We start from the raw sequence: 72,089 nt of genomic DNA on the forward strand, positions 1-72,089 counted from the left end.
GAAGTAAAGTAAAGATGGCATATTGGAAGGAATACATTCAAAACTCGGAGTCTAGAGAAGCTATTGATCCTTCCCCACGTAGTGACGGCCTTTATCCTGATATGCAAAGAAAACGCAAGTTGAAAATCATTATCTGAGAGTCTAATATTGGTTAAAGTTACAAAGCCTGAGTATTCTCTAATCGCTAGATAAGTTCATTTCCCACATGTTGCATTTTATTTTCATTTGCTGTATTACACCCATTTTGAGGGAAAAAATGTATGTGCACAATATTTTTCTCATTACCAGCATCAATTATTTCCTCCTCTAAAGTATGAACTTTTACTCCTAATAGAGAAGTATCTGTCTAATTGGTACCCAGGCAGAGAAAGTGTTATATTAAAGAATTATCTGGGGCACTTAAAAATGGAGATACTTTGGCCTTGTGATGACCAAGTTAAGATGCCAATTTGGCTAGGGTGTGGTGTCCAGTTGTTTGGTCAGCAAAGCACTGGCCTGATTGTTATGGTGAGGTGCTTTGTGAATTTACATTATCAGTAAATTGATCTATGGCTGATGTGGTAGTTAGATTCAGTTGTCAGCTTGGCCAGGTGAAAGCACCTAGTTCTGTTGCTGTGGACATGAGCCAATGGTAGGTGAATCTCATCTGTTGCTAATTACATCTGCAGTTGGTTAGGAGGCGTGTCTGCTGCAATGAGTGACGTTTAACTTAATTGGCTTGTGCTTAAATGAGAGAACACAATGTAGCACAGCCTAGCAGCTTGGCATTCCTCATCTCAGCACTTGCAGCTCAGCCCGGGCCCTTGAAGATGGAGAAAGAAATCACCCCGGGGAAAGTTGTTGGAACCCAGGGGCCTGGAGAGAAGACCAGCAGAGACCATCCTGTGCCTTCCACGTTAGCTGCCTTTCCTCTGAAGAACCAACAAAATAAATCCCCTTTTATTAAAAGCCAATCCGTCTCTGGTGTGTTGCATTCCAGCAGCTAGCAAACTAGAACAGCTGATTTTAGCAATGAGAGAAGTCTCATCCAAAGGAGAAGTCTCTGACCAAAGGAGAACGTTTTCTCTTACGGTATATCTATAATTCTTTAGCTCTGCTTTTCCTTCCTTTTGTGGGTATGTTTTCTGGGTTCAGAAGCTGGAAAGCTGGGGTTCTAGATGGGATTTAAGTTCTGCCAATTGGGTTCAGTGAAATTGAAGTCCAAATGGAATTAAGCATGGAGAGAAGTAGGGTGTGAAGCAACCATTTAGCTAATGCAGATTTAGCAAACCCAGCAATCATGGCTTTGGAAACAATAATTCTAGAAGTGGTTTCTTGTATCTTAACATAGACTATTAATATCCTCGGGACAGCCATTATTATCCAGTCCTCCAGATGTTTGTGGCAAAGCTAGTCATCTCCTTGGAAGGTAAATTATGCAGTGCTATCTTAGAGGTCATTCTTGGAGGCACAACTTTTCCAAGCCTTTTAAGAATTTGATTTACAACTTATTCCCAATAGTGAAAGCCAGTGGAGCATAATAATTAGACACACTCATTCTGGAGCCAGATATTCAGGTTGAAATCCTGACTTGGCTACTTAGTGGCTGTGTGATTTGTGTCAACCCCTTGTACCTCCATTTCTTTAGTGTGCAAAAGGAGGGAACCACTTACTTCTATGGCCGTTGTGTGAACTAAGCCAGTACATAGAGGTAATACTCATATAGCGGAGTCTAGAACACAGGAAGCACTGAACAGATCTTTGTTGTTTTCATTATTAAGTCCTTTCTTGCTTTAAATAGTGAAGTGGTTCCTGTTTTTTGCAACTGAATCCTGACTGATAGAAAGTACACTCAATCAATTGCTGTGCAACTCTAGATGAGTCACTTTTTTTTTAGTTACTAAGGATCATAATTACAAAGATGAACAAGAAGTTTCTGATGGTCAACTAACTGGATTTGAATACTTACAAAATCTATTTCTCCAATTCCCATGATGTACAGAAAGTATTAAGGACGCAAGAGGTGAAACTAAAAGAGTGAATGTAGTACACTGTAATACAATAAGGATATAAGACATTTTTTATTGTCATGCATTTGTTCTTTTAAATGTATACTCGTGATTTTCATGAAATCCTCATGAAAGTTATAATTTACAATTCTGCATAAACAATTAGAAGTACCATTCTAAACTATTACCAATCCCTAGTCTTTGAAAAATATTCCTGCATTTCTTGGCACATTCTGAGAATGAGGGTTATTTCACCACTGGAGGAAGTTTTTAGAAGAAAAGACAGAAGGTGGTCTGACTTTACAGCTAAAAATTATTCCAAAAGATTAAGCACTAGTCCAAACACCATAGGCAAGCTCCTCAAATGACTTCTCTGTTCCTTTTGGGAAATACCCTGTGCACGATCAATTAAGATCTGTTCAAAAGGAAAAGTAAAGGAGGAAAAAACATTAGAAGCAGTGACTACTGTTTCTAGTAGGTTTACTGTGGGCCAGGACGTGTCCATTTAACCCTAAGAGCCTTCTGACATAGAAGTACTATCATTCCCTTGTTATAGATGAGAAAACTAAAGCCCAGAGAGGTTAAATAATTTACATTTTTGCACAGTTATAAGTGAAGCTAAGTAATTTGTTAAGAAGTTAAATAATTTGCATTGTCACGCAGTTGTAAGTCAGGACTGAACACAAAACATATGCAATACCAATGCCTCTGAATTCATTATGACATTGCCCTGTCTCTTGGGTATTATAGTGGCCTTGCCAGCTTTTAATCTTTAGCTCTAAGATACAGTTCCCGATGTGTGGGGATTCATGCTTATCCTCATGTAGGATAAACAGGGTATGGGCGACTTGGAGACCTTTCCAATGAATCAGGCTTAAGCAGTCACAAATCTCTTTTTAAATATAGCAGCAGCTAATTTCCTGGTTTAATTGTCTGTGAGATGTAGCAGTTGATAAACTATGGCATATTCAGTCATCCATACACAGGTGAAATACTGAAGGTGAAGAGTGAAATTACATCTGTCCATTCACAAGCCATGTGTCTTCTTAGGTGCTTTTCACATGAACAGCTCTAGGTAGAAGCACAAAGTGCTTGAGTTTCACCATGTCTTGATCCTCCTGCTCCTCTTCGCATTTCCACCGTACAGAGGTTCTTCGTGTCACATGAAGGCATCCTGGCGGCAGTGCGAAGGGTTGATGCTTCTTTCCAGGGCAAAGCCCTGTTTATTTACCTACAGCTTTTTGTAACGTGGGGAGCGTTTAGGTGTTGCTAAACGTCAGGTTTAGTGTGCATTTTTCTCATTAGAATATAACCTTCAGTTTATTATGGAAAGTAGGGTAGTTTCTATAAGAACATTTGGCTGCATGTATGTAAACTTAATCATTCATCCTGCCTTCCTATAGCCAGTGAAGAGCTCAGTGGATACTGTAAAAACTACTGAAATTCTCATTTTGCTTTCCAATAATAGAGTCTCTTTTTGATTAAAATTTAAACATAGCCATCATTTATGATAGATATCTTACTGAAAACACTGTGATATTCAAAACTGAAAATAATACAAAACAAGTCCTGATAAAGTATGCCCATTTTTTTCTGTGTATTTACCTAAACCTCTTGCTCTTCCAATTTCAAATTAAATTCAAATGAAATTAAAACAATTTTAGGTCTATCTTACATTATTTAAAATTTCAAATTCAAAACCAAACAAAATGTATGTACAAAAAGTAAAAGAGCTTTTTGATGTCATTTAATTTTTTTTCAATATTTTGTGTGTGTGTGTGTGTGTGTGTGTGTGTGTGTGTGTGTGTAAAAGCCTGTGGGTAGAAACCAAATATTTACCAACAAGTAGTTCTTAGGACAAATGATGCTGACCTAAATTGAAACCCTATAAAGGACCCTTCAAGAAAAACTTAAATCTGCATCCGTTTTGATAGCAGTCTGTTAGTAATTCAGACAGAGGAGCATGCAGCAGTTTAGGCTTTCATCTTGTGGCTGGGATTGAGTTGGAGCTGGTTTGATCAGGGTTTGTTTATCCTAAGTATCTGAAGTCAGAGCCAATACATCTCTTAGTTTTAAATAGCTTTAAATGTCTTCCCGTTTGGATGGGGTTGATAAGCCTATCTGCAGATAACTTAGTCCTCACATATGAGCTCGTGTGACTATATTGGTCGAACCAAGACATGTTTTGAAAAATAGCCTCCTGTGCATTATATCTGTATTTGTATTTCAGGCATATGGGGTTTCCTTCTTCCTTGAGTGTTCAAGGTAAATGTATACATTGGCAAATGTGACTGTGCAATGGTTGGCCTATCAACCAGGAGATTAATGATGTACTTAACCATAGATCAAAGGCAAGTTATATAGATATGTGTTCCTGGGAAAGGATGGGTTGGGACACAGTGAGAGAAGCCAGGTTTCAGATTGTTTAGTCCAGAGGAAGGAGATCAGTCTAGTAGCAGGATGGCTGCCTAACAAAAACCTAGAATGTGCAGGAAATCAATATGAGGCTGGTTAGTTGAGAAAATTTTGAAGTAGGAAGTGAATGGGATAAATTTTCTGTGGGGAAAACCAGGAAGAAATACATTATTCAGGATGTGGATGTTGGGGTCCTGTTGATCCTAATGAAAACCGTAAGTGCTTTCACAGACAGTGGTAGTTCTTATTGTTAATAGTTGTTTTTGCCCTATCAGCAATGGGTATTACTCAACAAATATCACATGCAAACAATCTATTTACATATGTACCTTTAGTCTAGTCATTTGCAAAAACTGGCCCAAAATAGTTAGATTAGAGCAATTGCTTCATTTGATTCAATTTTCAGTATTCAACTTGTCAATATTAAAGCCAGTGCCAACCTCATGGGTGGACAAACATTGCACAGTACTGGGAGGCCCCATGCATGGGGTTTAAGGCTCAGTGGGCATCATCTTGAAATTCTTAATTTTATCTTTGAATTCATGCTTCGTACATAAACTGTGATGGCACAGTGTAGCATGAGCAGGGACTTGGGGCCTCAGCTCATATGCAACCCAGCTTCCAACTGCCTCCCTGGCTCCCTGGGAGGGCTTCTCCATCACTCGCTTCCTGGCATCCACCCAGCAATCACTGCTGCTGCCCTTCACCCCTGGTGGGGGCCAGAATGGGGACCTGGGGGGGATTAGGTCCAGGCGTGTGCCCTTAGCATGCTGGATCTTAGGGCAGAGCCCCGGGTGCCTGTGAGACCTGTACTATCCCTGAGAATGTCCCTGTGCCCAAGGGGGCATTACATTAAATAGAAAAGAAACCACCATGGCAAGCCAAGGGAGAAAGAGAGACAGAGAGAGAAACTGCAGAAGGAAGATGAAAACAACTTTTTACTGCTTTTTCAACAAAAGGCTCTGCATTTTCACTTCTCACAGATTCTCCTGAATTATGTAGCTAGCTTTGAGTAAAGCTTACTTTTTTTCTCTTTTCCTAAAAAAGATTTCACAGTGATTTTCTAGTCCAGTGCTTTTCAAATATTGTTTAGGAACAGAACTCATTTTTCAAGGAAATGTCATAGGCATCACCAATATGTAAAAGAGATCAAAGGGAAGCTGCTTTTTCCAGCTATATACCTGAGTGCAAGGCCCCACCGTTTCTGCTTTCTTGCTCCCAGTCCTCCGAGAGGATCACCCTGCGAGCTCTGAGGAATTCCACCCCAAACCAGCCACCACCTCAAACTCTTCATCTGGCAGAGGAGGAAACCTACGTCCAGAAACAAAGTAACCTCTTCAGGTTCACAATTTTTTAATGGCTAAATCCAAATTAGAATCCAGATTTCTTGATTTCCAGGCCCTTGCTTTTATCTCTCACAACAGCCCTTTACTACCTCTCCTCCATGTTTTCTTGCAGGAAACGAACCTGCCTTAGTTATGTTTAAGGGTGCCATCTCATCTACATGTCGGTATGGCTGTCAGAATGGTCTTGAGGAATGCCCCATTCCCATGTCACAAGTCCGTGCTGCCATCTTCATCCCCACAGATCCTCCTCCTCCCTCACTCCTTCCTTCTTTTCACCGTGTGCTTTCTCTGTGCTGTCCACTGTCCACCGTGCTTTTACACAGGATACCTCACTTAATCCTCACAGCATCCTTAAATGGTCAGAAGCCATGTTCTTTACTCTTTGTAAGAGGACACTGAACATTTTAACTGCTAAGTAAAGTTTCACCCAGCTAGGCGAAATAGGGACTAGTCATTCCAGTGCTCCCCTAACCCTATTCAGCCAGCAACCAGGAGATATTTTACATATGTAAGGGGCTTCTGTTTGTCCAGCATCCCCTAGATTCCAAAAGGAAGGGTAAGGATGACTTTTAGTGGTGCCTCAGAGAGAGTTGCTCAAGATGTAACTCAGGCACATGTTCCAAGGGGGAAATAAATCATAATTTTTCATTATTGTGCAGGTTTCTGAGCTGTAGTTCCATTGGAGTTTAAGAGTTGCCAGAGCTCACCAAGGCCCTGGGCTGTTTTCCAGCAACCACTGTTGGAAAGTTGACAGGTTTGACCCATGTGTGGCAACTGTGCTGCAGCTTCTTATTTTGATCAATTATAACACGTAAGAAATTTGCTACAATAGATGTCCTAAATACTGGATTCTGGATGCTAAATTTGCTTACTGTACTAAAGAAATGGGGAGGTTTAGATGCATCGTCTGTTTTACAAAGATTGCTCTTTTTCTGCCTTAGGTAATTGAAACATTTGCTTTTACAGCCTGTAATCTCAATCTCTAAATACCACCAGTTCAAAACAAATCAGCTAATGTTTGGAAATATCATTAGCCAGTTTTTAAACTATTTTACACAGTGATTATGCTTGACTTCTGTTCTAGAGCTGAGTACTAATTTTGGGTGGCTTTATTATTTTTGGATAGTCTGTCACTTTAATTCACACTGCAACAGTTCTTTCTAGCACACACAGAATGATATTCTGATGCTTTATTATGCTAAAATTTGAGTGATTATATTTAAACTTAAATATTATTTAAAATATTAAAATATAATACCTGTTTGCATTAGAAATGTCTGTGGAAGGTGGTCTTCTGAATTTAGAATTTATTTCAGTTTTTCAGGGACCCACAACTGCTCCTCCTTGGAAATTTCAGCAGAGCAGTACAAAATAATAATGATATGCCCTACATTGTGTTCAGCTGTGCCAAGCCCAAATTGTCAACCTTTAGAAGCTTGATGTTGTTTTAAGCCATAACCTATGCAAGGTACCTGATACACATGTCCCTCCTTAAAGCAAGTCTTCATTTTCAAGGAATGATAAATGCAAATCAAAGGGTCTCAGCAGAAGTTGCAAACTTAAATGTCATCAGGAATCAAGGAAGTTTTGAAATTCAGTAATATAGGCAACATGTAAGAAAATTCAGCCGGCTTCCCTCAGCCTTTAATTTCCCCAGTGTTGACCAAGACAGTTGAATAAAGAGCAATTTCTATATTCTGGTGGAGTCAGTAGGGCAAATGTTATGACAAACTCCAGCTGACCAGATTACTCTCAGGGAGGCAATACGGAACGGTGGGGACTGTGGCGGACAGAATAGTTCATATTGTGGGCACAGTATCTACAAGCTGCTGTTGTCAGCTGCTCTGGTAGGATTGCAGTCTTGGTGCAGCCAGAATCACTCTACCAGGAGGGAACAGAAATGGAGACTCTCACTTCATAGTCACAGTTGCATAAGGACCAAAAATAAAGTTAGGGATGACTTTTGGTGATTTTTTTTCTTAATGGATCTAAATATGACCTACCTTTATGTCCACAATCAAGCAATGGTTCCGAAAAAAGGAACTTCCCTAGCCTTCCAGTATGGAAGGGTCATCACAAATCACATCTTTATTAGTTAGGATCCCTTAGGCAATGGGATCATGGAACAGGGTAACCCTTTAGAAGAAGGAGGAGGTGGCATTGTAGAAGTCAGGGAAAACAGGGAGGGGAAACTCAATGAGCTAAGAGAAGAAGAGTCCACACTCTCTCCATGATGATGACTAATGATTTTGATAAATGAAAAAAATGTACTTTAGCTGTTAGGTCACTACGTCACCATTGTGTGTTTGCCTTCAAACCATGACAGCCAGAGAGGAGGTTCCTAATGCTGTTTGCAAATGGAAACTAATGATTTATGTTCTCATACATGGACTTGCAAGCGGGGGCTGTGTCACTGCTTTCCGAATTGTGAGCTGCCAGCTCAAGTTATGCAGCAGGCGTTCCCAGCATAGCACTGTGTCTCTTTCTAGTCTCTTCCTTCTATACTTCTGCTATAGTGATTTACATTATATATTTGGGAAGGAATAAAAATGATTAAGTCTGATAGCTTGTTATGAAAGTCTTAATATGATTCCATTGCATGCTATATCAAGTTTGAAGGCACACAACATTTCAATAAAGTGGTTTGGTAAAATATTAAAATGTCTGAAAGACACTTTGGTATTAGAATATGTAGCATAGGATTTACAAAAGTCTTTGTCTAAAATGTTTACTATCAGGGTACACAGGTATTCGGTGGTAGAATTCTCACCTGCTATGTGGGGGACCTGGGGTTCAATTCCCAGCCCATGCTACACATACCGTATATCTTCCTCTGTGCATGTATAGATACAGATATACATACATGTAGGGAGACACACACAAAAAATGTTTACATTCAAATTACATGTTTTCATAAGAGCCACACCCTTCGGATGCATAGATACCCGCAGGTATTTGTACATTTCCTTTTTTCTTTTTTTCTGTTCATCTTCCAGGAAAAATAGATTTCAGATATTTCATGCTTTAGCTATTATGCATAACTATTATATTGGCGGATCAGTGTGAAAATCACATTGTCAGTATCTTGGCACCTAATTAGCAGTTACTGTTTGTAAAGAGCACTTCAAATCTACATACATTGCTTGAATGTCAAATGCAATTTCATCATTTTAAATGTTATATAGAGAAATAGGTCTCCTAAATCCAAGTCTGAATCAACTTTCCACAGCACTGAGATAATTAATTCATGAGTAAATGAATTCCAATCATTAATTTTACCAGTGGCATTCAAACAGACACAAATCCATGTCTAGAAGTCACAGTGTGGGATATGAAATATGTAGAGTCTTTGGCTTTATTTTGCTTTCCTTTAGCATGCAGAACTAATATTTTGATCAGTGGCCAAAATTGAGAATAACCCTGCAATCTAAAACAGGATTTCCTGCTTGGAACTTCTCTCAAGAAAACTTCTTGTAAGAGAGATAACTAGGACCAGAGATTTGGGAACACATTTGCATTTCCATTCATTTATTCTTTCTTTCAAAACCATGTAAAGTGAACTGATTTTTATGGGACATTGCAATCAAGATGTTTAAAGTACAGTGGCTACTTGCTGGATTTTATTTAAAGAACATTTAAAGAAAGATTATATCAGATTGTAAACATTAAAAGTAATAAGCAAACCTAATTTTGGCAAAGACTCGATGGCAATGGCTACTCTCAAACCCTGGTGTTAAAAGTATCAAGTAATAAAATCTCTCTGGAGGGCAATTTGGCACCAGGTATGATAGGCTATAAAAATGTGCATTCCCTTTCACCCATCAATTCTACTTCTAAGAATTTAACACAAATAATGAATTGGATGAGTATTTATGCACAGACATGTATCAAAGGATGGTCAAAATCAGCATTCTATTAAGAATCATAGTGTTAAAAATAGAAACTATAAATGCTCATAATTAGAAATTGTTCAAAGAAATTATGGTACATTCCAAAAGGAAAACAATATGCCCCTTAAAATAATGATATGCATATGAATGAAATGGTATTAAAATATCATCAATAAATTGTTTAATGAAAAAGCAGTTTGCAGGATAGAAGATTCATGATTCCACCCTGATAACTATGGAAATCACTTTATGCATGTGTGTGTTTATGTATTTTCATCTGGGTTTGCATGTGTATATGCACAAATGGAAGGAAAGTAAGTAGAAAAGTGAACAAAAAGAAACAGTCATTATCACAGTGACAGTGAGATGAAGATGATTGTGTTTGCTTTTTATTTTTTAATTTTCTTTTTAGATGTCTTATGCAAAATTTGTATAAAAACGAATACGTGGAAGTAGACTAAGCCTTAAAGCACAGAAAACAACTACTGTCCAGACACAATTCATTGCCCAGACCCTGGCAGGAAAAGAACCCTTGAGGCCATTTAAATAATTTATTTTGAGGAAGTTAGGTAGCTACTGCTGTGTTATATGGCTTAAAATTATTCTTATAGAGAATCTCCTCAATAACAAATTTTCCTTGTCTCTTCTGAGCTTCCTTTTATCCAGACTACTTGAACCACTTTGTTTTTCTTGTCCTAGAATTTAGCTTCTGCTTGACTATTAGGAAGGAGGCAGAGATCCCCTCTCAGCATAAATCAGGGGATGGTATTCTCAGCACATATACTACCTTTTAGTTCAGAGCAACCCAAACTCTTGAACTGTATTTTTCTTATAAAGCCTCTTCCATCCTCACAGTCTTTGCCTCAGAAGGGAAGATATTCAGGTTTCCAAAACCCAGTAGAAATTTGGAAAGAATCCCCAGACAACTGTTCTGTTTTTGTTTTGTTTTCGTTTCTGGTTTCTGGTTGAGGTCTGTGATGTAGAAACATTATAAATCCACATCTGAGTCTTTAAAAAAGGAGGAAGTACCTCGGTAAAGAAACAAAAGCTCCTGAATTGGGTGCCCTTAGAAATCCATTCAGTTATAAAAAATCTTCAAAAGAAGAAGCCTGGATGCTAAAATACTGTATGGGGATATATGCTATTATATATTAATGAAAGTGGTGTTTCATAAAAATAGGCTATGGGTTCAATGCCAAAACACTTTTTGTTCATTAAGCCCTCAAAGTGAGAGATAAGACCTATCTGAGTTTTTATTTTAGCCAAAGTTGAACTGACAGGCAGCAGGTCGTGAGGTCCTCCGAGGTATAGTGTTGCCGATGATTCCCCTGAATAACTTCATGCAGGAATTAACATCTGCATTTTATAGATGATGAAACCAAGCCCCAGAAGCAAAGGTGGATTTGTTAAGGTTACACTATTTGCATGTGACACAGCTGGAATTTTAACTAAAATCTTTACATTCCTGATCATTTTTGAAAGAGAACAGCCAGAATTGGGGGAAAGAACATTAGTGATATGAAAGAATGATACATAAAATATTTGTTTACATTAAAACTAATGATAACCCTCTTCTCTGACAAAGTTTTGCACCAATTAACAAATAAGAATAGGGGAGGAGGGACAGATGAGATTCCCATGAGGAAGGTTAGTTGAGGAGCACCTAACTAATGTCTCCTTAAAATTGGGATCTGCATGGTAGAGGAGGTTGAGATTTGGCTCCCTGGCTGCAGTATGATAAGGGGGAGCCTGGCAGATGTGTTCCTTGATTCTGAGACATGATAGAGGACAGCAGAGAGAAAGTAGTGTGGTTTATCAAAGATTACCTCCAGTTCTACAATCCACAAGTGGCATGGGGGAGACTCAGAAGTTCCAGCTTGCTAAAGGGAGAAGGGTAGATTTGCTTGGAAAAAGGCCGAATGTCACAGGTCCCAGGAGTTACAACATCAGGGGAGTTGGGGTCTACCAAAGCAGGTGTGGAGGGTACGACTGGCTGGTTCCACAGCTGAAAAGTCTGAGAAGTATCAACGAGGTTGAAAGGGCTGTGGCAACTGAAATAGCTTCTCAATACCACCTGCCAGAAGAGGCACTAGGTCTCATGATCCATAACACAAAGTGAGAATTGAATCATGCCTTCAGTCTACTAGTAGGTGGCCAGTCACAAAGCAAATGCTTCCTGCTTGCATGGGAGCTCTCCTTCTCTTCCCCTCCTGCTCCATTCCTGAGAATTTAGAGATGTGATCGGACAGAATGGAAGTCTGAGATAGTGCTTTGAACTCAACTGAAACTGAGATAAAAATCAATTTACACACAAAAAAGTCATTTGATTGAACTGAGGAATTTTAGAAAAAGAAAACATTTGTTATTCTGGTAACAAGCAGAAATAGGGAGCCATGAGTTACATTAATGAAAGATAGTTTCCTTTTTGTATATCTGGATTTTGCAAATTATTTTAAATGTAGTTGTAGATCAGTATAACCATTTTCGTGACTTCATTTTGTTGTTGTGTTGTTCTTTTCTTCTAACCAGTTCATCTGGGTGCTGGGCACCAGTTGAATAGAAAATTATAATCCAACAAATGTCCTATAATTAAAAGAGGAGCAAATTTTACAGCCCTGATTCTAAAAATGTTCCAAGGAAGGCAATGGTAAGTATTTCCACCAAAGAATAATCTTTCTCAGTGGTTGTTTGGATTCCAACCAAGACCCTCAAATGAGATAAATCCAAAATCACAGCTCTTGACAGCAGTAGCTGAGAATTGGTTGTTTGTAGGATGTAATCTCTATGACAACCTTGTACTTGAAAAGAGTTCTTTTTAGATGATATCAATGATATGAATTTCTTTGACAGATGATGTAATGGATTTTAATACTCATTTTCTATTTCTTTATTTTGCACGTATGATGATGTAAAAGGCTGAACCAAAAATAATGATCAGTCTTACACATAACATTACTGTACTCAATTGGTAAGTTATGACTGTGGCCTCCACAAGGCAATTAAAAGGTGTTTATGAATAACCATCAGCTTATAGAGCTATGTAGATGTTCCAAATACTTGACCCAAAAATTATACCATGAGAGAGCTAGAAAAACTATAGATTTTTATAGTCTGCCACGTCCTTGACTTCACAGTTGATGAATCCAAGGTTCAAGAAACTATTATTATTGAGCTAAGTGACTGAACACATTGGTGGTAGACCTCAAAGCAGAACCAAGTCTTGGGAAAAACATTCTTGGGCTTCTTGTGCACTGCAAGACATATATTCCCATTTTGAACCAATTCCACTGGAAACATAATCTTCTATGAGGACATGCTATAAATACAAAATCAGGTCATACAGCATGGAGGCTTAGAGTCTGGCCTTTGAGGGTAGATTGCTTAGTTGCGTAGTTTCTTAATTTGTTGCCTCCACTCATTAGCCATATGTATTAGTCATGATTCTCCAGAGAAACAGAGCCAAATATATATACAAATACATATATATTTATATATGAAGATTTATTAGAGAAATTGGCTCTTGCAGCTATGGTAAATCTGAGTTCTGTAAGGCTGGCTACAAGCTGTGAACTCCAATGAAGATTTCAGTGAGTTCCCCAAGAGGAACTGCCTGGCTGAAGCAGAGATGAAAATTCTTTTTGACTGCTGAAACCATCAGTTCTCCCTTAAGGCCTTCAACTGATTAACTGAGACTTCTCTCCTTGCTGAAAGGCAATTTCCTTTGTTAATTGTAGATGTAATCATCCATTGATGCCATCAACTGACTAATGACTTAAATTCATAAAATATCCTCACAGTAGCAATCAGGCCAGTGCTTGCTTGACCAATCAACTGGACACCATAACCTAACTAAGTTGATACCTGAACTTAACCATCACAGCATGTGACCAGGCATGTAACTTAACCTCTTATGTGCCCACTTTCTTTCTTTGTGTAATGGAGAAGGTAATCCTGTGTACATAGAGAGCTCCTGTGAGAATTAAGTGATCTAATCTATATAAAGCACTTAGAACATTGAGCTACATGGTAAGACTCAATAATCTATTTATATATATGGGACATGCACCCATGAAAAATAAGCATGTTGGAGCATTCAGGGGCAAACCTTTCTCTTGTTGTATTTCCAATCTGTATAAAGGTATTGCATTTCTTTTAAATGGGTGGGGATTGTAACATCTGAGAGAAAGACCAAGAGTTTCTGAGTAATTTGGCCTCTTAACTCTGTATATCATGCCTTGTCTTCTGAGCCATTTTTCTCTCTTTTCTGTAATTTTTAAGATATTAGGAAAGTTTTGAAAAAAAAGAGAAGATTAAGAGCAGCTGATGGAACTCTTCTGGCTTTCTCATTGGACATTCTGAAAATGGAGAGTGACCTAAATCCAAACACAGAACATCCCATGGATGTCTTGGAATTCCAGTGCAAACCATTTTTCCTTCACTAGCCCTATTCTTACCCTGGATCTCTCCGCTGGGAAATTCCTATTTGTAAATCTCAGTGCCTCTTCATTTGGATGAATCCTGGGAATTCAGATATAGCACGCAGCATCTGGGAAGCATGGAAAACTCTTCAGTTAACTTCTCCAGAGTTATCTGGATGAGAAACATCTGTAACCATCTTTTCAGTGACAGACTTTTTGATGGGTTTATGTTTCTGCTTTACTTTGGATATTCTGAGCTCAACCAAGTATTTTCCATAAAGAAGTCATTGCGAATAAGATGTGATAAACTGATGAACTTGAGGTGTTACCAGTCATAAAAAAAAAAGCTGAGACAACCCAGCTATAATCATCTCTCATTATTAAAGAATACATAGTTATAATATTTTTCAAAAGATTGTGCTTTTGGATCTCTGAGAACAGAACCTAAGAATCAAGCGATCTGTGTCAGTGGTTTGAACACAACTGGAAGAAATAAGAAACAAAACAAAACAGTGAAACAGGTGCAAAGGTTCTAGAGTCATTGAAGCATTGATGTAACTGTCTTAAGTCCTATAAAATAGTAGCATTTGGCAGGTCTCTACATAAATGAGGTAAGATTCGCCAGAAAAGTAAAATAATACTATTGCTAAGTTAAAAAATCATATCCTATCAGAATTTCCCTGCGTTCTGTCCAAAACTTCTTTGAAACTTTGGTAATAGGCCGATTCATCGCATATTAATTCCATTGCAAACAACAGAAAAAAGAACTGCAACTTTCGCACTATTGCGCTGGAGAGAAGCAAAGAGCAAAACTGAAGGTACATTTGCTGACTTCATGCTTATGAAAACCTGTGTCGCTTTGTACTTAGTGGCATTGCTTCTTCCGTTTCTCCTACCTCAGTGACAGAGCAGTATGAAAATAAAGGAATTTCTAAACTGATAAAAAACAAAATTAAAAATAACCTTTATTGGGCGGGCTACAGTGGCTCAGCAGGCAGAGTTCTTGCCTGCCATACCAGAGACCGAGGTTCGATTCCCGGTGCCTGCCCATGCAAGAAAATAAAAAATAAATAACCTTTATTGTGAATTAAATGCTTTGATTACATTATGTAAGTAAATAACAAAGAGCTTGTCTGATGGCAAACCAACATTCATCTGGGTTTCAAATTGATGTAATCCACCTCACCCATTTGAGCAGTTAACCAGCTCACGATACGTTTATTACTGCAAATCAGATGGATGGCTTTAATCAGGGTTTAAATTACATGGGATTCATAGATCATAAGCTCTAGGGTTTTTTATTATTGTTATGGGTGTAGGGGAAGAAGAGGCTGGGAAACAAGCTCTTGGATGAAATATTAGAAACATTCTTCTTTTAACTATTAAAGATCTGTTTACAATCTCTGGTGTCCCTTTTGGGTTGCACTTTAGCTAAATAAAATGACAACCATCCTCTGTTTATAGCTGAGAGATTCCTGTGGCTCTGGAGTCTGGAGAATAACCTTTAACTCATAGAAACCTCCCAAACACCCACGCTAGCTTCTCTTACCCATAAGACTTTGTAATGACTCTACTTCTAGCTCAGGAAAGAATCTTGTCGAAGTATTGCTTAGGAGTAGGAATTGTTGTGGGAGAAAATTAGAATGCATGAAATTATTTGCTTAGCTGGTAGCAAAAAAGGGGTTAGCTAAATTTGTAAAGCATAAATTGTACTGGGCTAGGGCCAAGAGAAGAATAATCTGTGATAATATGTGCCATCTCACCTTCACAGCAAGGAACCTAGAGTCTAGAGAGGATGTGGACGTGGTCCTAATCTGGGGACCAACAAGCTAAGTTTCTGATTGTTGGGTCATATGAGACAACTCACCCAATTGGGTCGATAAAATTTCCAGTCACTCGCCCCCAGAGAACAATTTCCACCTCAGTAGTCTGACCATGTCCCCCCTGAATTCTGCTCCTATGCCTGAGGAACTGACCACAAAGCTTAGGCTATGACCAAGTTCTTCATGGTAGGGAGGGGTCTGTGAGCAGTGGGTACAAGGGAGTGAATCCATCCTTGTTCAGTGAGCAGGCCAGGGATATATAAGTTGTTGGTCACCAGAGAAATGACAATAGTAAGAGAACTGAAAATAAGCATTGTGTGTGGCAGGCATAGCTACTGTTATCTCCTTTTGTTGTCTGGGGTCAAAAAGTTTGCTAAGAGCAAAACTAAAAAGAAAATTCAGGTTTAGATATGCAAACCAAAGTCCATTCTTATTAATAGAGCAGGGAAACATTGTGGTGACCATTGTCTCAAAAATTTAAATGTTTCTGGGAGCAACTGATGTCTTCTGAAATGTTAAATTCATGAAAAAAATATTCTGTGGATTACATGTTTGAAAAGCACTGATTATGCAGAGTTAAATGGATTCATTCACTATAGGAATTCTCACAGCCTTTAATATATTATTGATTAGCTGTCCGAGTTCTCAGCAATATTATCAGAGAAAGAAAGGAAGGGAATAGAAGAGGAAATAAATTAAGGAATGGCTTTGGGGATGCAACCAAACACATCTAACACAATGTAATCACGTGCATTATGACCCTTCAAGGGAGAAGAGATAAATAGCACTGCATTTAAGCATCAGTAATCTTGAACAATGGCTACCAAGAGTCCATAGTTACCACAGTTTGGGAAATAGAAGGATAGAGTACAGACCTGGAATCAAATCATGTAGCCCACCATCATGTGACTTTGTACAAATTATTTGACTTCTCGGAACCTCAATATTTTCAGCCCTAAAAGTGAATTAATACTTATCTCCCAGGATATGGTATAGGTTGCTTGTGATCATACATGCAGCACTTGGCACAGATATGATCAGTTGTTTCCTTTCTTTCTTTCCTGCACCCTGCGCTGTCATTTGATCTTAAGGTACTTCAGACAGGCCCGAGGGCCATGTTCTACCATGACTTAGATGGTTCCCCCTAGAGAATAGAGCTAGCATCTGCTTTAGTTTCATAGCTGCTAAAACAAATACTATACAATGGGTTGGCTTAACAACAGGAATTTTGGGCTCATATCTTAAGAGGCTAGAAGGCTTGATTCCTCCTGAAGTCAGTATCTTCAGACAAGCCAGCCACCTTTCGGGTTTTTTGTCTTTACTGTCACATGGCAATGCCCAAGGCAGCGACTTCTTCTTTCTCTTCTGGGTTCCCTTCACTTCCAGCTTCTGGCTTCTCCAGTGACTTCTCCCTCTGGGTCCAATTTCCTTTGCTAATAAGAACATCAGCCATATTGGATTAAGGCCCACCCTTGTTCAGCTTGAGCACCCGTAAATTACTAACATTTTCAAAGCTCCTATTAAGTGGGTTCATACTCCCAGGGCCAGGGATTGGACCTGAACATGACTTCTGTGGGGGACATGATTCAATACCCACCAGTGTCCAAAAGACATAGACTCTAAAATATCTCTCATCATTCATTCCAGTCATCCCAGCCAGCAGGCAGCCAACATATTCTTATGAGGAACCTACAATGAGACTGGCACTAGGGATGAAGATAGACATAATTTCATTCCTGCCTTGTCTGGCAGGGAAAGCAGCCATTCAAATAAGCAACAGTGGTCAGGTGTGACAATAGATCTGATGGGGAATATTCAAGGGGTTAATTATAAAGCAAGGAATCCAGGAGAGGCAGTAGAGATTCTGTAAAACTCTTTTTCTGTTACAGAGTGAAGGAACCAGGATAAAAATGACATCTATGGTGAAATAAGTAGTGAGAGACTGGAGAGAAGAAAAGAATGGGAGGTAAGGACCACACCATTTTCCTCTATTCATTTTAGGAATCTAGGTTCTGTTAATTTGTATAAATAATTGATATTATGCTAATTTATATAAATAATAAAACTCTGGCTTAAGTTGAATATCCTTTTTAACAATGTGATAATTTCTCACTAAAATTACTTTGACCTTCAATTTTGTTGTCCCTGTGTTTGTTCATATTGATGACTACAGCAGAGAGATTATAGGGATCAGTGGGAAAGCCTCCTTCTCAACTGGTATTATAGAATCTAAAGAATGTATAGCCCACTTCTCACAATGTCTTATGGGGACAAATATATTCCAGACCAGCAGAAATCAGTCTTGACTTCTCCACTTTTGCGCAATTAAAGGATTAGTTATCCCTAATTGTAATAAAGATGATCAAACCAGAAATTGCTGGCAAAAAGATCAAGACAAGACAAATAGAATTTAGCTCTTAATCCACTCAGTCTTACCGATTTCCAAAATCTTTTTAGAGACAACTTATCTTTTAAAAATAAAAGGTACTGCGTGCCGAGCTGGAGACCTGGGGTTTGATTCCTGGAGCCTCCCCAAGCCAAAAAATAAAAGAATAATAATAATAATAAAATAAAAAATAAAAGGTACTATATTTGATCTCAAAATTATCTTAGATTTAATGGTAGATTAATTAGGATTTAGCAATCTCTATGAAGAGCTCTCTGTTGATGATGGATAGGGAGTGGGGAGGAGGGGGGTGTGTCAGTAGGCTTTACAATTCTGTAGTTGTGTCTCAATGTTGAAGACATGAGTTTCACCTTCATTAGGGTCTGGTCATTTCATTCATGGAAGTTGTCTGGTGACATAGCAAAGAATGAACAAGCCAGTGTTACCACTAGAATTGCTTTAGCACCATCCTGAATGGGGGAAATCAGACTTCTTAAACTGGCATCAGAAAATGGATCTCCTATCCACTGTTGGCAAGCACATGCTATAAACTCTTTAGGATCTTCCTGCATTTGGCTCATTAGTCAAAATTTGGTTAAATAAAAATACTCATTAAAAGGCTAAAATACTGAACACAGATCAGAGAAAAACAATATTTGTTCATAGATTTTCTAGAACACACAGCTTTGGTCTAAGTTGGGAGTTGTCATGAAGGGTGGAAACAAAAGTGTCTCCTTTACTCATCTTCTAAGGATGTCTGTATGATTCCGTTTGTCTCCCTCAGTTCCCCAGGGATGTAATTAGAGTATTGGATTTCCTGATGGGTGTTTCACATATTTATATGGTCGATTTAATTTCACATTGCCCTTTGTGAACAGCACTATTTGTCTTGCCAAATGGAGAGCCCACAGAAAAGTCACGCACATAAGTTTTAGAAGAGGCGTTTAAGATCATTTACTTGAATAAGAGATACCACCTCTTGTATGAGAAAAAGACTTAGGAGTCATCCAAAATCTTGTCCATTACTGGTTGTTAAGAAATCCTACTTTGTGTCAATACAAATGAAGAACATCCATATGAACCAAATTCTCTTCAATTAACCAAGGTTTTATTTATTTGCTATTATAATCAAGGATGAGAATATTAAGCAAATGAACTGCAATACAAATTAAAACAAATTTTTTAAATACATTTTGATGCCAAAAAACCTCTGAATAGTCTACATACTCTCATGCTGTTACACCATGACATAAAATATAAGGAATTGTTTGATAATTCTGGCTCTGGGTCTTTCTTATCTTGCGTAGTTTTTCTATAGGTCTGAGACTGAGATATACATAGAAGTCAAATAAAAGTTAGAACCCCATGAATGAAAGGCAGCTTTCCCAGAAGACTTGATTATACACAGGCAACAAAAAGTAGCTCACTGCTGAGAATCTGCTCTCACTATCCAGACAGCTAAATGACACTATCCAGACAAGACCAAGAAAAAGAAAACAGATTATTCTTCTCTCCTTCACCCTGCATAGCCAAATGATGAAACTCACCTATGTCTGGACTTGAGGAGACGTAAAAGGTCTTGGATTCTAAAATGTTGCAGACACATTTTTATCAACTCCCAGGATGTTAGTACCATAAGCTGGCCCTAGAATATCTTTGGCCATTTTTTAATATATATTTTTCTTACTTTAAAATAATACTGAGCCACATATACAGTATAAGTTTTACAATTCCTGTATACACTAAAAATGCCAGTTGTCTCCTTCCTATACCAATTAATCTTAATGAAACTTTTTTTCCCACTGGAGTCTGACTCCAATTTTAGTTTCATGGTTTGTGTGTTACTTGAACCTCTGGCATATGCCTGATCCAAGATGGACTAGCCAGATACTCCTGGAGTTTGAAACTGGAATTAGGAATTCTATTTAGGTTTCTTTGGCACTTAAACTCACATGCCCTATCAAGTCAGAGAATAAAACTAGGGACTAGCAAACGCATACTGGGGCAGAGGCTCAAATAAAGCTTTAGAGAGACATAACTCTGGTACCTAATTTTCTAGGTCCTAGGTCTTTACCCTCATGTGGCCCAGCTACATCTCTTGCCATTTTTTTTTTCTGTTAAATGTATGTTAATTGTTCCAATAAATTACCCATTTTTTACTAAGTTAGATTGAGTGAAGTCTGTGAGTTACTATTCCTGATTAAGACAACTACTAAAGTTTCTGAAACAGCATGTTTCAAAAGAATATGGAGCTTTGGAAAACAGTTTGGTGGTTCCTCAATAAGTTACACATACCAATTACCCTATGACTCAGCATTTCTGTTCCTAGATATATACTCAAAAGAATCTAACACAGGTGTTCAAACAAAACATTTGTACACAAATGCTCATAACAGCACTATTGACAGAAGCCAAAAGGTAGAAATACCCCAAGTTCTTATCAGCTAATGAATGGCTAAACAAAATATAGTGTACCCATACAATTAAATATTGTTTAGCCATAAAAAGGAATGACACATATTACAAGGATGAAACTTGCAAGCATTAGGCTAAGTGAAAGAAGCCAGACACAAAAGGCTACATATTTTATGATTTTATGTATATGAACTATCCAGAATAAGCAAATCCATAAAGACGTAAAACATATTAGTAGTTGCCAGGTGCTGGGGAGACAAGGGAATGGGGAGTGACTGCTTCATGGGTCTGGGGTGTCCTTTCGGGGTGAGGAAGATGCTCTGGGACTAAAAAATGGGATGGTGCGGCACATTTCTAAATGTGAATGTTCTATCTGCCACTGACTTGTACATTTAAAAATGATTAAAGTGGTGAAATGTATTATTTTTTTGCATGGGCAGGCATTGGAAACCAAACCCGGGTCTCCGACATGGCAGGCGAGAACTATGCCTTCTGAGCCAACCGTGGCCTGCCCTTTTATGTGTATTTTACAATAAAAAAAGAATACGGTGTGCTATAATATCTTAGCGCCTATTGAAAAATAAGATAAAATAATAAACTAATCATCAGTCTTTCAATTCATATGCTCTTTTTGTGCTGTACGAATGCTTTTCTATTAGCCAGATGGCAGTTTTTTAGAAAATAAATTTATTTTCCTGCATGAATTTTATACATTTGCTTAAAAATCCAGATTATTTAATTTCCCTAAACATTTCTGTTTTAAAATAAAGCAAAAAAACAAGCATATAAATAAGAACAGCAAAACATTCTGATGTAGTCTTTTTAGCAAAACAGCTTATAATTCTTAAGACAGAATTCAGCACCAGAGCTTGTACTATCTAAGGGGAAAAGATTTTTGAATGATATTTATATATAGCTCTTAACTGTTACTTAGGCACCCAAAGCGGATGCCTTTGCTCCTTTAGGCTGAGCCTAAATAAGAGATTTGCAGGGGAGGAGGGGGGTGGATTATTTCCTCGTGAGAATACTCAACTGATATTTGTGCATCTGATTTTTTAAGAGAACTTGAAAAATCTAGATTTTATCTGAAATTATGCTATTTTAAAATGCTAGCAAAAAGTTGAATTAAAATACACACAAAATCTTCAGGTACATAAACAAACTTCCAAAGCCTGATGTAGTCCCTCAGCTGTTGGTTTGTTACTAATGCCTAGAACTCTTATAATCTGGCTTTTACTGACATTGCTCAATTACTGGGGCTGTTTTGGTTGAAGTCTAGGAAAATATGGGTGAATTGTCTAATGTCAAATAATTTAAAGAGCTGCTGAAAATAGGGATTGTAGGTACATGTAAAGATCTGCAAAGCAATAAATATACCCGGTTCTGACATCAACTGTCAAATTAACCTATGCATTAAAACATAAATTTTTAAATGTTCTCAAGTTTTTAATGCTTTTATATGTATTAACTCAAAAAGTCTTTTAAAATCATTTCCAACCCCAGTGCCCCAGTTTACGTCCTCAGCAGTCCTTCCTGGGAATGGATCAGTAACTGACAGCGAATGTCCATGTCCCCATCCATTATGCATCACACTAGTTATCTTCAAAAGAAAACAGATGTTTTTATGTAATTCTGCTGTTTACAAAAATATAAAATGTCTCTCATTTGCTGTGCTCCAATAGCATCTTCAAAGTTTACTCAACCAAATGCATTTTAAGTTATGCTAACAGGTATTCTGGAAATAAATTTGTAGGTAGGGGTAGAAATTTTGTGGTTTAATAAGCCTAACAAGTTCTTTAAAAGCTAGTTTAATATAGACAAATCAATTAGTTTAGTTGGCCCATGAATGAGTGCTGAGTGCCTTTTGTGTGCTGTATACAGTGGCAATCACTAGAGATGGTGGTGAACAGGAGAGACACAGTTTCTGTTCTCCTAGAGCTTATATCCAAACCAGGAGTTCTTAAGGCCAATCTTGTTTAACATGGAGCACTGCTCCTTAAGCATTGTCTTGGAGGGTAAGAGCAGATTCTAGTGTTTTGAAACATTGCCTCCAGTTACTATCATAGATTCTGACTCATATAGGAGTTGATGCTGGAAGATATTTGTTGACTAGTTATTTGCTATTATGATTTTATAGATGAGAAAATTGAACTCTGAAATGCTAATGGACTTCTCCAAGCACAAACAACTATTGTTGGAATCAGGTTTAAAGTCTAGATCTTCTGTCTTAAAATTTGATGTTCTCTGTGCCACCCTGTTCCACACTCATGTCACCAAATTCCACCATGTACATCAATGGATAAAGCCCTCTGCTAGGAGCTTGAGATGCAAGGAAGAGCAAAACAAAACAACAGCAACAACTTGATCCATGATCTCAGGATATTTGATATGTTCTCAGGGAGCTAGACATTGATTAAATATGCACAAAAACCAATGGAGAAGTAGCACTATGACGTGATCTACAGAGGATATTGCTATGAGACTGTTAATAATGTTTTGATATCAGAGAAACAGTAGTGACCCAAACAGACATTTTTACTTACCTCTTGAAGCTTGCAGTTAATAATGTGAAGCTGGGACTTTAGAATGACGTTATTTTACTGATACAAGCACTGATTCATAAAACTTGGTCCCAGTTCTATAGTCATAGTAAGGAGTGGTATAACCTGGGGCAATATGCTTAACCTTTCTGCTACGTAGGGGTACTAAGACATGCTTTAACTTGATGAGAATGTACGGTACTAATATAATTGAGATGGTCCACCCTCTTGCCATATTTCTCTGTTAGTTACTGGTAATTGCCCAATTTTAGATGCTCACTGAGCTGAGCTTGAAATACACTTGACTTCCAGGAAATAGTAGCACCATAGAAGAGAGCAATCAGTTCTGTAGACAGGAGACACTGGTTCAGTTCAGATGTTATTCCTGGCTGGCAAGGTCCCATTGCACATGTCAGTGCTCCCTTTTCTTATCTCGCAATGAAGGGTTTGGGGTGGATGAATTCTAAAAATGTTTACAGTGTAGATTCTCAATAAAGGATCTGCTCGTTCCCGCTACCACTGTTCCCAAGCTAAGCTCCGCCATGAACACATACTACCTTCCACACATACTTTTTAACCTTCTTTGGAAACTGATCTCTCTGTTTGGTCTGTTAGTAGTTTGTTAATGTCTATTGCAGGCCAGGGCGTAGGGAATGAGAAATGAGAAGCAGCAGCCCCAGAAACAAGGAGTGGTGTCATCTATTCCTGAGGCTGAGACAATGCCTGCTTTCCTGTTTCATAGACCCCCCCATAAACTCTCCTGGCGCTCCAAATTCATTTGGCATTATGCTAATAGCTTTTCAGGATTAGTTCCTTCTAAGAGCTTTGTCTCTGAGCTACGTTCATAAAGCTCATGGTGACATTCTGCAATCGCAGTTTTAAGGGAGGCCTGCAAGAGGGAAATTTGTTCCAAGAAGGAAAGTGCTATTAACTACAGAATGCAGCGAGTGCTCTGTAAATAACTTCTAATAGACAGGGCCAGGTGTGAAGTATGATTTATATCCTCCCATGACACAAAGCCACATGTACATAATGCTTTGGCTGCTGATGGTCATCCTGGAGATGTGCCATTCTCCCCCAGGACATAGTTATGGGCTAGAACTCCAGGTGGGTAACTGCAATTACTTGCCTTTCATCCACCTTGAGAAGAAGAATCCGGGCCAGAGCTAATAAAGCCACAGGGGTATGAGAAGAAAAGGATATATGCGACCAGTGGTGAAGGAAAACTCTCCATGGTTAAGAAACATCTTGCCTGAGGCTACCGATGACCTTTGGGAATGTCCTCTGCTTAGCTGCAGTGAAAGGGTCTTCCTTACTCCCAACAATCCCTTCCAGGGTTTTTGCTAGTTTAGTCAGCTTGATATTAGAAAAGATTAGTCTTCTGCGAGTTCCTACAGGTGATAAAGTAGGTGAGGTTATTTTATTTCTTCTCGTCCTATATAAGATAGGGAAGAAGGTCTAGAGTGTGGCATGATGGAAGGACCCCTGATTGAGCAATCAGACATGGGTTCTAGTCCTATGACCCTCAGCATTCATTTCTTATTTCCCAGTCCCTGTTTTCTTATCTATACAATGGGCTTTTTCATTCAGAAGTGTCCACATTGCTTGGATTGTGTGAGTTAAAGAATCGTTCTGAAAAACTGGAGAAAACTAAGGGGACGTGATGATTAAATGCAATGTAGTATCCTGGATCGGATCTTGAAACAGAAAAATAAAAGACATTATTGAAAAAACTCATGAAATATGAATAAATAATATACTTTAGCTAATGCTATTATACCCATATTAACTTTTTAGTTTTGATAAGGTAAGTCAAGATATTGGCACAAGAGGAAGTTTAGTGAAGGGTGTACAGTAACTCTCTGTACTATCTTTACAACTCTTCAGTAAATTTAAAATTATTTCAAAATAAAATGTTTAAAAAAATAAAAAGTCCTTCTGCTGGAAATAACCTGCCATCTCTTTGAAGCCTGATTCAGTGCTATTTTTCTTGCAAGGCCCAGCTCATATGTTATTTCCCTGGTAATGCCTTTTCCAGCTTTTTCAAGGAGTTCCTTCACCCTTCCTCAGTTCCCTTGAATATTATATAGCACACAGTCTGTAGGTCTTCGTTTCCACTGAACCTCAAATCCCTGAGCCATCATTCATTAGAGAACCCTCTGGATAAAAGATGGGTTCTTTTGAAATGCAAATTTATTTGCCAGAATGTAAAGTTATCAATCAGTCACTGGAGTCTGAGAGTAATTTGCTTTGTTGACATTAGAGAGAAGAGGGCCATGAGATGATGGAGACAGAAACTCCTACTGCTACGAAATGCTACTGCTGCAAGCCGAGGAATGCCAACGATTGCCCACAAACACCAGAAGCTAGAAAGAGGCACAGAAGGATTCTCCCCTTGAGGTTGCAGCGGTAACCTCTGAATGGTTACACGCCACACATTTCTTGTGTTACCAGTTTGTGGTACTGTCCAGCGGCCCTAGGAAACCATATCTCATTGAGAAAATGAAGGTTTTCTAGTGAAGAATGAAAAGAGGAAGAGGGAGACAGTTGGCAGCAAGAAGGCATGATGACCTGAAGGAGAAAGACAGAAAAGTCTAGGAGGAAGAAAGTAGCTGGAAGGGCAGCGCATGCAGACATGCCCAACAGGTGTCTTCCATCATGCCTTTGAAGATGAATTCAGTTTTGGGGTGGGTCTTAGTTTGGACTTTTCCAGAACAATGAATCAGGGATGCAGTTCAAGTCATTTACTTGTGAGTGAGTACAAGAAATACTCATGGTGGAGTGGGAAAGTAAGACAGGGAAGATAAACAGCCCATGAAGTGGGCATTATCAAACCTCATACCACTGTGGCTAACAGGAGCTACTGAGAACAACCTGGAGTATTACAGACCAAGTCTGTTTTATGTGGGGCATGCTCCTGGGAAGTTCCAGCCTTCCAAAGTGCTGCCATTGAAAATTATCAGGAAGAAATCTGTTGCACTCATGGTAGGGGCACCAACAGTTTCTGCTGTAGGGTGAAACAAATCTGCTTGCTTCAAACTTCAATTCTATCAGTTACCGGTTGCGGGAGTGTCTTAGTTTACCAAGGCTGCTGTAATGGAAGTACCACAAACTAGCCAGTTTAAACAAAAGAAATTTATTGTCTCAGAGTTTTAGAGGCTGGCAGATCACGCTCAAGGTGAAGGCAGGATCACGCTTTCTCTGAAATCTGTAGCTTTTCTCTAGTGGTGGTTTGCAGCCGCTCCGCAACTCAATCTCTGCCTGCATCACATGGCTGTTTCTCTCCTACTTCTGTGTCCAGATTTCCTCTGCTTATAAGGGTTTAAAGTCACGTTGGATCAAGGCCCACCCTGATTGAGTTTGGCCTCACCTTGACTAATAACATCTTCAAAGATCTTATTTACAAATGGGTTTCACATGCGCAAGACCAGGGGTTAGGACCTGAACATGTCTTTGTGGGGGCCATGATTTGATCCGCAACAGGGAGCTGGGATAAGTTATGCTGTGTCCTTTACCTCAACTCCGAATGAGGAAAAGTATCATAGGGTTGTTGAGGAAATGAAGAGATTGATTATGTGAAAGCATTTAACTGGGGTCTCTGACATGAAAACTATTCAATAATTATTCTCTCTCCACCCAGGCTCTACACAGGTAGCACACACTCTGACAGTGGCATAAAACCAGAGCAGCAGCCTAATGATTATACTGGGGTAAGGGGACCAAGCACATCTGTGACCGCGTAATTCCATGCTGATGTAGGAATGTTTCTGCTGACCCAAGTCCACAAAATGAGGGTAAAGGAAGGAAGAGAGTAGGAAACAGAGACCAGTATCATGACAGTCGAATGACATTTTCCCTGGATTTGGAAGGCCCAGGTAAAGAAATTGGAATATTTGTTTCCATGAAGATCTTTCAGCTGAGGCTGGTGTCTCCCAGAGTTCACTCCTACAAAAGGCCCCATTAGACCCCCAACAGATGTGCTCCATATTCCAGCCAGTGGGCTTGAAGCACCAAGTATTTTTAATGAAGTGCATTTATGGTATTTTGCCAAAAGCTGCTCATAGTAAAGCTAATTTATTTTCCATTTCTTTGGCCTTTAGGGAAAGGTAATATTATAAACCATTATCCAGAGATTCTTCTTAAGACTTTCCCAGCTTGACAGTTCTTTTAGTCTTGTATTCTTTTCCTTGAAGGTTGCCTTCAGCTCTTTACACCAGTGTTTTCTAAAGTTCCCTTTCTCATCTAAAGCCTGACAAGTTTAAACATAAACCACACATTTTAAACATAAACCGCATACTGTATAACTTCAAATAACTGGTACCAAACAATAGAGGGCCCTCAAATAACTAAAATTTGGAGAGAAATTATCTTGGAATCAAAGAAGAAAATGCCACTACATCAATCCAATATGAAGATTTTTTTTTTAATAGCAGGGAATGGTTGGAGGTTAGTTACAGTCTATATTTATACCTCTATTTGGATGGCCCAAAGAAAATTACAAGACCTGTAACCATCTAAAAAAATCCATTTATGATGACAAAACTATACACACTAAATAAGATAAGTGAGGTGGCCCTTACTCTCTACCTAACTGGGAATAATTTGGTGATCAGCTTCCATTGGTAAAACCTTAAGATTAAGTAGGATTTTTCTCCAGTAAGAGGGGGGCAAACTGTAATGGGGGCAAAAAAAAAAAAAAAAAAGAGCTATTTATACCTAAACAATCACAGACTATGAGCTGTTTCTGCTTTAAGTGTCTTTCCTATCAGTGTCTTCTTTTCCATTCTTTTTGCCATCTTTACTCCTATTTGTATCTTTACTCCTATTCAAATATTAACCATCTATCAAGGCTGACTAAAATCCCACTTCCTCCATAAACCTCACTGAGCCATAAAAGGCATAGGAAAAAGAGATGGCGTGGGAGGGGTTTCGCTCTAAAAGGTTCTGAGTTTTGACTCTCACCTTTGCAATTAAGTAATTTTGTGATAGAAGAGAAATTTCTTAATCTCTTTGAGTCACCTTTATAAATAATTATATGTATGCTATTAAGTTTTGGGCTGGAATAAAAGCCAAAGAGGCAAATTGTCCAGAACAAAAATGAATTGATGCATTTGCTCAATAGCTAATAATTGTGTAGTAAGATTTAGCCAGTGGGGCATTATGAAATCACCATTGAACTTGACTGGGTGATTTAGAAACACTGACTAGTCAGTGAATAGCTACAATATTACTCAGCCATTCCACTCCTAGAAATTTACCCAGGAATAATGAAAATACATGTCCATACAAAGACTGTACACAAATATTCATAAGCACCTTTATTTGTAATGGCTGCAAAGTGGAAGCAAACCAAAAGCTGAATGATATATCATCCATATAGTGGAATAAAACTCGCAATAAGAAGAAATAAACTATTGATATGAACAACAACATGGGTGAATCTTAAAATTATTCTGCTGAGTTTAAGAAGCCAGACAAGAAAGGGTACATGTTGTATGATCCATTTATATAGAACTCTAGGATATACGAACTAATCTATAGTAACAAAAGAAAGATCAGTGGTTGCCTAGCACTGGTGGGGTGGGAGGTACAGGAAAGGGGATAACCAAAAGAACAGGGGGAAACTATCTTGATTGTGGGGACAGTTTCATGGGTGTAGACATATGTCAGAATTTATCAAGTTGGATAATTTAAAATTGTGCAGATTATTATATGCCAGTTTTACCTCAATGAAGCTGTTTAAAAATTTTTTTTAATTAGCCATCTTACTTATTTGGTAGAAATGGCCTTGGCACCAAATGCAAGAAAGGAATATAGCATTTAGACAAGAGCTTTATAACTCCAATGTGAGTAAGAATGTACTTTTATATTGAGCTGGGAGCTGTGCAGGAGGAAGGGAAGAAAAGAAAAAGAGGTAGCTTCCTGCAGGAAGGTTCTTCATTCTCATTTCGGAAATTTGTTTCCTTTTGTGCAGAATTCAAGTCATCCCTGAGAGATTAAACTTTCAAAATTATTTTAACCTTATTACTTTATAACATTTAACCATTAAAGGACCCTTGGAGAAAGTGAAATACTGCTCTCTCTCTTTATTGTTGGAGGATGTATTTATAATAATGCAAATATACATCATAGCAGGTCTTCCCTATTCCCCATCCCTAAACACAAGGGTTTCATGTTCCAGAAGGGAAAACTCCCCAGGAAGAATGAAGAGCAATGAATAGAATTTGCAGAGAGAATTTTGGCTAAATCTAAAGAAGAACTTTAACAGTCAAAATTGTTGTGAGGGTTGTGAATTACTTCAGTATGGATTGAATTGCTTGTCCCCAGAGGTGTCTGATACCATAGCAGGGGAATGATGGAAGGGGTGGGGATTAGACAGTAGATTCGAAGAGAAGACCTTCTCACTCTGTGGACGCATCCACCCAAAACCATACATAACCTAGAGCAATAATTTTGCAATAGTGGAATTGCAGTAGCATGCTTTTGGTCTATTACAGGGTTCTTGCAATTTCCCCATAATAAGGAAGTCCCAGGGGCTATGTTATCCTCCCACAACCTGCCATTAATTTCTAGAACAATTTATTCTCTCTATTCATGACGTAGAGTAAATCATCCTAACATAAGAGAGACACTGTGCAAATCATTTCTCCTCAGCTTCGGGGACTCATACATTTGGTATTTTCCTCCAGGTGCAAATGGGAAAACCCAGATGGAACTGGCCATGAAAAGAGGAGACAAGACCTCTCCAGTACACTTTCATATCTCTCTTTCACTTGTTTTATATCAGAGGGAAAGGGAAAGACTTTGGATGGCCCTGCTAAATGCTAGTATTGTCTGAGTGCAAACCTCTCTGGAAAAGGAAATTGAAATCACTGATAATCTGACACTTCATCTCCCTCCCTCTTCCCATATGCCTCGGAGGAGAATCTTCTCATCTCTAATAATAATTTCCAGGTGGAGGAATTGGCATGTTCAAATCTGTTTAATTTTCTCAACTCCCGCCCAAGTCTACCTACGTGTCTCCCTATACACCCTAAATCTTACTTATCTGGGTTCCTTGAAAAATGTGTAGCCTAGAAAAATGCATAGCCTATGGGTGCTACATTTCCACATGGGAAGAAAAGAGGGGGAAGTATGAAAGGGTGAGACTGTAAAAGAGAAGATGATATGGATGTAACTGAGAAATTAAGAATTAAATGCTTATAATTACTAACTCATTATATTAGATGTTTTTCTCTCTCTATTGTAGAATAGGCTGAAGTTAATACCTGAAATTAGTGAAACTCAACTAGTCTCTCCTTGTTTATACTATTGTCATGGTTGTTATAGTCTAGTGGCAACCCTGTTTATACCTTCTATTGTAATGCTTATTCTTCTTAACCTAGTCTCTGCCTTGTGTATACTTACTGCTGTAATGGAAACAATTCCATCCCCCTTGTCTGCATCCACAAAAACCCTGAACTCCTTAGACTTGGGGAGACAGATTTTGGGGACCATAGGCCATCTGCTCTCCTGCTTTGCAGATACCATTAAGCTCTCTCTGTGAAATGCCGGTGCCATGGACTGGCTTTTATGCTCATTGGGCAGAGAACCTACCACTTTAGTCTGATAGCATGGCTCTCTAGCCTGGTCTTCTTTGCAAATTGTGTTCTATAGAGTCCTAAATTCATGTTTGTGCCAGAGAAGGCACCTGGAAATTATTATTAGAAAAAGAGAAATGATGAGAAATGATGAGAAAAGGGATGAGGCTATCTGGCTGTGTCCAGTTCTGCCGTGAATGGCTCTGTAACCTCGAGTCATTGCTTTGTCTGGGTCTCAATTTCTTCATGTCAAAAATGTTACTTGAATGAGATAGTTTCTTGAATAATGTAAATTCAAAACAGGTATTTATGTACGGAATGGAAAAATGGAGTTGGAATAGGGAAGGGATATTCAGCTATTCGGCAGCTGTGACATAGCCTGTTTTTGCAGCAATGTGATGGAGGGGTGGCAATGTCTTTGGCACATAAGTACAAAGGATGAGAACTTACCCAATGCCTCCTTTTCCATGTACGAGGAAATGGCAAGTCTGATGATTCAGGGGAAAGGACTTGATAAAGATCCAAAGATACAGCATTATTAGGAAACTACAGCTGCAATTGACCCTGGTGAAGCATGAGGATTGCTTTATAAGTAGAACCAACAATTCCAGCTTAACAGGCCTTATGTCATTTCTAAACAATCTGCCCCAAAGTTATGGGAGATGCTTAAGAGGGTAAAACTTATCAGACTTTCCCACTCTTCTTTAAAGTTAAGAATAGAAGCTTAAATGTGAAAAAATATATATGTGAAAAAAGAAAAAGAAAATGAGAAAAAAGAAAAATATTTCCTGGTTGTGGTGTTCCCATCTTATACACATCATTCTCATGCAGTGAGAAGCACACACACTTCGACACCACACAGCACCTACCAACACATGCACACAATCATACCCCCCAAAATAAATGTTCTGGCTCTGATCTCTAGCCCAATTTAACCCTTAAATGTTACTGCCTTTCAGTGCATCTGTACATTTGCTATTTCCTCCTATCCTGGATTAGAAGAAAGATAAAACCAAGACTTCTATTTCTCTAGCAACAATTTTTCTTTTCCTTATTTAAAGGAATCCCACCCAAGATGCTGCAAAACTCAGCTACTCATCTTTGGTGATTTGTTACAAGGATGCCAGGTCTTTGGGTCTCTTTAGTCCCAGAAATATTATTTGTTTAAAACAATTTTTAAAAAAAGCCTCTAACATCCCCTTTTTATTTTATGGTGTCTTGGAGTCATTGGAGGGAAGTGCCTGAAACTGTTGAGCTGTGTTCCAGTGGCCTTCTTTCTTAAAGATGATTGTATAATGATATAGCTTTTATAATGTGACTGTGTGATTGTGAAAATCTTGTGTCTGATGCTCCTTTCATCTAGGGTATGGACAGATAAGGGAAAAATATAGATAAAAAACAAATAATAGGGGGAACAAAGGTTAAAAAAAATTGGGTAGATGGAAATACTAGTGGCAATGAGAGGGAGGGGTAAGGGGTGTGGTTCACATGAGTTTTTTTTTTTCTTTTTAATTTCTTTTTCTGGAGTGATGCAAATGTTCTGAAAAATTATCATGGTGATGAATACACAACTATGTGATGATATCGTGAGCCACTGATTGTGCGCCATGTATGGAATGTTTGTATGTCTGTATGTTGCTTTAGCAACAAAAATATCTAAAAAAAAAAAAAAAGCCTCTGAAATCAGTCTGAGAAAGAGGGTGGTCTAAAGCAAGAAGCAAAGTGGTATAAGGCAAGAAGGATAGGGGAGTTAGAAATAAAAAGGAAGCAAAGATCACTGCCCACGAGGCGCCATTAAGACCACCAGGGAGGCAGGATTAAAAATCATAAAGTCACATAGCTACCACAAAGTCAGATAACACCAAGGACAAAGCACAGCACTTGAACAATGTCTATCCGACAGCAGAAGCTTGGAGAGTTGGACTGGCCTATCTCTTGCTGGCTCTCCTAGGTTTACAGTTCCATTTCTCACTACACATCCACTCACGCTCTACATCCTCCCACTACACCAAGATACTCACATACCCGCCCACCCCAGCACCCTCTTCCTGCTTTGCGATGCCAACCCTGTTGTCTGGAACACCCTCCACTTTCTCGGGTGCCCAGAACACTTCTACTCCTCTGTGCAAATATTTCTTCTCTGCTAAAGCCTTTGCTGGCTAATGGGGGCTCAGTCAATAGCTCTTTGTTCTCCAGAGCTCAGCCCATAACAATGTTATATGACTATCCATGCTGGCATTTCAACAATATATCATTATCACTCGTTGACATTTAATGCTCTCCAAACTTCTATACTCTCATTCTGTGTTTTTCCTAGGAATTTGCATTCACTCCTGTCATGGGAATGGCCACATAGAAACTGATGCTGACTCATAAACCTGTATCTCTGCCCAGGGCCTCACTCCTGAGCCCCTGCTTGCCCCACCCAGACACATGCTTATTACATGTGTCCACATGGATGGTGACCTCCCATCTTTCACTATCAGGGCGGTGCAGTCGTGCCTCTGTGGCAGAATTCTCGCCTGCCATGTTGGAGACATGGTTTCGATTCCCAGAGCCTACCCATGCCAAAAAAAAAGAGTAAGTTATAGCTATCTTTCACTATCAAACATGATCCTGTTCATGTATTCAACTAGTAGCTTGGTTTTTTTCTCCCTGTTACTGGGCATGGAGGTGGATTTTCTGCCCCTGTGCTCAAATGACCAATCCCTGAGACACCAGCGTTTCAAAGGAAGGAAAAGTTTATTGCTAGGCATGAAAAAGGAGATCGGATGGCCTATCAGCCCAAAATCTGTCTCCCTGAACTGCAGTAATTCTAATAACATTAAAGAAATGGGCAGGTTTTAGGATAATGAGCACAGTGGCCCCAGATAATGTCATTAGAGATGATCTAATTATTAAACATGTGCAAATTAATTACATGCTTAGTTATAGAATGTATGTAAGAAAATGGAAGCCTTAATATGATGATGGGTGTTCTTTTTAGCATTATAATGAGGTATAGGTGACTTGTTGGTTAAAGTCTAAGCTGCTGTGCATGTCACGTGGGACCATTTTGGTTAGACCCAGCTTCTGTTACCAAGATAACTTTGGACTTGGGGTGGGTTAGCTCTGGGCTGACCCAAGGCTCTTCATTAATAATTATTAGGGGCTGTCTTTAGTGATCACAGGATTCTGGAGTTGAAAAACCAGATGAGGTTTTTTTGCAAATGAGGGCCAGTCATTGGGTTTTTACAGTCACAAGAACACAAGATAAAGGTTGCACAGTGCTCAAAGCAGCTAGATTATAGTTCGACAATTTCAGATATTTTCTTCTGGTCATTTTATACACTTAGAAAGTAAAAGGAAATATCTATATAATGATTTAATAATCATATTAAATTCCCACAACCCCACTCTTGTTAAGCAGACATACACTGCTGAAAAGCATGTTTGGCCTGGAGTAGACATTCAGTAAATGTTTTTAAAGTATTTACCCTATTTTATTTCTTTTTTCTTCATTATTTTTAATAATTAACCCATTATTTTTGCTGTGAAATGTGTAGCATCTCCTGAGTTCCCTACTTTGATGGATGACATCCCCACTTATCCAGTCATTCAAAGTAGGAGTCATTCTAGATAAGTCTTAGTTTCGTTCCCAACATCTAATTAGAGGATGAGGGATCACAAAATTCTCTTCTCTCCCTCCACAGTGCCTGCCTCAGCTCAGATATTCATCACCCCTGAAATATTTGAATTGCCTCTTAATTGCTCTCCTTGCCTACAAGAGGATAAAACCTTCCTTAATTCACCCACTATACTACTTCAGAGTGATAATTTATGACTCCATTACTCTCAACTTTTATTTGGCTCCCTTTTATTTAATTTCCAGCTGCTGTGTTTGGAAGTGTTAGCTGTAGTTACCTCTCCTGTTTCCTTTACCTGGTAAACACCTACATTTCTTTCAAGGGGCCACCTTGACGACATCTCCTGCAAGAGAAACTTGTCCAAATCTCCGCTCCAGGTAGAAAGGAGCCCCAGCAGGTGTATGTTATGTGTCTTCATTTACAGATCCTCTCCCTCTGAAAAACTGTGAACTCCCTGATGTCCAGAATGGTATTCATTCATTTTTGTATCTCCAGTAACACGGGATACATCTAGAGTAGTGCTTATTGGAAAATTAATTAATTAATTAATTAATTAAATTTACTTACCCACTAGTCTTTGGGATTCTTACGAATTAATACAAGGTCCTATTCATTTTATCCCTTTTGTCTAGTAAAGTCTGGGTCAATAACAAGAGCTAAAGTGTTCTTGAATACTAAGAATAGAAAGAGATAGATTGACAAGGGAAGGTTTTCTTAAGGAGGTAAATGCAAAGCTAGGAGGAAATGGTGGAAGGAGGAGGATGGAAATATGACATACTGTATCATGTGCAGAGGATAAAAATCCAATGAATTTTTCTGAAATAGAACAAGTGTTTTGGAGGAGCAACGGAACCAGGATACAACCCAAAATCTTAGCAGACTGTGTCACTATGTCCTTTACAAATGTTCCCTGCTTTCCCATGGCATAGGAACAGATCCTCTGTTAGAGACTCAGTTTGCACTACTTTGGCTGAGACATTGCAATTCACAAAGGCAAATAAATCTTTCAGGCCAACAAATTGGCAGTTAGTCTTTTGAGGATGGAACAATGCTGCTAAAACTCATCAAGCTGCACACACTTTCCATATAGCTGCTGATTTTAGTTAGCTGTGCAGAGAGTGACTGATTGCTTTGGCTAATTCACAATTAATTTATTTTCTTCAGAACACCATTTGTGGGTGGCCCACAGTGGCTCAGCAGGCAGAGTTCTCACCTGCCATGCCGGAGACCTGGGTTCGATTCCTGGTGCCTACCCATGCGGAAAAAAAAAAAAAGAACACCTTGTGTTAGAACATTCTTACAACAAACATTCACTTGCAAATCCCAGTCTCTGGATTAAAAAGTAGAGATATTGAAGGTGTGAGTGAGTGCATCAAACATTATGATTAGATTAGAAAGGTTTCCAACATAGAAATACATTTTAGGTGCCATTTTAGATGCCTATTATTGCAGTTAAATGTGATAAAATTTATAGCAGCTTTTCCCTCCACTGTATATTTTGGTATTCAGTCAATTCTAAAGGTATAAAAATGAGATGTTTTGTGTTGTAGGGGAGGATCTGCGACATCTTTTGATATTATAAAGTGATACTCAGACATGAGCAGTTCATTTAACAATTCCTGATACATGATGGTTTCCAGAATGAGCACATCCAAGGCTATATTTTAAGATAGTAACATTTTGCACCTGCATTTTTTAATGGAATTCTCGGAATAGATCACTTTAACCTATCATGATATAATCATTGTAAATTAGAACAGTATAACCACTGGATATTTTAAGAAGGGGATATTTAATACTTAGCATTGAACCATAAAATTGACATACAATTGCAGAAGTCAGGTATTTTAAGAGTATATAAGGGCCAAAGCTTTTCTTTAGAAGCAGGAAAAGTTGCTAACTGTAACTGATTATAACTCTATTGATGATTTTAACATAACTAAAAAAAAAAAGGATGTATCCATCAGAGGCGGGAAGGTCATCATGGAATGTTGAGAAAAGTTGCAGCATAGACGAAATTTCTGCTGGCATCTGTCCAGCGCTGTGTCAGGGAAGGGGTCCTGGCCTCAGACTTGACCTCTCCAAGCTCTGTGACAAGCATGAGCTCATTGCGCATTGAGAGACAGTGTGCACAGTCATTAGGAATGTAGACGATGGGAGCAGCCTCTTTGAGTGTGATATGAATCTAGGCTCTGCCTTACTTCTTACCAGCATGATGCTGGAGCAGGCATTTGACCCACTTAGCACTCAGTTATTTTGCACAAAAAATGAAATTGATGAAAATACCTTTTAGAGTTGTTGGGATTAAGCAGTCAGGCACAATGCCTGTCAAAGTAATTCTTCAATAAATCTAAGCTGTTAGTTTTAATTTGGCTATACTGGCTGTTCTAGTTTGTAAGCTGCCAGAATATGATATATCGGAAACAGAATGGCTTCTTAAAAGATAAATTTATTAAGTTGCAAGTTTACAGTTCTAAGGCCTTAGAAATGTCCAAATTAAAGCAATTCTATAAAAATGTCCAAGTTAAGGCACGAACAAGAGGCTACTTTCACTCACGTAAGGCCGATGAAATTTAGGGTTTCTCGCTCAACTGGAAAGGCCCATGGCAAACATGGCGACACCTGCTAGCTTTCTCTTCAGGCTTCTTGTTTCATGAAGCTCCCCCGGGGGCATTTTCCTTCTTCATCTTCAAAGGTCTCTGGCTGCCTGGGCTTTGTGGTTCTCATGGCTCTCAGGCTTCTTCCGAAAATGCTTCCTCTTTTAAAGGATTCTAGTAAACTAATCAAGACCAACTTGGAATAGGTGGAGTCACATCTCCTTCTAATCAAAGGTTAATACCCACATTTGGGTGTGTCGCATCTCCATGGAGATAATCTAATAAATTTCCAACCTATGATACTGAACAGGGATTAAAAGAAACAGCTGCGTCTACAAGTGACTTTTCTAGGGTGTACGTAATCCTTTCAAACCAGCACACTGGCATATCATTGTACTTTTTCTCATTCCCAGCTTACTAAGTAATCTTAAAATTAGGACCAAGATGATATAATTTTCTAAAAATTATTATACACCTATCCTAGTTCCCACCATAAGGTAAAGGCTCAATGAAAGTTACATCTTAATTTGTCATCCCAAGTGCAACTGCCTATAGGGTAAAATTGCAATAAATTAGTATTCTAATTACACCCCTGTCTTTAAAGTTTGGGTGAATTAACAACAACAAAAAAATACATTTACAGCTATTTTTAGGGAACTGGAAGGAAAGAGAGGAGAAGATATGGAAAATATTTAAAGAATAAAAATATTAATGGAGATTAATATTAAGCAGTCAATACCTACTTAAGGTCAAAACATGGCAAATGCCATAAAGCAGTTTGCATTTAGATGCTGTCTATGTTTTACTTTAAAGAATTTGTAAATATTTTTATAGATTTATGACAACCTCAAATAGCTCATACTTTTGTTCTAAGAGGTGAAATTTCTAAATTATTCTCTTTTGGAGGACTTTATTACCCTAACTCCTGGGTTGGAAGAGAGTTCACCATAATTTGCCATTAAAATTTAAGGAAGAGTAGGGCGGGCCGCGGTGGCTCAGCGGGCAAAGTGCTTGCCTGCTATGCCGGAGGACCTCGGTTCGATTCCCGGCCCCAGCCCATGTAACAAAAACGGAGAAACAAAATACAAGAAAATGTTTAAAAAAAAAAGATGTTTCCCTTTCTTCCTCCCTTCCTTCCTTCTATCCTTCCTTCCTTCTCTCTGTCTTTCCTTTAAAAAAAAAAAAAAAAAAAAAAAATTTAAGGAAGAGTAGAGAAGGGAACAGTGGCTCTCTGGAAGCAGAAAGTTGTGGTAGAAAGCTGTCTGGGCCAAGAGGCAGGAGATCTGGGGCCCACACTGGTCCAGGCTTGAGTGAATCACAACCAACTGTGGACTCTGTTCCCTCCCCTGTAAATAAAGGTGTTCAAATTTCAGTAAAGCTCTTTGAGGTCTCACTTCTTGGGCTTCTATTATTCTACATAGGAAAGACTCTAAGAAAGGGATAAAACGTAAATCCTCAAGGACTTTAACTGGCCAAAAAAAAAATGAGGACTGTATTAGTTTCCTATAGTTGTGGCAGCAAATTATTACCAACTTGGTGGCTTAAAACACTGCAGATTTATTCTCTTACAGTTCTGGAGGCCACATGTCCGAAACCAGTTTCCCTGAGCTAAAGTCAAAGTGTTGGCAGGACTCATTTCTTCTGGAGGCTCCAGGAGAGAGTCTGTTACTTTGCATTTTCTAGACTCAAGAGGGTCCCTTAATTCCTTGGCTGGGACATCACTCTGAATTCTTGCTTCTATCAATACATCTTCCATTTCTATAGTCAAATTTTCATCAGCTGCCCTCTTATAGGCATACTTGAGATTACGCTTAAGGCCCATCAGGATCTAGGATAATCTCCCCATTTCAAGAGCTTTAACTTAATCACATCTTCAAAGATAAAGTAACACTCCTGGTTTTTAGGGATTAGAACCTGAATGTCTTTAGGGCCTTAACTCAGCCTCCTACAAGAATGCAATAAACAAAGTCATGTTGGGGCCTGCGGAAAGTGAGGCGAGCTAGAGGTCAATTGGCATCAGATTGTAGAAAATGGTAAAAATCAGGAGAATTTTAAGCTGTCATGCTGGGGGAAAATTGAAATTCAGCACTAACAGTGATATGGGTGTGTGGGAAAAACACCTTCTCTGACACTATTTTTGGAAGTATAAATAGATACAAGCTTTGGGGGGAAAATTTGGCAATATTGTCTAGAATGCATTATAACCTTTGATCCTGCATTTCTACTCATTTAACCTACCAACATGCTAGAAAAAAATATGACTCCCTTTTATATTCAAGGATGTTCAGTTTAGCTTTGTTCATAATTTCAAAACTTAGAGAATTCTAATTACCAATTGCTGGAAGGATGACTCAGTAAATTTGGGTATGGACATACATAGGAATACTCTGAAGATATTAAAATATATGATGTAATGAAAATATCTCCAAGATATATTATTATGTGACAAAGTTAAGGCACAGAGCAAAGTGTATATTACGATCCATTTTGTGAAAAAATAGAAAGTTATTTGTAAATTAGAATGGTCATGATTGTTTTTCTGGAAGCATATATAAGAAACTAGCAATAGTAATTCCTTTGAGAAGAGGGACTCTAAGGATGGAATTCACTTACTTTCTGCCTTATACTTTATTGGTTCAGTTTGAAGTTTCTAGTTGTGTGCATATGTAATGCAGCACTTAAAAGTATAGCCTTCGAAGTCAGTCTGCCAGAGTTTAAATTATGGTGAATATTTCCTTGGTAACAGAGACCATCAGGAGATAGAAATAGGGTGAGATATTGGGTAACTGGAGCTGAAGGGATACAGCTTGTGCAACAGGACTGAATATAAAAACTCAGAAATGGACAGCACAATACTACTTAACTATAATGTAATTATGTTAAAACACTGAATGAAGCTGCATGTGAGAATGATAGAGGGAGGAGGGCTGGGGACATAAATGAAATCAGAAAGAAAGATAGATGGTAAAGATCGAGATGGTATAATCTAGGAATGCCTAGAGTATATAATAATAGTGAAATGTACAATGTACAAATTTTAAAAATGTTTTTGCATGAGGAAGAACAAAGGAATGTCATTATTGCAGGGTGCTGAAAACAGATGATAATTAATACTTTAAAAAGCAAAAAATGTTTATTTGTTACAAAATTTATATTTTGACTAGAGCATTTCCTAATATAACTCATGTAGATAGTTTGATTGAATGTCATAAGTACTTGGAATCTCAGGTAGGACATGAGATTTTGTTGGTTTGTCCAGAGTGATGCCCCGATGAATCCCAGAGTGATTTGATCAGTAACTGGAAAAGTATTTGCAAGCCCCCTTTGGGGAATGGTGAGAGTGGGGAGAAATTCAACTTCCCCAAGTTGAATTCTTGATATTCTCACAAGCAGTGTGGACAACCAAAGCTATAGGCTGAGCCCCCAGTCTTGGGGTTTGTTCATATGAAACTTAACCCCACAAAGGTTAGGTCAAGTCTACTTAAAATTTAGGCCTAAGAGTCACCCCCAAGAGAGCCTCTTCTGTTGCACAGATGAGGCCTCTCTCTCCAGCCAACATGACGAGCAGTCTCATCACCCTCCCCTCTCTGCGTGGGACATGACTTCCAGGGGTGTGGACCTTCCTAGCAATGTGGGACAGAGATCCTGGAATGAGCTGAGACTCAGCATCAAGGGACTGAGAAAAACCCTAGAATGAGCTGAGAATTAACATCAAGGGATTGAGAGAACCTTCTCGACCAAAGGGGGAAGAGTGAAATGAGACTTAAGTGTCAATGACTGAGAGATTCCAAACAGAGTTGAGAGGTTATCGGGGAGGTTATTCTTATGCATTAAGTAGATATCACCTTGTTGTTCAAGATGTAGCGGAGAGGCTGGAGGGAACTGCCTGAAAATGTAGAGCTGTGTTCCAGTAGCCATGTTTCTTTATGATGATTTTCACACAATGAAACTCTGTGAATGTGAAAACCTTGTGTCTTATGCTCCTTTTATCTACCTTGTCAACAGATGAGTAGAACATATGGAATAAAAATAAATAATAGGGGGAACAAATGTTAAAATAAATTTAGTTTGAAATGCTAGTGGTAAATGAAAGCAAGGGGTAAGGGGTATAATCTTTTTTTTCTCTGTTATCATTTTATTTCTTTTTCTGTTTTCTTTTTATTTCTTTTTTTAAATCAATGCAAATGTTCTAAGAAATGGTGAATATGCAACTATGTGATGATATTAAGAATTACTTAATGTTTTGTTTGTTAATTTTTTTAATTAATAAAAAAAGTTAAAAAAAAACAACAACAGTACTTGCCCCATTGTAAGCACCTAATAAATATTAACAATTATTATACATTGCTTTTACTTGCCCAAAGTATCAATAGATGTTATCCAGGCAATAATATTATGAGAGTATTTTGTTTCCTCTTAACACTTTCTGAATTTTAATAAAAAGACATAATAAATTCTCTTTTTAAAAATGTTTGAGTAAATTAGCCTGATTCTGGATGGTATTAGGAGCCTTAGAAAGTGTTTGAGCAGGGAACACTAGTAACACACACAAAAAAACATAGTTAACACTCTCATAGTCTTTTGTAGTTACCAGACAATTTCAGGCATCACTTAATTGTTGTTTTAAGAAAGTACCCTGCTAATAGAGCACAGGTAAATTGGAAGGAGATTGACATCAGAAAGCCAGAAGAGGAGCTGGAATAGCAGTTGGGGTCTGAGATGAAGTAGGCCCTGGCTCAAGTGGTTTGGGAGCAGAAAGGAATACGATGGGATAGTTACTGACCATACCTCAAAGGAAACTTAAGGACCAGGTAATTAGTTGCATTAAGAGTGATAAACCAAAATAAAATTTTAAAAAATGGTAAACTGTTTCTTTAGTAAATTTATTTTTTCAAAAACCTAAGGGCTTCAGATTGTCCCTATGCCAGATAAGCCCTGAAACTCAGAGGTACCAGTCTCTCCAAGAATATCAACCAGTTTCATTTCTCTACCCCATAAGGTCAACACCCCTTTCCAGAACGAAAAAGTTAAAATGGTCATTGCCCAGATATCCCTCAAAATTAATGATCAAATGAGAGGGAGGAAGTGTAACTGAGAAATTAGGATTTAACGATTGATTATGATTACTGAATCATTATATAGATCCTTCTTTTTAGTTTCTAGTGTATTAAAATAGCTAGAAGGAAATATCTGAAATTGTTGATCTGTTTTCCAGTCACCTTGATCTTTGATAATGTTTGCATAACTATATAGCTTTTGTGGTGTGACTGTGTGATTGCAAAAACCTTGTGACTGACACTCCCTTTATCCAGTATATGGGTAGATGAATAAAAATAAAGACAAAAAAAATCATCATAGTAGGGAGGATAAGAGGTATAGAATGTTTTGGGTTTTCTTTCTTATTTTTATTTCGTTTCTTGGAAGAATGGAAATGTTCTAAAATTGATTGTGGTGATGCCTGCACAACCATGTGATGATACTGTGAACCATTGATCATATGCTTTGAAGGATTATATGGTGTGTGAATATATCTCAATAAAATTGCATTGAAGGATTTAAAAAAAAAAGGAGTGACAAAGAAAAGGGGTGAAGTAAGGATTTCCTGTCAATATATATGGTGTAGGGAATTGCTGGAATGAGGATATTTCTAACATAGTTTGGGGGGGTTGTGGAAAAGTAGAGGGTAATGTCTGAGATCCAAATACGGGAGTATGTTTTTTTAGGGTATAATGTTATCTTTGATAGGTTATATAAATAGAAAGAAATTCATAATGTACAAAAGGTATGTGAATCAAGTCATAAAATTTTAGAGGCAGAGGGATCTTAATTATTATAAAACCCAACCTCCTCTTTTTTATAAATACTGGAGTCTGTTACACTTGATCTGATGTTTTGATAAGCTCTGTTGTATATCAGTAGTATAATAGAGCTCACACAAGTCATTTAACTCCTCTGAGACTCAACATCCTCATTCATAAAATGGGGGTAGTAATAATAATATCTATCTTATTATATTAAAGAAGCTAATATTTGTAAAGTACTTGGGTACAATAATGCTCAATAAAGTTTAATGGGGGTGTAAGTGGAGATGCTTGTTCTTGCTGGCTTCTGACTACAGAGTCTTGAACCAGTCATATAAAAGTCCAGATAAGTTTACTGCATAGTCAATTTCAGATGATGCTGTGAATAGGAAAGTGGGGTTTTGAATGATCAGTAATCTTTAACTGACCAAAGAGCAGACCCATCATTGGCTTGCTCCTGTCCTCTGCAGCTGCAATAATGCAGGGTGGTTGCATTCCTGAATCTGAACCTGGGCCATCAACTTCCTGGAAGTAAGGGTCCACATTTTGGATGATGCTTTTTTATCTGAGGGCTTTCAGATAGGCCTTATGGTTAAGTGTGTGCCTGTTTTGCACAATTAGCCAACTATTTGGGCACCACTATGTCTATGATGGTCATTGACAGTCAGCTGATCCTTGTCACTGGGATTTGGCAGTTTAGTCTCAGCCGAAATTATGGGAAATGGAACTTAGCAAAACTTGAAAGAACTTTAAAAAAAGGAAGAAGGAGAGAAAAATTTTCCCTCCTTAAAAATCTATTAAGTGTAATCCTTCCCCATCCTTACTGAAATGTACCACATAGAAAATCCCAAAGAACAGACATTCAGACACCAAAACCTGAGAAAGAACATAAATCTCTTATTTGTTGACAAGCGAATGACTAACTCCATTCCCTCTAGTCCCTTCAGTATGAGAAAGCCCAATAAAGCGATTCCCAAATGAGCTCTTATATTCACACATATACATATACATGTGCAAATAAGTATAAAGTATGAGACATTTCTCATATTCCCAGTATCTTCCTATCTCCAGGTCCATTTTGTTAGAAATGACAGATTTGGTGAATTTCCTTCCCAGTCCTTGAAAGTACTTCAATGATTGGTGTCCCCTGGCTCCTCGAAGGTAGAAAGCCGCATTTACAAGTATGATAGCAACTTTTTCTGCCTTTGGGAATAAAAGTTAACGGTAAAAGTTTGAGTGTCTGAGTATGATTGGTTGAGAACTTGTGAAATAAATTGTCACTGTACAACCAGTGGTTAGGAATGGGAACAAGTCATAAACTAGAAGTCAGGAGACCTGGTCTCAGGTCTGATTCTGCATCTGTGTGATGCTGCCCAAGTCTTCTAATCTTGCTAGGTCTCGGTTTGCTCATCTGTGAAATGGGACTAGCAATGTCTACCTCTTAAAGCTGCTCTGAGGTGCATGGGTTCTTCTCCCTTCACCTCATTCCATTTAATCACTGTCCAAAATCTACTATTTTCTAGTATTGATTCAATAGTGTCCTGTATCAGCAGACAGATCTGAGGCAAACGTTTTTCTCCAAAGTGTAGCTAGGGTAGACATAGGATTATTGTAATGGGGTAGTGTGCCAAAATACAGTCTAGGAAATGCTTTCTCAGTAATTCCCAATCAACCTTGACATTCTGGAAACATGTTCTCAACAGATGACAGCAGCTAGTCTAATGAAACCAGAGGAACTTATTCAAATCAGATAATGGTTAATGTATGTTAATACAAAATGCATGAAGATTGATATTTTCATGAACTCCTGACTTCATGTGGAAGCCCAGCCCATCTCCCATGGCCCTGCCCACTTCTGAAGTGTGATGTGAGGGAAATCTGTTTCCCAGCCACACTCCTGGGAAAATGTCAGGAGAAAGGAAAGAATAGGGAAAAACAACAGATTGAGGATTTCAGAGTCTCTAGTTAAATGGCAGTTATATACCTAGGCTTTCTCCAGTTCTTACTAGTTTTGGGAGTGGGAGGCAATTTTATTAGGAAAAGAGTATGATTTGTGCCTGGCCATGAAAGATGATGCCTTTTCCCCTTCCCTTTCTTATTAATGCCACATGGCAAATTTACCAGTTCTTTCCTTACAGGAAAGAGAACTAAGGGTGGGGATTATCGTGAGAATATGTGCTGCATGTGGCCTTTCTCATGGATAATACTTTTTAAGTAAATGAAATAAAATGTGTTTATTTTGTTAAATTGATCACTCATTAATAGTTGTTGAATGTGATTAATTATGAAACGTTAATATGACTGGAATTTTAACTAATATTGGGCTTTTAGTAAATTAAATTTAAATAATCAACACTCATGTTAGTGGAGAGAACCCCCTGTGAGTCAGAGGAAGTACCGTGTGGAGAGCGGCACTGTATTCTCAAACTCCTTTTTTAAAAAAAATGTTAAAATTTAGTAAGCTCTTACCATCAGCTAGAGATTGTTCCACGGGTTTTATATGTGTCTCATGTAATCTTCATATTGGCTTGATGAAGTAGGTCCTATTATCCTATTTGACTCACAAGCAAATAAGATATGGTATCATAGGCATAAGTGATAGAGTCAGGCTTTTAGCAAAAAAATCAGCACAGGGAAGGATATTATTTGAAATGACAGAAGATAAGAATCTTCCTTTGGTCATGGGAAAAGCATGGCACTATCTCCCTTTAATGGCAATAAAACTCTGGTTAAAATAATGTAGTTCCCATTTACTTTAATCCAGAGTTTTTCACTATTGACTATTCCAGAGCCTCAGCACTCTTGACATTTGGGTCAGATCAGTCTGTGCTATGGGCAGCTGTCCTATGCGGTGCAGAATATTTAGCTGTTGTCTCTGGCTTCTACCTCGGGCATGAAATGCAGCAACCCCTCCCCCACAGATTATGACAACCAAAAATGTCTCCAGACATTTCCAAAGTCCCTGGTGAGCAAAATACCCCTCCTTGAAAACCACTGCTTTAGTCCAATCAAAACATTCACTTTGCTTTAGTATCTCTGGCTCCAAGCCTTATGTAGTTGACGCAGAAAATATTGCACTATACACGCATGTCAATTTAAAAAAATTTAATATACATTTCATAGACACTTCTATACACATGTGAATTTTTTAATATTTAATATCCATTTCATAGACACTTCCTGGTTTTCAAAGTATTTAGCATGAGTAGCATCTTTTGAAATGTATAGGACAAAGTATTTGGAATCCCATCTTGCAAAAAGAGGAAACTGAAACACAAACATCTGAAAGACAGCATCAAGTTTGGTACAAAGAACTCCAGACACAGACCAGGAGTTAAATTTTATACCTGCAAACTCAGCAGCAGACGTCAAGCAAATCTGGAATTTTCCCAGTCTCAGTTTTTCCCATCTGTCAAATAAAGGTAAAAATTATGGCTCTGTCCCTTCACAAAGCTCTTAGATGGATCAAGTTAGAAGATGCACTTGAAAGGGTTAGCAGTTTTTATTGCTGTTGGTTTGCTTACAGTCATCCAGAAAAGTAATGGCTGAGCTGAGATTGAAAATGATATTCTCTTTCTCTGAACTGAGTATAGACAAATATGTGGTCCCAACAACGCTGATGGTGCAGATATTACTAATTAGTCACAGATCAGCTCCCCGATGTGACCTCAGCAGTTCTCAGCGATACACTCCAAACAGTTACAAACTAAAATAAGGTATAGGATTTGGGATCAAATGTATTGGCTTTCCCCATATTAGATAAGGCTGCCACTTGTCTCTGAATCCATCAAGAATCAGCTATTTTATACTTTATTCTTTATGTAATAGAGTAAGAGATTGTTGTCTTTTCAGCCACCATTGACAGGCAAGTCATGTATAATTTACCAATCCAAAATTTCTCCCAGGCATTCCAAGTATATAGTCTGTAATGAGTCAGAAATCTCAAGCCTCATTTGGGAGGCACAGTGGTTCTCAAACTTTATCATGCACCTGAATCACTCAGAGAGCTGTTGAAACACAGATAGCTGGACACCCTCAGAATTTCTAATTTAGTAGGTCTGCAGTTTGGCTAGAGAATTTGCATTTCTAACAGGTTTCTAGGTGACACTGATGCTGCTAGTCCAGGGGCCTCACTCTGAGAATCCCAGTACTAGGAATGAAAAGAGAACTGGCCTGAGAGCAAGAAAACCTCAGTTTGAATAATTCTCCTTTTCATAATTTCTGTGATCTTAGGTGAAATGCTAAGCCTTTCTAGGCTTGAGTTCATGCATTCACAGTGGCTAATCAAGACTGATCTGCTTACCTTGTGGAGTTGTTTTGATGATTAAATTACATAAAAGATGTGGAAGAGTCTTAAAAGTGGTGAATCCTCAGGGGGGTGAATGTTTATTAGTGCCTTCGTTGTTATTTGGGAAGGAGCCTGGAAGTTCAACCAGCTAGTTATGGACCCATCTCCTCCTCTTCTTCGGGGCAGCCAAATCGCTCTCTCTCCTTTTCCACAGCCAGGCACTGTTGGAAGCTGCCCACCCCAGCAATGTTTCCACACCTTTCTCAGGCTTAATCAGGGTCTACAGAAAGTACATGTTTTCCCGAATGTTCTGCGTGTCTGGCCCGAGGTGTTCTTTCCCTTTGTGGGTGTATGGGGACTGATGTGAATCTGTCAATCTGGGGTGGAATCATCAACTACTGGCAGTTACTCCACAAATTTTGCTTGTGACTCATGACAGCAACTTGCCAGGGGGGAGGGGAAGGAAGTCCCATGGAAAACACCCTCAGTACAATGGAAACAAGCATTCTGGGAAAGAGAAAAAAGTGAAAAGAAAGGCAAAACAAATTCAGGGTCCCCTTAGGATTCCTATAAGTTCTGCCTAAACTCTTTCATTGAAAGTGGAGAGAATCCAGAACTGGAAGCTTCAATTCTTGGCTCTGCCACTTATTGGCTGTATTTCAGAGATAGGAACCACATCTGTCCCTCTGTCTTTTTCAGAGCTGTATGCTCGGTGACACACATAGATTAGCCACTCAACAGCTCAATGACTAAAGTAATTAGTGAACCTCTCCTAGCCTCAGTTTCCTCACTTGTCAAACAGAACTCAGAACACATTGCTCCTAGGGCTGTTGTAAATAATCAATAAGCTAATGAATGTAAAGTGCTTGCACAGTCCTTGGGACATAGTAGACCCTCAAGAAATACAGGTTGCTATTAATGAAAATGGATATTCCAGTGAAGATATTTTTACTGTCAACTAAATGGTTTACTCACTTAACTTACAGGCATTATCACATTTTTGGCTCCTTGGAAACCCATATTAGAATTATCTTTTAATAGTCCTGGGAGAAAAAGGAATTTCTAAAGACAGTGAATCACTGTTTTAGCTTTAAGCGCATGTCATAATTGTCAGATTTAGTGCCTAATTTGGTGAATATAAACTAGCTTAATGCCTGATCAACTACACCTTAAATTTAAGCCTGAGATAATTCCGTTTTCTGTCAATTGTATAGTTTCCAGAATTTTTTTTTATTCTGGGAGATAGATGCAGGGGAAGTAAAAAATAAAAATCATCCCTTGAAAGAAAAGAAAATCAGCAAGCCCCCACTCCAGAGCAATCAAATATGATAACTGAGTCTGCAGTATACTCATAAAATTTGCCATTTTTTTCTTTTGTCCTTATATAGTCTTTGTGTCCTTCACATAGCACAAAGGCATTTGAAGAATAAACCCATCTCTGTTCTTAAATAATTAGCACATGGTAATGAAAATAGTTTAATTTGCTGCTGATATATCCAGTACATATGGCATGTATGCTGGTCTCTTAAAGTCCTGTGGAAGGCAAAGACAAATTTGATCCATTAACTGACTTCATTTGAAGGGCACCTGAAATGGAAAGGTTTCCTCTGAGGCTCTGACTCTTAAACAGCAGAAATCACTTAAGCGCCTCCAACAACATAATAAAACAAAATTAAAAAGCTGTCTCAAGGTAAACCTGCCTGACTTGTAGGGAAATGCCCAAATATATGCTAATGCAATCATACACATACACCCACAGAGAACACCCTTTATGCTGTTTTAAATGCCAAATTAAATTCAGTTCTAATGCATTTGAAAACATCATCTCTGGAAAAAGGAAATCGTTTTTAAAACTTAGAAGCAGTTCTCCATGTAAGTGACCTGAATGCCTGGTAGATTTACTACCAGAAAGAAAATGGCAGCATTTAGAGATTCAGGTATAATCTCAGACTTCAATTAAAAATTGAGTTGCATGTTCAGGCTTTTAAGTGAAAATATGGAAGAAAATAAAGTGGATGACAATCATGGGAAGTCATTAGTTTTCCTTTTACTATCCTGCATGGAAGAGAAAAAAAAAATTGATCTGAAGAGGAGTCCTATGTAGAATAAATTCTGTAACCACAGGAAAAACTAAGTTTCCAAAGTAAAGAAAGCTGCAGGACAATGTCATTTCTAGAACTAGGGAGTTTGGTTTAAATGTCCTGGGAGAATTGAAAACACTGTACAGTAGGACCTCATTTTACCCAAACTCAACACATGTGAATTCAGGTACACATGGCTGGCAATCAAAGAAAATAAAGTAAAAGCAGAGATAGAGTTAAAATTTTAAAAAATTATTTCTATGATTAATTGTGGTTACTTATTGTTACAGAGCGTTTGCCTTATTTATAAAAAATTGTATGATAGGTATGTTCATATAAGAAGTACTTATTAAGTACTTGCTATTATATGAATTTTTCAACCTACAAGAAGGGTCTTGGAACACATTCGTTGTGTACAGTGAGGTTCTACTATAGTTAAAGAGTTAGCCTTTCATTTTGCTTAAGTTATAGGAAATTGAGGGAAAAATTGTAAGCATTCTCTTTTGTTTTAGTTTGCTAAAGTAGATGAAATACAATATACCAGAAATGGACTGGCTTTTAACAATGGGATTTATTAGCTTACAAATGTACAGTTCTATGGCCATAAAGATGTCCAAATTAAGGCATCAGCAGTACAATACCTTCTCTGTGAGGACCAGCTACTGGCAGTCCTCAGCTCCTCTGTACATGACCAGGCACATGGTGCCGTCTGCTGGTCTCTCCCTTCTCTCCCGGCCTTCATTGCTTCCACCTTCTGGCTTCAGTGGCTTCCTCTCTGTTTTCTGTGTCCTCTCTTTTAACTTCTGTCTCTCTTAGCTTCTCTGGGTCCTCTTTTGTGTTTTCTCTCCATCTTTTATCCTTTTATAAAGGACTCCAGTAAGAGGATTAAGACCCACCTTGAATAAGATGGGTCACATCTCAACTGAAATAACTTAATCAAAAGGCTCTACCTACAATGGTTCTTCACCCACAGGAATGGATTAAATTTAACAACATGATCTTTTCTGGGTACATAAAGCTTCAAACTATCACATCTTTTTATAACTGAATACATTTTAAATTATATGTAGATTATTGGTGTACATTAAATAATAATCATAACTTTAATAGTAGTAATAAACTAATATTTATTTGCCTTTTCTATGTTGATCTCTTGACATAGATTATTTTATTTGGTCCTCTCTCGATGTTAATAACCATATGAGGTGGACACAATTAAAATGCCCATTAGAAAAGGTAAGGAAGCAAAGCTATGAAGAGGTTAAAGAATTTGCCCAAGTTTGCACATCTATCAAGAGACAGAGCCAGGATCATGGCCTGGGTGTCTATGATACCCAAGCCTAGCTTTTAATCCCTAACACCAACTTCACCTTCCATGAAGTTCTCTCCAGGTAACTGAATGCTAATAGTAAAGCCCACCCTAGCAATTAACTGTCAAGCCCTCTTATAACACTGATGAAAAACTTGAGACCCAGAGAGGGTAAGTGAATTCCTCAAAGTATACAACTAGAGGTAAACCCAGGTTTCAATTTCCCAATCCAGTGCATCTTCTGCAACATATATTATTATTTAAAAATATTTAAAAACTAACACTTTCTGTATTTTAGATCTATCTTAATTCCCACAATTCTTTGTATCCAATAGATTCTTTTAAATTTTAAGTCCATATATAAGAAAACCGAGCCTCAAAGAAGTTGAGCAACGTCTTAGTAATCTCAGAGTAGTGACTTGGCAGTCCTAATAGTTAGTACTTAATAGTTCCATTTTATTTTATTTAAAAAAAAAACCATAGTCAAATATAAAAGAGCATTATCCCAGCTTCTTCTTCAATGAACTGTACCTATGGGAACACAGGCTGTTTAAACCAAGCGCCTTTGGCCAAGTGCTGTTGCCTCCCAGGCTGTGGCACTGGCCGGCGTGGCACTGACAAGTTTTGTTCACATCTGAGTGCTTTTGGCAGTGTCCAGTGTACCCCCAAGCAGTTACCTCTCATTGTCATCTGCTTGGTCTCTGAAGGCATTTGAGTTTGTAAGTTTGTATTGGCAGAATGCTTAGGAACTCGGGTTTCTAGTTTGCCCAGAACTGAGGAAATTTCTGGAATGTGGGACTTAGTGCTAAAACCAGCAAAGTCTGAGGCAAACCAGGATGCGTTAGTATTAAGCACTAACTCTATTAGGACTGCCAAGTCACTACTCTTGAGACTACTAAGACGTTGCTCAACTTCTCTGAGCCTCGGTAACCTCATGAGGCAGCCATGAAATAGTCACTGAAGGGATGGGCACAGGGGTTTAGTTTTACACACACAATCCAAGCATCACTCATTAATTCATTTCATCTAACAATTATCTACTTATGGCAGATCATTAATAAACACTGGTGATAGAAGTAGAACAAAGAATCTCCAGCTTTAACAACTATAGCTTCTAACAGCACAGGGGGATAAGGCAAACTTCTAAATACCTGTAACATCTGGCAGAATGATGAAAGTGACACTGGAAGCCCAAATTAAGGTTTGCGTGTGTTTATTCATAACAGGGTGATATGACTTCCAGCTGGGAGCCACTTTATTTTATTGAAGTTTCCAGGAATTTGCAGTCTTCCCTTGAAAAAATATAACAATGAGAGAGCACACTGCTAATGTTAGATGCAATTTCTTCAGCTGCTCTTAGGGAATCCACTGTTAACAGGAAATCAAAACTTTTAATAGGAAAGCCATCCTTTTGGGAATATCAGCAATTATGAGATAGTTTCTTAACCACAGTCACTTTTTGCATATGCACAAATGCCTTAAGTGATTTTACTGAGACACTGGCAGCTTAGTTGAATATGAACTGTTTTTTCTCAGGCAGACTTGTGGAGTTTGTAAGTCTATGAAAAAACTCAGTGATAAAGTTGTGGGAGACAGATCTTACAGTAGTTAAAGTAATAAAAGCACCTTATTACTGTTTGCCAAGCTGCCACCAAACTGCATTACTGCTCGTAAACAGTGGGAAAGCAGGTCAAATAAAGACCTGATGTGCCTGTCTGCATAATGGTCCATATCCATTTAAAAATTCAGTGAACCTTTATTAATTATTACCATGTGCCAGGTGCTAGAAATGTAAGGATAAGTAAGACACCCACAGGCTAATTGGAGAGACACTTTAATAAGCACAGTGCTACAAAACAATGTCATTTCTTTGACAGAGAGAATTAATTCTACTTTAGGATTACAGAGGGATGAAAAACAGAGGAAGGCATCATGGGGCAGGTGGCACGAGCAAAGAATCGATGGTTCAATAGAAGTTCACAAAGACAATGAGGGTGGGACTATTAATCTTGGCTGATAGAGATGAGATGAGCAGAGAGTCACAGGTGTGAACAAATGGATTAAGTCTGGGGAACCGCAGGTGGTTCTGTATGACTAGATCCTCAGTGTTCAGCTGATCCTCAGTGTTCAGTTCCTCAAAATACCATTGTCCTGGGGGGGCCACGGTGACTCAGCAGGCAGAGTTCTCGACTGCCATGCCGGTGACCCGGGTTCAATTCCAAGTGCCTGCCCATGCAAAAAAAATGCCATAGTCCTCATTCTTGGAACGTGTGAATGTTACCTCATGTGACAAAAGGAGCTTTGGGGATGTGATTATGTTAAGGCTTTTGAGATGGGAGATTATCCTGGGTTATCTGGGTGAACCTTAAATGTAATCGTAGGTGTCTTTATAAGAGGTAAGCAGAAAAACAAAGGGATGTAACATCAGGATGCATTGTACTGATGCTTCCATAAGTCCAAGAATGCTGGCAGCCACCAGATGCCCAGTGTCATCACAAGGTTTTCTCACGAGAGGGAGGCAGCAGGATCAAAGTGAGTAATAGAAGATGTGATGCTGGAAGCAGGGGGCTGAAATGATGCAAGGAAGGGGCTCCAAGCCAAGGAGTTGGGGATCTTTAAGCTCAATAAAGGCAAGGAAACAGATTCTATCCTGAAGCTTCCTGAAGCTTCCAGAAGGATTACAGACCTGTCAACAAGTTGATTTTTTACTTCTTACCTCCAGAACTGTTAAAGAATAACTCTGTGGTGTTTTAAGGCACTCAATTTGTAGTACTTGGTACAGCAGTAGTAGGAAACCAATTATACCATCCTATGGGCAAGTGCTGCAAAGTGATCCTTGAGAACCCAGGCAAATTCTGCTAGGGAACTTAAATGTTATGTTTTTGAGTCAAAAAGAGACTTCAAGGAAGGGATAAAACACAGAATAGTCAACCTTTCCAAACGGCCAACTTTTCCAAGAATGGAAACTGTTTAATCCCGGCCCAGAATGTATTGGATGAATTCTATTATTGTCATGCCTCCACAGGTTCTTCAAGGACTTAGAAGGGATCATATGTTAAATTAAAGAACAACTGTTCCTGAAATGCTTTTCAATAATTGCTGTAGACATCATTGCCAAGATCAATCTCAGGGATGGGAAACACCAAGCATAGATGCATGCTCTTGCTTCAGACAGGAGTTAGTTGCAGACCCTTGTTGGTGAGAGTTTACTGAAAAATAAATGCCAATTATGCATATGCTGAGTAGGTGTCTGGTATACTAAAGCTCACACTGAGAATGTAAACAAGCCTAGGGAAGTTGGCAAGTGTCTTGGTGCTGCTTTCTTTGGCGTGGTTGTAACAAGAGGCAACATGGAGCGATGGTGATAAGAGATCCAGACTGCAATGCTGTAGGACCGGGTTCTAGGTTGCACACAATATATGACCAGCTGTTAAGATGGTTCAGGTGACTTAACTTTACAAGTTCAGTCATATGTAAAATGTGGGTGCCGGTTTAGATGACCTTTGAGGTTCCATTCACTTTGATCCAGCCAGTTCTCTAGTTGGAAATGTACAGGACAGTCTCTGGTGTCAGCATTCAGTCTTTAATGATGCCTATTACCAGCTTCTCCAGCAAGACACAAATGTTCTGGCCTTGGATTTCTGTTCTCTTACACTCAAACTCTTATTTTCTTATTTATACCTCTCTCTCCAGCCTCCCTTACCTTCTTAGAAGGGAGTATCATCTTATATTGCTTAGACTTTTGAGGCAACACTTGGTTTTGAATCAGGTGCCACTAATTAGTAGCTGTGTAACTTCAGCGAGATGCTTTGCTTCTCTTTGCCCCTGTTTCTTCATTTGTAAAATGCAGAAAACAAAGTATTTGTTTCATGGGACTAGTGTGAAGATTATTTGCAATATCTATAAAGCACTGAACATAAGGCCACTTACAGAATATATTACTCAAAAAATTAGCTTCCCTCATTGCTGTTATTTTTACTATGATGCCTAAACCTTTAAATATGAGACTCCTAATGACTATTTTCATGGTGGGACTGAGATGGTAGAATTAGACCAAAGCTGTATTTCTCTTTTTCTTGTGCACATGCAGGACAGCATTTCATGACCTCCCTTTGAATATTAGGGGAGAAGTATTCAGTGCCCTGTACTTCTTTAACTACCTGAAACCTTCTGAGAGCAGAATAAAATGTAGATATACACATGCACATGCCCACATATATTTATGTTTGTAAATTTTATTTTATATATATATATAATTATAATATATAATATATATATAAATATATATATATAATTATTGTTCTTTTAGTCTTCAGCAGCCTAGTGTCTGGTGGGAGACAGGTTTTCTAGAAGGTGACATATGAGAGGGGAAGTCTGCTCATGATCTAGGGTTCTCAATTACATAACTTGACATGTAAAACACTTAGGAAGCAGTCACAGAGGAGAGTGGGACCAGCTTTCATTCTTTTTCATTATTCTCACCAGCCCTATCCAAAAAATAAACAAAACCCATCCTTCTTTTCCCTGCTGATCCACAGGCTACCCAGAGAATTTGTGTTCTCTGGTCCCCTTAAACCACACTGCTTAGCAGATTTTTTCAGTTTTATTGAGATACAATTTACATACCATAAAATTTACCTTTTTAAAATTCATAATTAAACTTTTTATTTTAGAATAGATTTAAATTTATGGAAGTTGCAAAGATAGTATTTTTAAAGTTCCCTTATATTCCACATCTTACATCAGTATGAAATTTGTTAAAATTAGTGGACTCTTAAGTAAAATCCATATATTATTCATATTTTTTTTGTTTCTTACCTAATGTCCTTTTCTGTTCCAGGATCCTATTGTACCACATCACACCTGGTCATCCTGCCTTCTTGGGTTCCTCTTGGTCGTGAGGGTTTCTCTGACTCTCCTTTTGTTGTTAATGACTCCCACAGTTTTGAGGAGTACTGACCAAATATCTTGCAGAATGTGCCCAACTGGGATTTTTTAAGTCACTGAATAGTGGGTAGTTGTTATGCAGCAAGAATTAACTGATTGAACAGGTTGTACAATTGGGCAGTCAAATATTGAGGTGAGAAAAATAAATGGGTGCAAGTGTGCTGAAGGGAGCAGAGAGAGGAGTCTAGAAGCCTCAGAGGTGAATATTGTGCTAAGTCACCCTGGCATGCTGCTCCCAGACCAGCTAACGGGGTGCAGAGGCATGGTGAATTGGGGCAGGGGCGGGGGGAGTTGTTGGCACTGGAGAAGGTCTAGAAGAGTCTGCTGTCTTTGCATCAACAGGTCTATATTGCATATTCAATAGTAATAAAACTTAATATTTACTGACTTAGGTTCACCATGTGACAAGAATTGTGATAAGCAATACACAGAGATACAATCATAAGCCACATCCATCAGGACCCATCTATATAAAGAAATTAACTAAATATACAATCGCCACTGCAATATGACATAGAAAGGCTGTGATAAGGACAGAAGAAGTTGCTACTAGAGAAATTAGAAGGGACAGCTAAACAAGACCTGGGGAGAAAGGAAAGACTATGTTCTCAAAAATGAGAAAGAGTTGGTAGACGAAGAGGAGGCAGTGGGGAAGGAAGCCTTGTCACACTAGTTATTGAACTCTTACCAGCCCCTGTGCTGTGAGTGTCCCTAAGTATCTCATCGAAGCCTCTTGTCAACCATATGAAGTCAGTACTGTCCCTAGTTTGCAGATGAAGAAACGGGCTGAACGTGGCTGTGTGGCTGCTGAGGCCATAGAGATGGTTGGCAGGGGAGCTGTGCCCTGGGCCCAGTGCCCCAATTCATGGCCAGTGCAACAAAGAGCCCCATCACCTCCGTGATCACACTGGTGACATCAGAGTCCAGGTCTGGTGACAAAAGAAATCCCTTCCCCAAGTTCATTGTCACACTCCTTCCTTCCTGCAGTTGGGGATATTTTTCCAAGTAAAAATTTCAGTAAAAATAACCGTAAACAGCTGTGTCACAGGCCAGGCTTCGGCCAGTTGGCTCTAAGACTACATGGTGGGTCATCGCATCCTCAATGCAAGGGGAGGTGGGTGCAGATGTTCTGTTGTAACAGCGGCCCTCCAGCTTCTATAGGAGACCCTTCCAGCTGGAGTCGCCATTCACTCTCAGAGCTCACAAGCCAGCCACTACAGTTCCCACCTCCAAAAAGGAAGTGAGCCTGAGAGTCCACTGTACTATGCCAAAGAATAAAACAAACAAGCAAAATTCAGAAATGCAAAGCTCACCCCGCCACGTCTGGGGGAAGCTGCCCTGGGATATGTGAGCTTTGCTGGTAAACTGCTCAGCATGGCTGGACCCGATTGGGCTTTGGTGGGAAGCTTCTGCTTGCTGCATGCTGCCTTGGCACGTGGCTCAAAGGGGAAATCCAAAGAGACAAGAACATGATCCCGCATTCCACAGGAAGGAGCCTGGGATACTCTCTAAGCTAGGGACATGGAAATATTCTAGCCTACAAAGAAATGAGCTTTCCGAGGCTTTCCCAATAACACGCATTTATCTGAAAGGGAAAGTAAGAAAAAGCCCCGCTGGTCAAACAGAAAGCAGGTCTGTCTACTGTACAAGGCAGGCACTGTTCTGTCTTCATTCTTATGGAAGAGACACCCGTGGTGCGCGCTGTGTTAAATAACTGACTATTTGCTTCTCTTCTAACGTGCATAATCTAGTCAATCAAAGGGGCGCTTAATAACCCCCTGTTTGAAACAGAACAGTTAAACAGTCAAACATCTCTGTCTCTCAGGCTGATCCAAAGAGGAAGCTCCTAACCCTTCATCAACACAACAGGCTCTCTCCTGACTTGCTGCCTTTGTGGGAGCAAGTCCCTTTGTCTAGAAACCTGCTCTGTGGGATACCTAATAATCCTACCAGATAGGGTGGTGATGATGACGTTGATGAGAGTGGTATCTAATATTCATGGCTGTTTACTCTGTGCCTAGCTCTGTACCACGAACTTCGCATTTATTTCTCAATACAACCATGTGACACAAGCACTCTTATTATCCCCATTTTACAAACGAGGAAACTCAGGCACTTCTAGAACAGTGTGTTGCCCACAAGTACAGCAAGTATCCAGCACAGGAAGCTTGTTTCCAGCTGAGATATCTTGTCTCTAAATGAGAAACCCTGACTTTAAAATAATGTTTTCAGAATCTCTAATTACCAATCATGAGGGGAATGTGCATGAATGAGACATTAAAATTACAGATCGCAGAAAACTGATTAATTCATTAAAAAGCCTTAATAATAGTACTTTACTGTTCTGAGATTTAAATATTTGGCAAAGGTGGCAGGTTATAATGCATCTTTGTCTTGCCTAGGAGGGTTAAAAAAAAACACATGAGAAGGATTAACTGAAACTTGGTCCCTCCAAAAATTTACTATGGTTTTGAAAGTGAGGTGAGGTTTCTTTTAGAAAATACTCAGTAATTTGTATCTTTATCATTTAGAATTGTCTTAAGCTCACAAACCTGAGAATTTGAAATTTCTGAGGTTTTACAATATTTAAAGAGATTAAAGGAGGACTTAAAGGTCCCAATTAGTAGGACGGTATAGGAGAAACAAATGTTTGTTCTATCTCAACCAAACTCCATAACATTTAAATTTGTTTGTTTGTTTGCCTTTTGAAAATGCATTTTTAAACTTCATCTTAAGACAATTATAGATTCACGTGCATGTAAGAAATTACACAGACAAATCCCCTCTACTTCCCCAATTTCCCCCTCTAGTTGCTATCACAGTAGCACAACCAGGAAATTAACATTGATAAAAAAATTAATGATTCAGTTTCTCTATATCTATACCAGCATTTTGTGCAATTATTATGGCATCTCATTGTGGTTTTAATTTGTATTTCCTTAATGGCTAATGATGTTGAACATTGTTTTGTATGCTCATTGCCATCAGTATCCCTTTAGTGAAATTTCTGATCATGTATTTTGTCCATTTTTGAATTACGTTGTTTTTGCTTGTTTTGTTTCTTATCGTTCATTTTAAGAGTTATGCATATAGTATAGGTACAAGCCCATTGTCAGACAAGTGGTTTGAAAATATTTTCTTCTAGTCTGCAACTTCTCTTTTAGATCTTCACAGGGTTTTTCACAGAGCAAAAACATTTTTTAAATTTAACCGAGGTCTAGATAATCAAATTTTCCTTTTATGGGTGGTGCTTTTGTTGACAATTCTAATTGTCACCTAGCCTTTGATCCAAAAGATTTCCTTATTTTTTTCCCTATGAGTTTTATAGTTTTAGATTTTATATTTAAGTCTGTGATCCATTTTGGGGAAAATTTTATATAAGATGTGAAGTTATATTGCAGTCTATTTTTTCTTTGTTTATTGTGCAGTTGTTTTGTTTTGCCTATGGATTTTGAATTGCTCCAGTGTGCTTTTGTAAAAAGGATATCTTTCCTCTCTTAAATTACTTTTGTACCTTTGTAAAAAGTCAGTTGGACATATATGTGTAGGTTTGTTTCTGGATTTTCTATTCAATTCCATTGATCTACGCATCCTTCTCTCCACTGACAGCACACTTTCCTCATTATGGTAGTTGTGTATAAGCTTTAATATCAGTAGAGTGACTCCTCTTACTTTATTCTTGGTTTTATTCAAAACCGTTTTAGCTTTTCAAGGTTCTGTGCCTTTCTGTATAAATGGTAGAATGTCTTTCTATGTCTGGCAAAAACTTTGTTGGGATTTTTTTGTTTGTTTGTTTGTTTTGTATGCTGTATGGTGAGGGTCACATTTCATTCTTTATCCATGTGAGTATCCTGTTATTGCAGTACCATTTGTTGATTTTTTGTTTGTTTGTTTTTGGAAAGTACATGGGCTGGGACTCAAACCTGGGTCTCCGGCATGGCAGGTGAGAATTCTACCACCAAATACCTTTGGCCCTCTTTGTTGGGATTTTGATAGGAATTATATTAAGTGTATAGATCATTTTCAGGAGACTTGACATCTCTACTACGTTGAGTCTTCCAACCAGTGAACATTGTGTATCTTTCCATGTAGTCTTCTATGGCATGCCTCTCCATTGCCGGGAAGATATGCACATAAACAGCAATACGAAATAATGAAAAGTAAAGTGCAGTATCAAATCAAGGTAGGACAGACTCTGAAATGAGCCAGATTTGGTGCTAGATCCAGATTTCTTTCACCAGTATTTTGTAATTTTCAGGCTATAGATACTGTAAATGTTTTGTTAGATTTATGCCTTTTTCAATTTCTTTGGAGCGATTGTGAATAGTATTGTGTTTTTAGTTTTTTCCACGTTTTTGGTGTTGGTACACAGACATATGATTGATTTTTGTATGTTGAACTTGTACCCTACAACCTTGCTGAACTCAGTTACTTCTAGGAGTATTTGTTTGTTTGTTTGTTTGTTTTTAGGCCTTGGGGTTTTCTATGTAGTCAGTCATACCACCTGAAATTTGTACTTCTTCCTTTCCAAGCTGTACGTTTTTTTCTTCCTTTCCAATCTGTATCGTTTTTTCTTCCTTTACCCTATCTGTATGTGTTTCATATCTTTTTCTTGCCTTAGTGTGTGTGCTGGTTTGAAAAGATTATGTGCCTTAGAAAGCCATGTTTTAATCCTGATCCATTTTGTGGAGGCAACCGTTTCTTTTACTCCCTATTCAGTACTGTAGGTTGGAAACTTGATTAGATCATCTCCACAGAGATGTAACGCACCCAATTGTGGGTATTAACCTTTGATTAAGTGTTGCTGTAGAAGGTTGCTGCGAGGATCACATGCTCACTGAGGGAAATGTGACTGCACCCATTCCAGGTGGGTGTTGATTAGTTTACAGAATCCTTTAAAAAGAAAACATTTTGGAGAAAGCTTCAGAGCCACGAGAGAATCAATAAAACTCACACAGCCAGAGACCTTTGGAGATGAAGAAGGAAAATGCCCCCGGGAGTTTCATGAAGCAAGAAGCCTGGAGAGAAAGATGGCAGACATTGCCATGTTTGTGATGTGCCTTTCCAGTTGAGAGAGAAACCCTGAACTTCGTCAGCCTTCTTGAACCAAGGTATCATGCCCTGATGCCTTAATTGGATGTTTTCATAACTGTAGAACTGTAAACTTGCAACTTAATAAATTCCCACTTTTAAAAGCCGTTCTGTTTCTGGTATATCATATTCCGGCAGCTAGCAAACTAGAACAGTGTGCTAGCTAGAATTTCCATTATTATGTTAAATTAAAAATGGTGAGAGTGGACAGTCTTGCCCCCACAACATCTTAGTATCTTAAAACTCTCTGAAATCAAATTAAAAATATACACTGTGTGATTAAAATTCACTTGATAATCTGTTTGGGTCCCTTCCCTCCAGGAACTTCCAGCCTTGTGAGGAAGATATGCATATGAAGAACAGTACTAGATAATGAAAAATAAAGTGCTGTATTGAACTGAGTTTGTTTAGACTGTGAAATGAGCCAGATTTGGGACTAAATCCCACAGCCATGAATATTTATGGTGTGCACAATTTCTGCCTGATATCATCTTAGGCAACTGAAATATGGGCTGAAGAAGACAAAGAGATTCCCTGCCTTTTACAAGCTTGCATAACAGTGAGGGAGACTGTAGTATGCAAACATATAATAATTTAGATATTGTTAAATTCTATAAATAAACGTAAGAGACCAGGTGATGGGGTGAGGGCAAGCTGTTTTAGACTGTGTGACCAAGGAAGCCCTCCCTGAGGAGGTCTTGTTTTTGCAGGTGCCAGTCTTCTGAAGCAGGTCAAAGAACCTCACGGTAGAAGAAACAGCCAATGCAGAAGCCCTTAGAGAATAGCCGTGGTGTATTTGTGAAAGAGCAAGAGGGCCAGTGAGGCTAGAAGAAAGTGAGAATGGGGAAAGAAGTAGCAATGAAGTTGGAGGGCAGGCAAGATCCAGGTGCTGCCAGATCTCTTAACCTATGGAAAATACTTTGGGTTTTATTTGAAGGATCAAGAGAGGTGATTGATTGTTTTGATCAGAGAAGTGATGATGTGGTTTATAAATCATAGAGATCGCTGTGAGTGTTGCGGTAGAATGTTGCTGCGAGGATCGCGTGCTTACTGAATGCTACCTTTTGCCGTGTTATTATCAATGCTATTTCATAGATTCAACTGGTTTTCCTCACAACCAATAGAAAGGAACCACTTTGCTCTCTGGTAAAAACATAACCAACTTGCTACCATTGGAGGTAGGTACTGTTTGAATGGAAGCTAGGAAAAATAATAAAAATCCTGCACTCATTAACTTAATAGCTCCATGATATCATAATATTAGAAAATGAATTATTTGGATTCTTTAGAGGGTCATGAATTTTAACTCATGCCTTTTTCTTGCCTCTTGATGACTAAGGTGAATACCCCATACAGCTCAGTGACTTTAAGGCTATTTTGATCTTTTCTTGGGCCTTGATCAAAGAGCTCAAGTCATGTCAGATAAAAAGAAGCTTACTTGGCACATCCCTGTTGGAAAACCAGACATCTTAACCAGGAGGAAACCTCATTGCTTGCCAGGTTCTTGTACTTAGTCTTATCTACTTTGCAGAAAACATCACCTCAGCCTGCGAGGGCCTTCTAAGCTTTATTCAGTTAAATAATTTTTCTTTATCCTTCAAAATTCTACTCAATTACCACATTTATAATTACTCATATTCCCACAGAGAGACTCACTCCCTGTTATGTGCTTAGTCTGGGCCTTTTTCATAGTTCTATTATTACAAATAACAATGAAGCTACCTAACATTTGAGAACTTGTTTTATACCAGAAAAACAAATGGCACGGAGTATTATTGCTTTCCTTATTATGCAAATAATAAAAAGGAAAAGGAAGGCTTAGAGGCATTAAGTGATTATATGAGATCCTGGAATTCTTGAGGGACAGAACTCAAATTTGAACCTCAAGTTTGGCCAGTGTGTATTGTCTGAACTGCCCTTATTGTTCAGATCCATAGTTTCCAAAGTATGCACTGAGGGGTTCTGAAATGGCCCCCACAAAGCTACAGGAAATGCTACAGGATATTTTTAAGTTTCAAGGGAAACACGGTAATAATACTTTCTATCTGTCAGACACAGCAGGCACCTCAGGCTGTAGGTATTTCAACATCAGATCACACTACATTCATTTCGATGATATCATAGGTTTGCGAAACTGAGTTTCTGTAATTGCCATGATAAAGAGCAATTACTCTGCCAAAAAACCAATTTGGAACAGGAAATGAGCATGGTGGTCTCCAATTCAGTCCCAAGTTTGAGAAGTTGTGTGGTGCCTGACAGGTGCACATTTCTCATTTGTAAGTAATTGTGGTTATTTTAGAATGAAATACGCTATTTTTCAATTTATGTTATTATGCCTTTGAAATGGCTACCAAGGCGTTAACTATAAATACTTATTAAGTTGCTTGGACCTAACTACTTAGCAAAGGGAACTATTTGGTGATTTCTTTTGGTCCAGAGGTGCTGTGAAAAAATTTCTGATACCGCAAAGACACCGTGAATGGAGAAAGTTTGGGAGCTTCTGATAGAGATATTTGTCTCCCCTTCCAGATCATGATTTTCTTGAATGCAGAGTAAAATTAGACTGTTGTAAATAGAAATCAAAACTCTTCTTCTGGTCTGTCTTTCCTCTGTGAGAGTTGGAAAGCTCTCAACTACAAGAAGCAAACACTCCAGTTCATATTGTCTTAATTAATGAGGAGGAGTCAGGGAGGCATGCAATCGGCACTAGCCTGCATAGCATATTCTTTTGTTGATTTCCTTTAGTTTTTTGGGGGGCAGGCTCCGGGAATCAAACCCAGGTCTCTGGCATGGCAGGTGAGAATTCTGCCTCTGAGCCACCATCACGCCACCCTTCCTTTAAAGGGACTTAAATCCTTTGCCTGTGTTTGTTGGCACATTCCCGTCAATCACATCACATCACTCCTGGGTACTAACACAGATGTTTACCTAGGAAGTAGATGTGAAAAATCCTAATAAGAATTATGCAGAAATGATATGAAAAGAAATCTATAGTGTTGTTTCTTGTTAAGTTCTCTAGACAACTACGTCAAAGATGTCTAAACAATTCTATTGGCTGTACAACGGCTATTAATGAGAAAAAACAAAAACTAAAATTATTGACCATTCCATTGCATGTGATTAGTAAATAATTGCTAGATCACTTGAGGTCAAGAAGCATCTGGAAAAATATATCAAAATTTTTGTCCATCATGGAATGTTTACTAATAGAAAAGGATTTTGTTTTCCCCTTCCAGATGAAAACTGGAGTTGACAGGTTTAGCAAATAAAGATACAAGGTGCTTAATTGAATTTGTATTTGCACAAATATTGCGTGGGACATACTTTTATTAAAAAGTTATACCTTTCCATCTGAAACTCAAATTTAACAGGGTACCCTGTATTTAATCTGGCAACACTAATGAAAACAGAAGTTGACTTCAAAATATAATCATTTTTAGAATGAAAATATCACCATTGTGCAACCGTTAATGAAATAATTGATCTAGGACAGTGGTTTTGAACTCTGGTTCCGTGAGCAGGGGCATAACTATCATCTGGAAACTTGTTAAAAAAATGCAGATTCTTGGAACCCAATCCATACCTACTGTGTTGGTTTTTAAGAATTCTGTACCCTAGAAAAGTCATGTTTTAATACTGATCCAATCTTGTGGGAGCAACTGTTTCTTTTAATCCTTATTCAATAACGTAGGTTGGAATCTTTCGATTAGATTATCTTCAGGGAGATGTGACATGCCCAATTGTGGGTATTAACTTCTGGATTAGAGGGAGATGTGACTCTACCCATTCCAGGTGGGTCTTGATTAGATTACTGGAATCCTTTAAAAGAGGAAGCATTTTTGGAGAAAGCTTGAGAGCTATGGCAGAGCCATGAGATCCATGAATGCCCACACAGCCAGAGACCCTTAGAGATGAAGAAGGAAAATGCCCCTGGGGGAGCTGCATGAAACAAGAAGCCTGGATAGAAACCTAAAAGACGCTACCATGTTCACCATATGCTTTCCAGTTGAGAGAGAAACCCTGAACTTCATCGGCCTTTCTTAAGTGAAAGTGCCTTAATTTGGAAATTTTTATAGAACTGCTTTTTAATTTGGACATTTTCACAGCCTTAGGACTGTAAACTTGCAACTTAATAAACTTTCCATTTCTGGTATATTGCATTCCGGCAGCTGATAAACTAGTAAACTAGAATGCCTACTGAATTAGAAACTCTGGTGGTGGGGCCTCAAAATCTTTGTTTTAAAGAATGTTCCAGGTGATTTAGATTTGCAAGCTTGAGAACACTTAACTAGGCAATTGTGGTAGGTAGAATAAGGTACCCCAGAGATGTCTGTCCAAATCCTCAGAACCTGTAAATATGTCAAGTCACATGACAAAGAGCAATTAAGGTTGTAGATGGATTGACTACTACTTCTCAGCTGATTTAAAGTAGGGGGATTATCCTTGATTAGTGAGGCCCAAACTCATCACGTGTCCTTGTAATTATGGAAGTGCAAGGTTGTTGGCTTTGAAGATGGAGGTGGGGCTCCATGAGCCAAGGAATGTGGGTGGCCTCTAGAAGCTGGAAAGGCAAGGACACTAATTCTCCCTTAGAATGTCTAGAAAAGAATTCAGCCCAGTTGACACCTTGATTTTAGCCCAGTTGAACTTGTAATATGTGGAACTAAGGTCTCGTGGTCCTTGTGGTTCTCATGGATCTTGTAGCACAGCCAGAGACCTTTGGAGATGAAGAAGGAAGATGCCCTGGGGGAGCTTCATGAAACCAGAAGCCTGGAGAGAAGGCTAGCAAACATCACCATGCTTGCCATATGCCTTTTCAGTTGACAGAGAAACCCTAAATGTCATCGGCCTTCTTGAACCAAGGTATCTTTCCCTGGATGCCTTAGATTGGGCATTTCTATAACCTTGCTTTAAATTGGACATTTTTCACAGCCTTAGAACTGTAAACTTGCAACTTAATAAATTCCCCTTTTTAAAAGCCATTCCATTTCTGGTATATCAAGGTAGGGCATCCCTAAATAGATTGAGAGAATGACTAATTGGAACAGATCATAGTTCTCAACTATGGTCTGTGGACCACCAGGGTGTAGGGGGTGTGTTTGTGTGAAATCCTCAAATCTTCCAGGGGGTCTGCAAGATGAAAACTATTTACATAATATTAACATGTTTTTGCCCTTTTCCCTTTGTTAACTGCTTTTTTAAAAACATTTTTATTGTGAAATATAATATCTATATAAAATTTTTAAAAAGGCAATACATCAATATGATAATGGCACTTCCTTGGTAATTAACACCAAAACCCTACTATGGCTCTTTGTGCATTATTTATAATTTATATATATGTATGCACATGCACATATTTAGTTTAGGTTGTTTAAGCATTCACGTTTTAATAAGGTTTCTATTTTTATGAAAACAATAATAGCCATTAGGTATATTTTCAAAACCAGGAAGTTTGGATTGAATATTAGCAGAGAATAAACCACTAAACAGATAGTACAAACCTGCAGGATTGTATACTGTGGTCTGAACAAAGTTATACCTGTTTGGTGGGGAAGATTTCTCCTACGACAGACAGATGGAATGTACCTATTTTTTCTTTTTTTTTCATTCTGAGCAATCAGAATTTCCTTGTGAGTCATTTGGGAAATAGGCACAAATGACTTAGGAAATAAAGGAAAGAGCTGAGGACAAATGCCCCAGAGGCTTTGAAACAGCCATAGAAGGAAATTTTTATATCATGGCTACCACAGACACAGAGTGCATCAAATCTTAACAGTTCCTCAAGAAGGAGTTCTCATTTTCTCCACATATTCTATTTGTACTGAAATCTGTCTACATTAGTATGAATATTTCGTGTGAATGCAATGCTACATAAAATATGGGAGAACAAAGGGGTTTTTTGTTTCCTTTTACTGAAAATGTTATCTGTAGCCACATATAACTTCTGCCAACATTTGTGACAAAGAATCCTTAAAGTTTTGTTCATTGAAGCATCATTTTTCAATATTAATCAATATTAGGGTGGGCCACAGCAGCTTAGCAGGTGGAGTTCTCACCTGCCATGCCAGAGACCTGAGTTCAATTCCTGGTGCCTGCCCATGCAAAGAAAAAAAATATTAATATGCAGCAGTTAAAATCCTCTTGCTATCGGATCTAGAATAGTAAGACTATATGAATATCTTGGGCCCTGCTCTCGAGAAATTTACCTTTGGAGAATTTCTGTCATGTGCTAAAGCTGGGTCATGAGAGCTAATTTTTTGCTAATTTTGCAGATGTGTTGTTTAACATGGCCATTATTTAAAATTATTAAAAATTAAGTTGGTAACTTACAATTAAATAAATTATATTAATCCAAAGTTAATGAATTCTTAACACTCATCGCTTCTCTCATTATTTTACTGTATTTTGCTCTCATCTGTGCTAGAGAGGTTATTTGCACTTATCGTATCTGTATGGCAGAAATTGTACTTAGTAGCGTACTCCTGGGCACCTCTTCCCAACTCCATGTTCCGTGACATCTAGTTGGTTGCCTGAAATTGGCTATGGTAGGAGTACTTGAATTAGACAAATGGACATATGCTGCAAATGAGTTGTTAAACATTTACCAGCACAGCAGCGATTTTTTTTTTTTTTTTTGGTGTACGGTTTAGGAATCGAACCCAGGTCTTGCGCATGGAAGGCGAGCATTCTAACCACTGAACTACCTGTGCATCCCACACCAGTAATTTTGATTTAAGTATCTCATTCGTAAGCATCTGTACTATAATAGGCTATGATATTTTAATTTCATATCTAAAATGTATAGGTCTTTGGTACTTAGAACTTTTCCTACTTAGAGGAGAGAGTTATTGGAAAAAAATACATAACAATGACTAGTTATCACCTTTTTTCTAAAGTGCTTCAGAATCTTTAAAACATTAGGACGCTTTAACTTTTTTCCAAATCCAACCCTGTCTTTTTTGGGAAGTTTATTGATTAAGTTGAAGAATGATAATTATTGATGAATAAAAGTAGAAAACTTAAGTTTTCTCTGTGTACTGTAAACATCCACTTTCAGATAAGAACAGTTTTTGCCCTGAATAAGTTATTTTGAGAATGTATTATTGAAGAAGAGTGACCTTTTTAAGCCTTTCTGAGTACTCATATTATAACTTATGTATCCTCACTGTAATACTATGAATGAGTTAAAGTGAACTCTACTAAACTATAAACTACAACCCAGTGTATATTTTCCTGAACATGTTTTATGGTTTACCTAATATTCTATGTTAATTACTGTATTTTGAATCCAGTTTTTATTGCCTGCCATCTTTCTGTCCAGTTGTTATTTTTAAAAATCAGTAAATTGTTGGAAATATGCAGACATCTAAAATTCATTACCAGAGATTCTGATTTAGAAAATGGAACCCATTAATAGAAGATACAACTGTTGAAATTCTTGCAAGAGGGAAAATAAGCATTATCCTAAAACTAGCAGTTTATAGAGAATAAGGCTTAGTCCACCACCATCTCCATCTCATCTTTCTCTAGACAAGCTGGAGAACCATGGAGGAAAGAATAGTTTAAAACCTTCAGTCTTTCATTCATTAAGCAAACTTTTAACACCTGCTAGTTAGCATCCAATTCTGGATGCTGAGATTACAGTATTGAACAAAACAATCAAAATATCTGCATATCCAAAAAAAAGGGGGGGGGTTAGGCTGGTGATAAAATCGTAGGGGGAATGAGAATTTGGGTATTTTAGATAGACCCTAGAGAGATACCAGTTAAGATGTGGGGTGATATGGGGGGCAAGGGTGGAGAGCTAGAGAATGGGAAAAGGGCAATGGAAGTCAAACCAACAGTCTATATAGGTCACAGTTTTGTTTCTGTTCACTTTCCAGCACAAGCTGGGATTCAGTGATAGATAGTTTGACTTTCCTCATCAAAAACTGGAGAGAAACAAGATGCCTCTGATAGAGGACCATGTGGCCATGCAGCTGTGGACACCAAGCAGCTCCATTCACCTACGTATGCAGCAGTGGCACCTTGACTCCATGCACTGCATGGTAGCTCTATACCAAGACATGTTATACCTCACCCTGCCCACTGCATTGGGAAATTATCTCCTTTTTCTTAAACTTATTCTAATCTGGATAATTTTTTAAATCTTGCCTTGTGACATGGAGAATAATTCACATCAGGGCCATATAGTTTCCTTTAACTCTAACATTCTATAAAGCCTGTGACTCGGTTAGTTTTCAAAGAATTTGAGGATTTGGAAGAAAAATGAATGAAATCCCACTCATTCTTCGAGGCTCAACTCAAGTCTCATGTCCTCCCTGACATCCCCTGTGCCCCTGATCACTGCCTTCTCTAAATCCCTCCAACAATTGTCATCTTTACTTTCCCAGGCTCAAGCAAGATCAAACTAGACTTACAGGAAGAGGATTGTTGAAGATGAGAAAAATGCAAAAATAAACCAGGAAAGGGACTATGAAAATTAACAAAGGGTTTGTCTAAAGTATACTCTCCTGGTATACGGCAGACTTGGCCTTCGATAAAACAGTTATCATTATCCAGGATGGTAAGTGGAGAACAGCAGAGCACATCTGGAAAGGAGAGTTTCTTCTACTACAGGTGCCAGTCTCCTACAGGTTCAAACCATTATCCCAACCAAATCAGAATCATGGCAGGTGGGAAATGGCTGGCAATGCCACTGAACTCCGTAAGGAAGACCACTAATGAAAGACACATGGAGTGCCCAGAGACGGCTAGTTGGGCTGGTCTCGGGGACAGCTGGAGCCCGGAGTCCCATATGGAAACAGGAAAGAGAGAAAGAATGTGTGTGTATATATGTATTTGTATCATGCATGCATGCTGGAAAGGGGACCAGAGGCAGAAATCCAGTTGTATGAACCAGGCAGGTAATGAACCAGGCAATCTAGATACTGGGTTAAAACAGTAAAACTCATTTCAAAGTACACTTGCTAATATGTTAGGCTTGGCAATGTCTTCCCTGCTAGTAGCACCTACCCAGGGCTGAAACTGCAGCAAGTAAAGAGTATTTATGAAGATGATTCAGCAGAACTGAGGAAGGCAAGAGCTGAAACTTGCTCTTTCAATCATTTTACTTTCTGATGGTTTCATGTGTTTATCTGGCTAGAACTTAATGAAATGAAAACATATATACACATTTAATATAGAATACCCAACATGTAATAATCAGTATAATTATATTACATTTATAGCTTATAATACTACATATATTATATAGATTATTTATATTCAGACAGTTCTAGGCAGATAGAAAGTGCTCAATAAATACCTGTTGAATTGAACATATACTGAATATATACTGAATATATTATATTCATAATAATATAATATATATTATATTATAATATAATATATATTCATATATTGAACATATACTGAATCATCAACCATTTATTTCCTAGCTCAATGAGATTACTTTGCCAACTGTTGAATGATTCACTGAAGCCCCTATGATTGAGTAGGCCCAAGAACTGCATTAAGCAATCTAGCTATTTGCTCCAACTACTCCCCAGTCCTATCAGGCAAGAAAGTGATCATTCCAGAGGCTGTGTCCCAAGGACACATGGGTCTTGATGTTTGGGAACCAAAAAACCAGATGTCAGAGACAGAGGGAAAAATACCTTTATTCAGAACAACAGAATAAATTAGCATACATCCTACTATCTCCAGGCCCAGATGTTGTCACAACGGATGCAGAGATCTTATTCTCTCTGTACTGCAGCCAACAGATTCCTTCAAATATCTTTGAAAAGATCTTGAAAGTATTCCCCTCCTCTTAGCTGCCTCTCACACCTTTCCCAAACCAATATTTCACTCATGACACACACTCATGACTATGCGCACAACACCAACACACACATCTACCCATGAACATACACATCTACACGTGAACACACACACAATGTAACTTGTAATAGCCTAAGTATGGCTCAGAGGTTGGGTTTAGGGGGAAGGTGGAGTTATTCTATTTCTCTGCTTAAAAACTAGTGCTTTATTTTGTTGTTTTGACCATTCTGTTCTTTTTTCATAAGATATTTGGGATTCGTGTGGTGTTTATATTTTTATGACAAGAAATAAATTTAAAGAATACATTCCAAGCACAGATGAGGCTCAAGCACTTAAATAATTGCTACAGCCTCAGTAACAAGGGATTACTTCTTCCTTACTCCTGTGAATCTGGAGAATCTTCCAAAAAGGTTAAAATAAGAAAAGGAGGGCTCACAACACTTAATTATTTGTTTTAGAGGAAAGAATTGAGCCAGGTGACAGTACTATCTACCAGACAACCAGTAACAGGAAGCGTCCTTTGTGTAGAGCTGTTTAAGCCTTTAGCTAAAGAAAGGAAGTGGCAGGAAATCTGAGAGTTTATTTTAACGATCCTATCATGTCTTCCATCATAATATAAACAACCATCCTCTTTTCTATGCAGACAACACAGTTTCCATACCCTCATGCAGCCATGAAAATGAGCCACACTAAAGAGCTGCTGCTGGCAGAAGATAAGGAGTAAAGAAAGTGCCCGTAGGAAGTTTATTTATTTTATCTGCGGCTACAACTGTCAGGGGGAGACTGTGAATGCCATATGCTTGAATGTGGACAGGGTGTCAACTTCAAAGTATAGTACGTGGAGAAGAGTCTGGAATCTTCTCACCACCATTAAGCCAAGCCCCACCAAATGAAGCTGAACTTTTCTAGTGTCTGTGAAATGAAACACACACACTGGAGGTTGGGGTTTTGCTGGCAGGTAGGTGTCGTTAAGAAGGCTATTGCTTTTTAAGAGGGTCAAGAACTGCCAAGAAGAAAACTGAGGGCACAGCGGACAAGAGCTGGAGCTTGTATTAACCCCTGGCCCGTGGTATTCCTCGCCCTTTTGCATTACTCATTTCAGGATATTTTAAGAAAGAGGACTGTGTTTTCTGACTGTAAATATGAGTACAGCAGGTTGAACCAGGATACACCAAATATTTTTCTAACTGAGGGAGACCAATGTAGAATTTAGATGCCAGCAAGATGACTAAACAGCCGTTTGTCTCGTATTTACTCATTTAGGGCTGATGGGAGTGGAAAGAAACAGCTGGTGTGAGCTATTTCTATTGGGAAGCAACAAGATACAGCATACCGTAGGAGATTATTTTAAATCCAACATATATTGTGGTTACAGGTCTTTTTTAGAACCCTAGTGCTATGTACGCTTGCAGTCCATGAATATGCACACTCATAAAGAAGTTTTAACAGGATCATGTTGGTGATTTTTGTTGTTGTTGTCGGCACACTCTGCTTTTCACCTATAAACTATGTTTACATGATGAGGCAGAAAAGAAGAACTTGCATTCAAAATTAGAACTCAAGTGGCTTTAAAAAGAGTAAAGAAAAAGAAAACAACAAAACAAAAGACATATTGTACTATATTAGCCCTGAATGGTGACTGTAAGAACTCCTCCTGTGAATAATAAAGCAATGTCTTTACTTTTCATGTGTGCTGTAGAAATATTGGGCGGCCCTAACT

Source organism: Tamandua tetradactyla, chromosome 6, assembly GCF_023851605.1.
Source record: "Tamandua tetradactyla isolate mTamTet1 chromosome 6, mTamTet1.pri, whole genome shotgun sequence".
In the NCBI taxonomy this organism is placed as follows: domain Eukaryota; kingdom Metazoa; phylum Chordata; class Mammalia; order Pilosa; family Myrmecophagidae; genus Tamandua; species Tamandua tetradactyla.